The sequence below is a fragment of the Mustela lutreola genome, chromosome 15 (genome assembly GCF_030435805.1).
Source record: "Mustela lutreola isolate mMusLut2 chromosome 15, mMusLut2.pri, whole genome shotgun sequence".
Lineage (NCBI taxonomy): Eukaryota > Metazoa > Chordata > Mammalia > Carnivora > Mustelidae > Mustela > Mustela lutreola.
Window position 1 is genome coordinate 63,795,317 of NC_081304.1, and position 72,089 is coordinate 63,867,405.

Here is a 72,089-nt window from a genome sequence, read left to right on the forward strand (position 1 = left end):
GGACCCTGACCCAGACCATGACGATAACCTAACCCTGACCCTTACAGTGACCCCGACAATCAACTGAACACTAAACCTGACCCTGACTGTGAGACTGAACCTAACTCTGACCCTAAATGTAACCCTGACCCTGACACTAACATGGGCCCTCCCCCGAATCCTATCTCTGAACCTAACCCTAACACTAAGCCCTAACCCTACCACGGACCCTGACCCTAACAAGTTCTCACCCTAACCGTCAACCTAACGCTAAACGTAGAACTAACCCTAAACATTAACAATAACCCTGACCCTATACCTGACTATGATCATAACCCTAACCCTAAACTTTGTCTATACCAGACCCGGACCCTAAACCTGACCCTGGCCCTGACCCTAAACCTAACCATGACCCTAAGAATGACCACTACATAACCTTGTCCCTGACCCGAATGTGGACTTTAAACCAATACCTGATCCTGACCGTAAACCTGACACTGGCCCTAGACTTCACCCTGACCCAGACCCAGGCAAAGACCAGAAACATAACCCTGACCCTAACAGTGACCCTGACCCTGAACCTAACACTAACCCTGACACTGAATGGGAGCCTAAACCTATCTCTAACCCTAAACGTAACCCTGACCCTGACACTAACACGGGCCCTGACCCGAAACCTAACGCTGAACCTAACCCTAAAACTAACCCCTAACATTATCCCTGACACTGACCCTACCCCGGTCGAACCCTAACCCGCAACCTACCTCTAACCCTAAACCTAACCCCACTTTAACAATAATCCTGACCGTCTCCCTGACCCTGATCATAACCCTAACTCTGAACTTTGCCTATGTCAGAACTTAACCTTAAACCTGACCCTGGCCTTACCTTAATACTGACCCTAACCCTGACTGTAAACCTAACTCTGACCCAATCCGTGGTCCTGAACAGATTAGTAAACCTAAAGCTAACCCCGATCCTGAACCTACTCATGAAACAGAACCTAAACATAAAGCTGACCTTACCATGACCATGAACCTAACACTGACCGTGACCCTAACCCTGACACTAAACCTGTCCCAAACCTAACCCTGACCCTGACATGACCTTGCCCCCAAACCAAAACTTGAACCTGACCCTAAAACTGACCATGACCCTGAACCTGACCCTAAACCTAACCATCAGCCTAACACTGACCCTGAGCCTGACTCTGACCGTAATGCTAACCCTGAACCTACAGTGATCCTGACCCTAAACCTAACCATGAACCTATCCCTAACCCTGACCCCACCCTAAACCTTACGCTAACCCTGACCCCAAAGACGTCTAACCCTAACCCTGACCCCAAGTCATTCTTAACCCTAACCCTAACACTAACCTGGTCTAAACCCAGCTCTGTTCCCTCCAGCGGGGACAACAGCTGCACCCAGGCCTCCCAGGGCCTGGGGGGAGGCTGTATGGGGGTCACTGGATGGGCTCTGCATTGAGTGGAGTGTGAGCCTTGAGCAGCTTGGGGACCGGCGGCTCAGGGAGCTCCGGTGGAGCAGGAAGTTCGGTAAGGAGCCCCCAGGCAGTGGTGACCTCACTTCCTTGACGACAGAGCCCAACTGAATGGGAACCCACGTATCCATGCACCCCATTACAGAGAAAACCGCCGTGCCCAGCTCATTTCTAGGCACATCCTAAAGGAAGCGACATGTTCTCTGCTGTACTAAAGCCGAGAGGATGCAGAGAAAAGAGAGCTCGCCCGCCAGACACGTCCCCTCCCTGGCAGGTCTTATCAGGTTTCCCCAACGCCGCAGGCCCTTTGGCTAATAAAATTAAAAGGTGACGCCAGGGGGCTCAGAGTCAGAGAGTCCCACACATCTTTTCCAATTGTGTAGCCCTAGGTCTCCTCCCTGTCTGGGTGTGTGTGTGTGTGTGTGCGAGTGCCTCTGGGTGTCTGTGTGACTGTGTGTAAAGAGGACCTTGCCATGCCATCTTGGGTGGAGATGCCCCAAGCAGGATCAGGCTGATGAGGGTTTAGATATCTGGTGGGCAAGTCATGTTCACACCCCAGTTTAAGTCTGCTTAAGTGGGATCGGGTGTAGGGTCTACACCCTTCTGCCCAGGGTTTATCCTGAGACCCTGAACGGATGGGTCTATGACCCAGGAGCGGGGCTAACCCTAACAGAAACCATTAACCCTGACCCTGACCCTGACACTGACTGTGAGCCTGCCCCAAAACCTGACCCAAGCCCTGACCCTGACCCTGAACCTGACCCTGACTGTGATCCTGACCTGAACCCTAAACCTAAACCTAAGCCTGACACTGACCCTGATGTGGACCCTGAACCTAAACCTAACTCTGACATTACCGTAACCATGACTCAAACCTAACCCGGACCCTAACCCCACCCCTGACCGTGACAGTGTGCTTGACCCTAACCCTAAACCTAATGGTAACTCTAACCATGACCCTAATAAGGACCCTGAACCTACACCTCATGCTGACCCTGAACCTAACACTAACCCCGACCCTAAACCAAACCCTAACCCTGACCTTACGCTGTCTAACCCTAACCCTAACCCTCACCATAACCCTACTTCTAACTCTAACCCAAACCCCAATCCCAAACCCTACCGCCAAAACATAACTGTGACACTGAACCGAACATTGACCCTATACCAAAGCCTGACCCTGAACCTGACGCTGGCCCTGACCTTTACCTGACCCTGACTCTGAACCTAATCCTAACCTTGACACTAACTCTGACCAGTACATAGCCCTGTCCCTGACCCGAATGTGGACTTTAAACCAATACCTGAACCTGACCCTAAAAAGGACACTGGTGCTAAACTTCACCCTGACCCTGACCCAGACCATGACGATAACCTAACCCTGACCCTTACAGTGACCCCGACAATCAACTGAACACTAAACCTGACCCTGACTCTGAGACTGAACCTAACTCTGACCCTAAATGTAACCCTGACCCTGACACTAACATGGGCCCTCCCCCGAATCCTATCTCTGAACCTAACCCTAACACTAAGCCCTAACCCTACCACGGACCCTGACCCTAACAAGTTCTCACCCTAACCGTCAACCTAACGCTAAACGTAGAACTAACCCTAAACATTAACAATAACCCTGACCCTATACCTGACTATGATCATAACCCTAACCCTAAACTTTGTCTATACCAGACCCTGACCCTAAACCTGACCCTGGCCCTGACCCTAAACCTAACCATGACCCTAAGAATGACCACTACATAACCTTGTCCCTGACCCGAATGTGGACTTTAAACCAATACCTGATCCTGACCGTAAACCTGACACTGGCCCTAGACTTCACCCTGACCCAGACCCAGGCAAAGACCAGAAACCTAACCCTGACCCTAACAGTGACCCTGACCCTGAACCTAACACTAACCCTGACACTGAATGGGAGCCTAAACCTATCTCTAACCCTAAACGTAACCCTGACCCTGACACTAACACGGGCCCTGACCCGAAACCTAATGCTGAACCTAACCCTAAAACTAACCCCTAACATTATCCCTGACACTGACCCTACCCCGGTCGAACCCTAACCCGCAACCTACCTCTAACCCTAAACCTAACCCCACTTTAACAATAATCCTGACCGTCTCCCTGACCCTGATCATAACCCTAACTCTGAACTTTGCCTATGTCAGAACTTAACCTTAAACCTGACCCTGGCCTTGACCTTAATACTGACCCTAACCCTGACTGTAAACCTAACTCTGACCCAATCCGTGGTCCTGAACAGATTAGTAAACCTAAAGCTAACCCCGATCCTGAACCTACTCATGAAACAGAACCTAAACATAAAGCTGACCTTACCATGACCATGAACCTACCACTGACCGTGACCCTAACCCTGACACTAAACCTGTCCCAAACCTAACCCTGACCCTGACATGACCTTGCCCCCAAACCAAAACTTGAACCTGACCCTAAAACTGACCATGACCCTGAACCTGACCCTAAACCTAACAATCAGCCTAACACTGACCCTGAGCCTGACTCTGACCGTAATGCTAACCCTGAACCTACAGTGATCCTGACCCTAAACCTAACCATGAACCTATCCCTAACCCTGACCCCACCCTAAACCTTACGCTAACCCTGACCCCAAAGACGTCTAACCCTAACCCTGACCCTAAGTCATTCTTAACCCTAACCCTAACCCTAACCTGGTCTAAACCCAGCTCTGTTCCCTCCAGCGGGGACAACAGCTGCACCCAGGCCTCCCAGGGCCTGGGGGGAGGCTGTATGGGGGTCACTGGATGGGCTCTGCATTGAGTGGAGTGTGAGCCTTGAGCAGCTTGGGGACCGGCGGCTCAGGGAGCTCCGGTGGAGCAGGAAGTTCGGTAAGGAGCCCCCAGGCAGTGGTGACCTCACTTCCTTGATGACAGAGCCCAACTGAATGGGAACCCACGTATCCATGCACCCCATTACAGAGAAAACCGCCGTGCCCAGCTCATTTCTAGGCACATCCTAAAGGAAGCGACATGTTCTCTGCTGTACTAAAGCCGAGAGGATGCAGGGAAAAGAGAGCTCGCCCGCCAGACACGTCCCCTCCCTGGCAGGTCTTATCAGGTTTCCCCAACGCCGCAGGCCCTTTGGCTAATAAAATTAAAAGGTGACGCCAGGGGGCTCAGAGTCAGAGAGTCCCACACATCTTTTCCAATTGTGTAGCCCTAGGTCTCCTCCCTGTCTCTGTGTGTGTGTGTGTGTGTGTGCGAGTGCCTCTGGGTGTCTGTGTGACTGTGTGTAAAGAGGACCTTGCCATGCCATCTTGGGTGGAGATGCCCCAAGCAGGATCAGGCTGATGAGGGTTTAGATATCTGGTGGGCAAGTCATGTTCACACCCCAGTTTAAGGCTGCTTAAGTGGGATCGGGTGTAGGGTCTACACCCTTCTGCCCAGGGTTTATCCTGAGACCCTGAACGGATGGGTCTATGACCCAGGAGCGGGGCTAACCCTAACAGAAACCATTAACCCTGACCCTGACCCTGACACTGACTGTGAGCCTGCCCCAAAACCTGACCCAAGCCCTGACCCTGACCCTGAACCTGACCCTGACTGTGATCCTGACCTGAACCCTAAACCTAAACCTAAGCCTGACACTGACCCTGATGTGGACCCTGAACCTAAACCTAACTCTGACATTACCGTAACCATGACTCAAACCTAACCCGGACCCTAACCCCACCCCTGACCGTGACAGTGTGCTTGACCCTAACCCTAAACCTAATGGTAACTCTAACCATGACCCTAATAAGGACCCTGAACCTACACCTCATGCTGACCCTGAACCTAACACTAACCCCGACCCTAAACCAAACCCTAACCCTGACCTTACGCTGTCTAACCCTAACCCTAACCCTCACCATAACCCTACTTCTAACTCTAACTCAAACCCCAATCCCAAACCCTACCGCCAAAACATAACTGTGACACTGAACCGAACATTGACCCTATACCAAAGCCTGACCCTGAACCTGACGCTGGCCCTGACCTTTACCTGACCCTGACTCTGAACCTAATCCTATCCTTGACACTAACTCTGACCAGTACATAGCCCTGTCCCTGACCCGAATGTGGACTTTAAACCAATACCTGAACCTGACCCTAAAAAGGACACTGGTGCTAAACTTCACCCTGACCCTGACCCAGACCATGACGATAACCTAACCCTGACCCTTACAGTGACCCCGACAATCAACTGAACACTAAACCTGACCCTGACTCTGAGACTGAACCTAACTCTGACCCTAAATGTAACCCTGACCCTGACACTAACATGGGCCCTCCCCCGAATCCTATCTCTGAACCTAACCCTAACACTAAGCCCTAACCCTACCACGGACCCTGACCCTAACAAGTTCTCACCCTAACCGTCAACCTAACGCTAAACGTAGAACTAACCCTAAACATTAACAATAACCCTGACCCTATACCTGACTATGATCATAACCCTAACCCTGAACTTTGCCTATACCAGACCCGGACCCTAAACCTGACCCTGGCCCTGACCCTAAACCTAACCATGACCCTAACAATGACCACTACATAACCTTGTCCCTGACCCGAATGTGGACTTTAAACCAATACCTGATCCTGACCGTAAACCTGACACTGGCCCTAGACTTCACCCTGACCCAGACCCAGGCAAAGACCAGAAACCTAACCCTGACCCTAACAGTGACCCTGATCCTGAACCTAACACTAACCCTGACACTGAATGGGAGCCTGAACCTATCTCTAACCCTCAACGTAACCCTGACCCTGACACTAACACGGGCCCTGACCCGAAACCTAACGCTGAACCTAACCCTAAAACTAACCCCTAACATTATCCTTGACACTGACCCTACCCCGGTCGAACCCTAACCCGCAACCTACCTCTAACCCTAAACCTAACCCCACTTTAACAATAATCCTGACCCTCTCCCTGACCCTGATCATAACCCTAACTCTGAACTTTGCCTATGTCAGAACTTAACCTTAAACCTGACCCTGGCCTTGACCTTAATACTGACCCTAACCCTGACTGTAAACCTAACTCTGACCCAATCTGTGGTCCTGAACAGATTAGTAAACCTAAAGCTAACCCCGATCCTGAACCTACTCATGAAACAGAACCTAAACATAAAGCTGACCTTACCATGACCATGAACCTAACACTGACCGTGACCCTAACCCTGACACTATACCTGTCCCAAACCTAACCCTGACCCTGACATGACCTTGCCCCCAAACCAAAACTTGAACCTGACCCTAAAACTGACCATGACCCTGAACCTGAACCTAAACCTAACCATCAGCCTAACACTGACCCTGAGCCTGACTCTGACCGTAATGCTAACCCTGAACCTACAGTGATCCTGACCCTAAACCTAACCATGAACCTATCCCTAACCCTGACCCCACCCTAAACCTTACGCTAACCCTGACCCCAAAGACGTCTAACCCTAACCCTGACCCTAAGTCATTCTTAACCCTAACCCTAACACTAACCTGGTCTAAACCCAGCTCTGTTCCCTCCAGCGGGGACAACAGCTGCACCCAGGCCTCCCAGGGCCTGGGGGGAGGCTGTATGGGGGTCACTGGATGGGCTCTGCATTGAGTGGAGTGTGAGCCTTGAGCAGCTTGGGGACCGGCGGCTCAGGGAGCTCCGGTGGAGCAGGAAGTTCGGTAAGGAGCCCCCAGGCAGTGGTGACCTCACTTCCTTGACGACAGAGCCCAACTGAATGGGAACCCACGTATCCATGCACCCCATTACAGAGAAAACCGCCGTGCCCAGCTCATTTCTAGGCACATCCTAAAGGAAGCGACATGTTCTCTGCTGTACTAAAGCCGAGAGGATGCAGGGAAAAGAGAGCTCGCCCGCCAGACACGTCCCCTCCCTGGCAGGTCTTATCAGGTTTCCCCAACGCCGCAGGCCCTTTGGCTAATAAAATTAAAAGGTGACGCCAGGGGGCTCAGAGTCAGAGAGTCCCACACATCTTTTCGAATTGTGTAGCCCTAGGTCTCCTCCCTGTCTGTGTGTGTGTGTGTGTGTGTGTGTGCGAGTGCCTCTGGGTGTCTGTGTGACTGTGTGTAAAGAGGACCTTGCCATGCCATCTTGGGTGGAGATGCCCCAAGCAGGATCAGGCTGATGAGGGTTTAGATATCTGGTGGGCAAGTCATGTTCACACCCCAGTTTAAGGCTGCTTAAGTGGGATCGGGTGTAGGGTCTACACCCTTCTGCCCAGGGTTTATCCTGAGACCCTGAACGGATGGGTCTATGACCCAGGAGCGGGGCTAACCCTAACAGAAACCATTAACCCTGACCCTGACCCTGACACTGACTGTGAGCCTGCCCCAAAACCTGACCCAAGCCCTGACCCTGACCCTGAACCTGACCCTGACTGTGATCCTGACCTGAACCCTAATCCTAAACCTAAGCCTGACACTGACCCTGATGTGGACCCTGAACCTAAACCTAACTCTGACATTACCGTAACCATGACTCAAACCTAACCCGGACCCTAACCCCACCCCTGACCGTGACAGTGTGCTTGACCCTAACCCTAAATCTAATGGTAACTCTAACCATGACCCTAATAAGGACCCTGAACCTACACCTCATGCTGACCCTGAACCTAACACTAACCCCGACCCTAAACCAAACCCTAACCCTGACCTTACGCTGTCTAACCCTAACCCTAACCCTCACCATAACCCTACTTTTAACTCTAACCCAAACCCCAATCCCAAACCCTACCGCCAAAACATAACTGTGACACTGAACCGAACATTGACCCTATACCAAAGCCTGACCCTGAACCTGACCCTGGCCCTGACCTTTACCTGACCCTGACTCTGAACCTAATCCTAACCTTGACACTAACTCTGACCAGTACAGAGCCCTGTCCCTGACCCGAATGTGGACTTTAAACCAATACCTGAACCTGACCCTAAAAAGGACACTGGTGCTAAACTTCACCCTGACCCTGACCCAGACCATGACGATAACCTAACCCTGACCCTTACAGTGACCCCGACAATCAACTGAACACTAAACCTGACCCTGACTCTGAGACTGAACCTAACTCTGACCCTAAATGTAACCCTGACCCTGACACTAACATGGGCCCTCCCCCGAATCCTATCTCTGAACCTAACCCTAACACTAACCCCTAACCCTACCACGGACCCTGACCCTAACAAGTTTTCACCCTAATCGTCAACCTAACGCTAAACGTAGAACTAACCCTAAACATTAACAATAACCCTGACCCTATACCTGACTATGATCATAACCCTAACCCTAAACTTTGTCTATGCCAGACCCTGACCCTAAACCTGACCCTGGCCCTGACCCTAAACCTAACCATGACCCTAAGAATGACCACTACATAACCTTGTCCCTGACCCGAATGTGGACTTTAAACCAATACCTGATCCTGACCGTAAACCTGACACTGGCCCTAGACTTCACCCTGACCCAGACCCAGGCAAAGACCAGAAACCTAACCCTGACCCTAACAGTGACCCTGACCCTGAACCTAACACTAACCCTGACACTGAATGGGAGCCTAAACCTATCTCTAACCCTAAACGTAACCCTGACCCTGACACTAACACGGGCCCTGACCCGAAACCTAACGCTGAACCTAACCCTAAAACTAACCCCTAACATTATCCCTGACACTGACCCTACCCCGGTCGAACCCTAACCCGCAACCTACCTCTAACCCTAAACCTAACCCCACTTTAACAATAATCCTGACCGTCTCCCTGACCCTGATCATAACCCTAACTCTGAACTTTGCCTATGTCAGAACTTAACCTTAAACCTGACCCTGGCCTTGACCTTAATACTGACCCTAACCCTGACTGTAAACCTAACTCTGACCCAATCCGTGGTCCTGAACAGATTAGTAAACCTAAAGCTAACCCCGATCCTGAACCTACTCATGAAACAGAACGTAAACATAAAGCTGACCTTACCATGACCATGAACCTAACACTGACGGTGACCCTAACCCTGACACTAAACCTGTCCCAAACCTAACCCTGACCCTGACATGACCTTGCCCCCAAACCAAAACTTGAACCTGACCCTAAAACTGACCATGACCCTGAACCTGACCCTAAACCTAAGCATCAGCCTAACACTGACCCTGAGCCTGACTCTGACCGTAATGCTAACCCTGAACCTACAGTGATCCTGACCCTAAACCTAACCATGAACCTATCCCTAACCCTGACCCCACCCTAAACCTTACGCTAACCCTGACCCCAAAGACGTCTAACCCTAACCCTGACCCCAAGTCATTCTTAACCCTAACCCTAACCCTAACCTGGTCTAAACCCAGCTCTGTTCCCTCCAGCGGGGACAACAGCTGCACCCAGGCCTCCCAGGGCCTGGGGGGAGGCTGTATGGGGGTCACTGGATGGGCTCTGCATTGAGTGGAGTGTGAGCCTTGAGCAGCTTGGGGACCGGCGGCTCAGGGAGCTCCGGTGGAGCAGGAAGTTCGGTAAGGAGCCCCCAGGCAGTGGTGACCTCACTTCCTTGACGACAGAGCCCAACTGAATGGGAACCCACGTATCCATGCACCCCATTACAGAGAAAACCGCCGTGCCCAGCTCATTTCTAGGCACATCTTAAAGGAAGCGACATGTTCTCTGCTGTACTAAAGCCGAGAGGATGCAAGGAAAAGAGAGCTCGCCCGCCAGACACGTCCCCTCCCTGGCAGGTCTTATCAGGTTTCCCCAACGCCGCAGGCCCTTTGGCTAATAAAATTAAAAGGTGACGCCAGGGGGCTCAGAGTCAGAGAGTCCCACACATCTTTTCCAATTGTGTAGCCCTAGGTCTCCTCCCTGTCTCTGTGTGTGTGTGTGTGTGTGTGTGTGCGAGTGCCTCTGGGTGTCTGTGTGACTGTGTGTAAAGAGGACCTTGCCATGCCATCTTGGGTGGAGATGCCCCAAGCAGGATCAGGCTGATGAGGGTTTAGATATCTGGTGGGCAAGTCATGTTCACACCCCAGTTTAAGGCTGCTTAAGTCGGATCGGGTGTAGGGTCTACACCCTTCTGCCCAGGGTTTATCCTGAGACCCTGAACGGATGGGTCTATGACCCAGGAGTGGGGCTAACCCTAACAGAAACCATTAACCCTGACCCTGATCCTGACACTGACTGTGAGCCTGCACCAAAACCTGACCCAAGCCCTGACCCTGACCCTGAACCTGACCCTGACTGTGATCCTGACCTGAACCCTAAACCTAAACCTAAGCCTGACACTGACCCTGATGTGGACCCTGAACCTAAACCTAACTCTGACATTACCGTAACCATGACTCAAACCTAATCCGGACCCTAACCCCACCCCTGACCGTGACAGTGTGCTTGACCCTAACCCTAAACCTAATGGTAACTCTAACCATGACCCTAATAAGGACCCTGAACCTACACCTCATGCTGACCCTGAACCTAACACTAACCCCGACCCTAAACCAAACCCTAACCCTGACCTTACGCTGTCTAACCCTAACCCTAACCCTCACCATAACCCTACTTCTAACTCTAACCCAAACCCCAATCCCAAACCGTACCGCCAAAACATAACTGTGACACTGAACCGAACATTGACCCTATACCAAAGCCTGACCCTGAACCTGACCCTGGCCCTGACCTTTACCTGACCCTGACTCTGAACCTAATCCTAACCTTGACACTAACTCTGACCAGTACAGAGCCCTGTCCCTGACCCGAATGTGGACTTTAAACCAATACCTGAACCTGACCCTAAAAAGGACACTGGTGCTAAACTTCACCCGGACCCTGACCCAGACCATGACGATAACCTAACCCTGACCCTTACAGTGACCCCGACAATCAACTGAACACTAAACCTGACCCTGACTGTGAGACTGAACCTAACTCTGACCCTAAATGTAACCCTGACCCTGACACTAACATGGGCCCTCCCCCGAATCCTATCTCTGAACCTAACCCTAACACTAAGCCCTAACCCTACCACGGACCCTGACCCTAACAAGTTCTCACCCTAACCGTCAACCTAACGCTAAACGTAGAACTAACCCTAAACATTAACAATAACCCTGACCCTATACCTGACTATGATCATAACCCTAACCCTAAACTTTGTCTATACCAGACCCGGACCCTAAACCTGACCCTGGCCCTGACCCTAAACCTAACCATGACCCTAAGAATGACCACTACATAACCTTGTCCCTGACCCGAATGTGGACTTTAAACCAATACCTGATCCTGACCGTAAACCTGACACTGGCCCTAGACTTCACCCTGACCCAGACCCAGGCAAAGACCAGAAACATAACCCTGACCCTAACAGTGACCCTGACCCTGAACCTAACACTAACCCTGACACTGAATGGGAGCCTAAACCTATCTCTAACCCTAAACGTAACCCTGACCCTGACACTAACACGGGCCCTGACCCGAAACCTAACGCTGAACCTAACCCTAAAACTAACCCCTAACATTATCCCTGACACTGACCCTACCCCGGTCGAACCCTAACCCGCAACCTACCTCTAACCCTAAACCTAACCCTACTTTAACAATAATCCTGACCGTCTCCCTGACCCTGATCATAACCCTAACTCTGAACTTTGCCTATGTCAGAACTTAACCTTAAACCTGACCCTGGCCTTACCTTAATACTGACCCTAACCCTGACTGTAAACCTAACTCTGACCCAATCCGTGGTCCTGAACAGATTAGTAAACCTAAAGCTAACCCCGATCCTGAACCTACTCATGAAACAGAACCTAAACATAAAGCTGACCTTACCATGACCATGAACCTAACACTGACCGTGACCCTAACCCTGACACTAAACCTGTCCCAAACCTAACCCTGACCCTGACATGACCTTGCCCCCAAACCAAAACTTGAACCTGACCCTAAAACTGACCATGACCCTGAACCTGACCCTAAACCTAACCATCAGCCTAACACTGACCCTGAGCCTGACTCTGACCGTAATGCTAACCCTGAACCTACAGTGATCCTGACCCTAAACCTAACCATGAACCTATCCCTAACCCTGACCCCACCCTAAACCTTACGCTAACCCTGACCCCAAAGACGTCTAACCCTAACCCTGACCCCAAGTCATTCTTAACCCTAACCCTAACACTAACCTGGTCTAAACCCAGCTCTGTTCCCTCCAGCGGGGACAACAGCTGCACCCAGGCCTCCCAGGGCCTGGGGGGAGGCTGTATGGGGGTCACTGGATGGGCTCTGCATTGAGTGGAGTGTGAGCCTTGAGCAGCTTGGGGACCGGCGGCTCAGGGAGCTCCGGTGGAGCAGGAAGTTCGGTAAGGAGCCCCCAGGCAGTGGTGACCTCACTTCCTTGACGACAGAGCCCAACTGAATGGGAACCCACGTATCCATGCACCCCATTACAGAGAAAACCGCCGTGCCCAGCTCATTTCTAGGCACATCCTAAAGGAAGCGACATGTTCTCTGCTGTACTAAAGCCGAGAGGATGCAGAGAAAAGAGAGCTCGCCCGCCAGACACGTCCCCTCCCTGGCAGGTCTTATCAGGTTTCCCCAACGCCGCAGGCCCTTTGGCTAATAAAATTAAAAGGTGACGCCAGGGGGCTCAGAGTCAGAGAGTCCCACACATCTTTTCCAATTGTGTAGCCCTAGGTCTCCTCCCTGTCTGGGTGTGTGTGTGTGTGTGTGCGAGTGCCTCTGGGTGTCTGTGTGACTGTGTGTAAAGAGGACCTTGCCATGCCATCTTGGGTGGAGATGCCCCAAGCAGGATCAGGCTGATGAGGGTTTAGATATCTGGTGGGCAAGTCATGTTCACACCCCAGTTTAAGTCTGCTTAAGTGGGATCGGGTGTAGGGTCTACACCCTTCTGCCCAGGGTTTATCCTGAGACCCTGAACGGATGGGTCTATGACCCAGGAGCGGGGCTAACCCTAACAGAAACCATTAACCCTGACCCTGACCCTGACACTGACTGTGAGCCTGCCCCAAAACCTGACCCAAGCCCTGACCCTGACCCTGAACCTGACCCTGACTGTGATCCTGACCTGAACCCTAAACCTAAACCTAAGCCTGACACTGACCCTGATGTGGACCCTGAACCTAAACCTAACTCTGACATTACCGTAACCATGACTCAAACCTAACCCGGACCCTAACCCCACCCCTGACCGTGACAGTGTGCTTGACCCTAACCCTAAACCTAATGGTAACTCTAACCATGACCCTAATAAGGACCCTGAACCTACACCTCATGCTGACCCTGAACCTAACACTAACCCCGACCCTAAACCAAACCCTAACCCTGACCTTACGCTGTCTAACCCTAACCCTAACCCTCACCATAACCCTACTTCTAACTCTAACCCAAACCCCAATCCCAAACCCTACCGCCAAAACATAACTGTGACACTGAACCGAACATTGACCCTATACCAAAGCCTGACCCTGAACCTGACGCTGGCCCTGACCTTTACCTGACCCTGACTCTGAACCTAATCCTAACCTTGACACTAACTCTGACCAGTACATAGCCCTGTCCCTGACCCGAATGTGGACTTTAAACCAATACCTGAACCTGACCCTAAAAAGGACACTGGTGCTAAACTTCACCCTGACCCTGACCCAGACCATGACGATAACCTAACCCTGACCCTTACAGTGACCCCGACAATCAACTGAACACTAAACCTGACCCTGACTCTGAGACTGAACCTAACTCTGACCCTAAATGTAACCCTGACCCTGACACTAACATGGGCCCTCCCCCGAATCCTATCTCTGAACCTAACCCTAACACTAAGCCCTAACCCTACCACGGACCCTGACCCTAACAAGTTCTCACCCTAACCGTCAACCTAACGCTAAACGTAGAACTAACCCTAAACATTAACAATAACCCTGACCCTATACCTGACTATGATCATAACCCTAACCCTAAACTTTGTCTATACCAGACCCGGACCCTAAACCTGACCCTGGCCCTGACCCTAAACCTAACCATGACCCTAAGAATGACCACTACATAACCTTGTCCCTGACCCGAATGTGGACTTTAAACCAATACCTGATCCTGACCGTAAACCTGACACTGGCCCTAGACTTCACCCTGACCCAGACCCAGGCAAAGACCAGAAACCTAAACCTGACCCTAACAGTGACCCTAACCCTGAACCTAACACTAACCCTGACACTGAATGGGAGCCTAAACCTATCTCTAACCCTAAACGTAACCCTGACCCTGACACTAACACGGGCCCTGACCCGAAACCTAACGCTGAACCTAACCCTAAAACTAACCCCTAACATTATCCCTGACACTGACCCTATCCCGGTCGAACCCTAACCCGCAACCTACCTCTAACCCTAAACCTAACCCCACTTTAACAATAATCCTGACCGTCTCCCTGACCCTGATCATAACCCTAACTCTGAACTTTGCCTATGTCAGAACTTAACCTTAAACCTGACCCTGGCCTTGACCTTAATACTGACCCTAACCCTGACTGTAAACCTAACTCTGACCCAATCCGTGATCCTGAACAGATTAGTAAACCTAAAGCTAACCCCGATCCTGAACCTACTCATGAAACAGAACCTAAACATAAAGCTGACCTTACCATGACCATGAACCTAACACTGACCGTGACCCTAACCCTGACACTAAACCTGTCCCAAACCTAACCCTGACCCTGACATGACCTTGCCCACAAACCAAAACTTGAACCTGACCCTAAAACTGACCATGACCCTGAACCTGACCCTAAACCTAACCATCAGCCTAACACTGACCCTGAGCCTGACTCTGACCGTAATGCTAACCCTGAACCTACAGTGATCCTGACCCTAAACCTAACCATGAACCTATCCCTAACCCTGACCCCACCCTAAACCTTACGCTAACCCTGACCCCAAAGACGTCTAACCCTAACCCTGACCCCAAGTCATTCTTAACCCTAACCCTAACACTAACCTGGTCTAAACCCAGCTCTGTTCCCTCCAGCGGGGACAACAGCTGCACCCAGGCCTCCCAGGGCCTGGGGGGAGGCTGTATGGGGGTCACTGGATGGGCTCTGCATTGAGTGGAGTGTGAGCCTTGAGCAGCTTGGGGACCGGCGGCTCAGGGAGCTCCGGTGGAGCAGGAAGTTCGGTAAGGAGCCCCCAGGCAGTGGTGACCTCACTTCCTTGACGACAGAGCCCAACTGAATGGGAACCCACGTATCCATGCACCCCATTACAGAGAAAACAGCCGTGCCCAGCTCATTTCTAGGCACATCTTAAAGGAAGCGACATGTTCTCTGCTGTACTAAAGCCGAGAGGATGCAGGGAAAAGAGAGCTCGCCCGCCAGACACGTCCCCTCCCTGGCAGGTCTTATCAGGTTTCCCCAACGCCGCAGGCCCTTTGGCTAATAAAATTAAAAGGTGACGCCAGGGGGCTCAGAGTCAGAGAGTCCCACACATCTTTTCCAATTGTGTAGCCCTAGGTCTCCTCCCTGTCTCTGTGTGTGTGTGTGTGTGTGTGTGCGAGTGCCTCTGGGTGTCTGTGTCACTGTGTGTAAAGAGGACCTTGCCATGCCATCTTGGGTGGAGATGCCCCAAGCAGGATCAGGCTGATGAGGGTTTAGATATCTGGTGGGCAAGTCATGTTCACACCCCAGTTTAAGGCTGCTTAAGTGGGATCGGGTGTAGGGTCTACACCCTTCTGCCCAGGGATTATCCTGAGACCCTGAACGGATGGGTCTATGACCCAGGAGTGGGGCTAACCCTAACAGAAACCATTAACCCTGACCCTGACCCTGACACTGACTGTGAGCCTGCACCAAAACCTGACCCAAGCCCTGACCCTGACCCTGAACCTGACCCTGACTGTGATCCTGACCTGAACCCTAAACCTAAACCTAAGCCTGACACTGACCCTGATGTGGACCCTGAACCTAAACCTAACTCTGACATTACCGTAACCATGACTCAAACCTAATCCGGACCTAACCCCACCCCTGACCGTGACAGTGTGCTTGACCCTAACCCTAAACCTAATGGTAACTCTAACCATGACCCTAATAAGAACCCTGAACCTACACCTCATGCTGACCCTGAACCTAACACTAACCCCGACCCTAAACCAAACCCTAACCCTGACCTTACGCTGTCTTACCCTAACCCTAACCCTCACCATAACCCTACTTCTAACTCTAACCCAAACCCCAATCCCAAACCCTACCGCCAAAACATAACTGTGACACTGAACCGAACATTGACCCTATACCAAAGCCTGACCCTGAACCTGACCCTGGCCCTGACCTTTACCTGACCCTGACTCTGAACCTAATCCTAACCTTGACACTAACTCTGACCAGTACAGAGCCCTGTCCCTGACCCGAATGTGGACTTTAAACCAATACCTGAACCTGACCCTAAAAAGGACACTGGTGCTAAACTTCACCCTGACCCTGACCCAGACCATGACGATAACCTAACCCTGACCCTTACAGTGACCCCGACAATCAACTGAACACTAAACCTGACCCTGACTCTGAGACTGAACCTAACTCTGACCCTAAATGTAACCCTGACCCTGACACTAACATGGGCCCTCCCCCGAATCCTATCTCTGAACCTAACCCTAACGCGAAGCCCTAACCCTACCACGGACCCTGACCCTCACAAGTTCTCACCCTAACCGTCAACCTAACGCTAAACGTAGAACTAACCCTAAACATTAACAATAACCCTGACCCTATACCTGACTATGATCATAACCCTAACCCTGAACTTTGCCTATACCAGACCCGGACCCTAAACCTGACCCTGGCCCTGACCCTAAACCTAACCATGACCCTAACAATGACCACTACATAACCTTGTCCCTGACCCGAATGTGGACTTTAAACCAATACCTGATCCTGACCGTAAACCTGACACTGGCCCTAGACTTCACCCTGACCCAGACCCAGGCAAAGACCAGAAACATAACCCTGACCCTAACAGTGACCCTGACCCTGAACCTAACACTAACCCTGACACTGAATGGGAGCCTGAACCTATCTCTAACCCTAAACGTAACCCTGACCCTGACACTAACACGGGCCCTGACCCGAAACCTAACGCTGAACCTAACCCTAAAACTAACCCCTAACATTATCCCTGACACTGACCCTACCCCCGGTCGAACCCTAACCCGCAACCTACCTCTAACCCTAAACCTAACCCCACTTTAACAATAATCCTGACCCTCTCCCTGACCCTGATCATAACCCTAACTCTGAACTTTGCCTATGTCAGAACTTAACCTTAAACCCGACCCTGGCCCTGAACTTAATACTGACCCTAACCCTGACTGTAAACCTAACTCTGACCCAATCCGTGGTCCTGAACAGATTAGTAAACCTAAAGCTAACCCCGATCCTGAACCTACTCATGAAACAGAACCTAAACATAAAGCTGACCTTACCATGACCATGAACCTAACACTGACCGTGACCCTAACCCTGACACTAAACCTGTCCCAAACCTAACCCTGACCCTGACATGACCTTGCCCCCAAACCAAAACTTGAACCTGACCCTAAAACTGACCATGACCCTGAACCTGACCCTAAACCTAACCATCAGCCTAACACTGACCCTGAGCCTGACTCTGACCGTAATGCTAACCCTGAACCTACAGTGATCCTGACCCTAAACCTAACCATGAACCTATCCCTAACCCTGACCCCACCCTAAACCTTACGCTAACCCTGACCCCAAAGACGTCTAACCCTAACCCTGACCCCAAGTCATTCTTAACCCTAACCCTAACACTAACCTAGTCTAAACCCAGCTCTGTTCCCTCCAGCGGGGACAACAGCTGCACCCAGGCCTCCCAGGGCCTGGGGGGAGGCTGTATGGGGGTCACTGGATGGGCTCTGCATTGAGTGGAGTGTGAGCCTTGAGCAGCTTGGGGACCGGCGGCTCAGGGAGCTCCGGTGGAGCAGGAAGTTCGGTAAGGAGCCCCCAGGCAGTGGTGACCTCACTTCCTTGACAACAGTGCAAAACTGAATGGGAACTCACGTATCCATGCACCCCATTACAGAGAAAACCGCCGTGCCCAGCTCATTTCTAGGCACATCCTAAAGGAAGCGACATGTTCTCTGCTGTACTAAAGCCGAGAGGATGCAGGGAAAAGAGAGCTCGCCCACCAGACACGTCCCCTCCCTGGCAGGTCTTATCAGGTTTCCCCAACGCCGCAGGCCCTTTGGGTAATAAAATTAAAAGGTGACGCCAGGGGGCTCAGAGTCAGAGAGTCCCACACATCTTTTCCAATTGTGTAGCCCTAGGTCTCCTCCCTGTCTCTGTGTGTGTGTGTGTGTGTGTGCGAGTGCCTCTGGGTGTCTGTGTGACTGTGTGTAAAGAGGACCTTGCCAGGCCATCTTGGGTGGAGATGCCCCAAGCAGGATCAGGCTGATGAGGGTTTAGATATCTGGTGGGCAAGTCATGTTCACACCCCAGTTTAAGGCTGCTTAAGTGGGATCGGGTGTAGGGTCTACACCCTTCTGCCCAGGGTTTATCCTGAGACCCTGAACGGATGGGTCTATGACCCAGGAGCGGGGCTAACCCTAACAGAAACCATTAACCCTGACCCTGACCCTGACACTGACTGTGAGCCTGCCCCAAAACCTGACCCAAGCCCTGACCCTGACCCTGAACCTGACCCTGACTGTGATCCTGACCTGAACCCTAAACCTAAACCTAAGCCTGACACTGACCCTGATGTGGACCCTGAACCTAAACCTAACTCTGACATTACCGTAACCATGACTCAAACCTAACCCGGACCCTAACCCCACCCCTGACCGTGACATTGTGCTTGACCCTAACCCTAAACCTAATGGTAACTCTAACCATGACCCTAATAAGGACCCTGAACCTACACCTCATGCTGACCCTGAACCTAACACTAACCCCGACCCTAAACCAAACCCTAACCCTGACCTTACGCTGTCTAACCCTAACCCTAACCCTCACCATAACCCTACTTCTAACTCTAACTCAAACCCCAATCCCAAACCCTACCGCCAAAACATAACTGTGACACTGAACCGAACATTGACCCTATACCAAAGCCTGACCCTGAACCTGACGCTGGCCCTGACCTTTACCTGACCCTGACTCTGAACCTAATCCTATCCTTGACACTAACTCTGACCAGTACATAGCCCTGTCCCTGACCCGAATGTGGACTTTAAACCAATACCTGAACCTGACCCTAAAAAGGACACTGGTGCTAAACTTCACCCTGACCCTGACCCAGACCATGACGATAACCTAACCCTGACCCTTACAGTGACCCCGACAATCAACTGAACACTAAACCTGACCCTGACTCTGAGACTGAACCTAACTCTGACCCTAAATGTAACCCTGACCCTGACACTAACATGGGCCCTCCCCCGAATCCTATCTCTGAACCTAACCCTAACACTAAGCCCTAACCCTACCACGTACCCTGACCCTAACAAGTTCTCACCCTAACCGTCAACCTAACGCTAAACGTAGAACTAACCCTAAACATTAACAATAACCCTGACCCTATACCTGACTATGATCATAACCCTAACCCTGAACTTTGCCTATACCAGACCCGGACCCTAAACCTGACCCTGGCCCTGACCCTAAACCTAACCATGACCCTAACAATGACCACTACATAACCTTGTCCCTGACCCGAATGTGGACTTTAAACCAATACCTGATCCTGACCGTAAACCTGACACTGGCCCTAGACTTCACCCTGACCCAGACCCAGGCAAAGACCAGAAACCTAACCCTGACCCTAACAGTGACCCTGACCCTGAACCTAACACTAACCCTGACACTGAATGGGAGCCTGAACCTATCTCTAACCCTCAACGTAACCCTGACCCTGACACTAACACGGGCCCTGACCCGAAACCTAACGCTGAACCTAACCCTAAAACTAACCCCTAACATTATCCTTGACACTGACCCTACCCCGGTCGAACCCTAACCCGCAACCTACCTCTAACCCTAAACCTAACCCCACTTTAACAATAATCCTGACCCTCTCCCTGACCCTGATCATAACCCTAACTCTGAACTTTGCCTATGTCAGAACTTAACCTTAAACCTGACCCTGGCCTTGACCTTAATACTGACCCTAACCCTGACTGTAAACCTAACTCTGACCCAATCTGTGGTCCTGAACAGATTAGTAAACCTAAAGCTAACCCCGATCCTGAACCTACTCATGAAACAGAACCTAAACATAAAGCTGACCTTACCATGACCATGAACCTAACACTGACCGTGACCCTAACCCTGACACTATACCTGTCCCAAACCTAACCCTGACCCTGACATGACCTTGCCCCCAAACCAAAACTTGAACCTGACCCTAAAACTGACCATGACCCTGAACCTGAACCTAAACCTAACCATCAGCCTAACACTGACCCTGAGCCTGACTCTGACCGTAATGCTAACCCTGAACCTACAGTGATCCTGACCCTAAACCTAACCATGAACCTATCCCTAACCCTGACCCCACCCTAAACCTTACGGTAACCCTGACCCCAAAGACGTCTAACCCTAACCCTGACCCTAAGTCATTCTTAACCCTAACCCTAACACTAACCTGGTCTAAACCCAGCTCTGTTCCCTCCAGCGGGGACAACAGCTGCACCCAGGCCTCCCAGGGCCTGGGGGGAGGCTGTATGGGGGTCACTGGATGGGCTCTGCATTGAGTGGAGTGTGAGCCTTGAGCAGCTTGGGGACCGGCGGCTCAGGGAGCTCCGGTGGAGCAGGAAGTTCGGTAAGGAGCCCCCAGGCAGTGGTGACCTCACTTCCTTGACGACAGAGCCCAACTGAATGGGAACCCACGTATCCATGCACCCCATTACAGAGAAAACCGCCGTGCCCAGCTCATTTCTAGGCACATCCTAAAGGAATCGACATGTTCTCTGCTGTACTAAAGCCGAGAGGATGCAGGGAAAAGAGAGCTCGCCCGCCAGACACGTCCCCTCCCTGGCAGGTCTTATCAGGTTTCCCCAACGCCGCAGGCCCTTTGGCTAATAAAATTAAAAGGTGACGCCAGGGGGCTCAGAGTCAGAGAGTCCCACACATCTTTTCCAATTGTGTAGCCCTAGGTCTCCTCCCTGTCTGTGTGTGTGTGTGTGTGTGTGTGTGCGAGTGCCTCTGGGTGTCTGTGTGACTGTGTGTAAAGAGGACCTTGCCATGCCATCTTGGGTGGAGATGCCCCAAGCAGGATCAGGCTGATGAGGGTTTAGATATCTGGTGGGCAAGTCATGTTCACACCCCAGTTTAAGGCTGCTTAAGTGGGATCGGGTGTAGGGTCTACACCCTTCTGCCCAGGGTTTATCCTGAGACCCTGAACGGATGGGTCTATGACCCAGGAGCGGGGCTAACCCTAACAGAAACCATTAACCCTGACCCTGACCCTGACACTGACTGTGAGCCTGCCCCAAAACCTGACCCAAGCCCTGACCCTGACCCTGAACCTGACCCTGACTGTGATCCTGACCTGAACCCTAATCCTAAACCTAAGCCTGACACTGACCCTGATGTGGACCCTGAACCTAAACCTAACTCTGACATTACCGTAACCATGACTCAAACCTAACCCGGACCCTAACCCCACCCCTGACCGTGACAGTGTGCTTGACCCTAACCCTAAACCTAATGGTAACTCTAACCATGACCCTAATAAGGACCCTGAACCTACACCTCATGCTGACCCTGAACCTAACACTAACCCCGACCCTAAACCAAACCCTAACCCTGACCTTACGCTGTCTAACCCTAACCCTAACCCTCACCATAACCCTACTTCTAACTCTAACCCAAACCCCAATCCCAAACCGTACCGCCAAAACATAACTGTGACACTGAACCGAACATTGACCCTATACCAAAGCCTGACCCTGAACCTGACCCTGGCCCTGACCTTTACCTGACCCTGACTCTGAACCTAATCCTAACCTTGACACTAACTCTGACCAGTACAGAGCCCTGTCCCTGACCCGAATGTGGACTTTAAACCAATACCTGAACCTGACCCTAAAAAGGACACTGGTGCTAAACTTCACCCGGACCCTGACCCAGACCATGACGATAACCTAACCCTGACCCTTACAGTGACCCCGACAATCAACTGAACACTAAACCTGACCCTGACTGTGAGACTGAACCTAACTCTGACCCTAAATGTAACCCTGACCCTGACACTAACATGGGCCCTCCCCCGAATCCTATCTCTGAACCTAACCCTAACACTAAGCCCTAACCCTACCACGGACCCTGACCCTAACAAGTTCTCACCCTAACCGTCAACCTAACGCTAAACGTAGAACTAACCCTAAACATTAACAATAACCCTGACCCTATACCTGACTATGATCATAACCCTAACCCTAAACTTTGTCTATACCAGACCCGGACCCTAAACCTGACCCTGGCCCTGACCCTAAACCTAACCATGACCCTAACAATGACCACTACATAACCTTGTCCCTGACCCGAATATGGACTTTAAACCAATACCTGATCCTGACCGTAAACCTGACACTGGCCCTAGACTTCACCCTGACCCAGACCCAGGCAAAGACCAGAAACCTAACCCTGACCCTAACAGTGACCCTGACCCTGAACCTAACACTAACCCTGACACTGAATGGGAGCCTAAACCTATCTCTAACCCTAAACGTAACCCTGACCCTGACACTAACACGGGCCCTGACCCGAAACCTAACGCTGAACCTAACCCTAAAACTAACCCCTAACATTATCCCTGACACTGACCCTACCCCGGTCGAACCCTAACCCGCAACCTACCTCTAACCCTAAACCTAACCCCACTTTAACAATAATCCTGACCGTCTCCCTGACCCTGATCATAACCCTAACTCTGAACTTTGCCTATGTCAGAACTTAACCTTAAACCTGACCCTGGCATTGACCTTAATACTGACCCTAACCCTGACTGTAAACCTAACTCTGACCCAATCCGTGGTCCTGAACAGATTAGTAAACCTAAAGCTAACCCCGATCCTGAACCTACTCATGAAACAGAACCTAAACATAAAGCTGACCTTACCATGACCATGAACCTAACACTGACCGTGACCCTAACCCTGACACTAAACCTGTCCCAAACCTAACCCTGACCCTGACATGACCTTGCCCCCAAACCAAAACTTGAACCTGACCCTAAAACTGACCATGACCCTGAACCTGACCCTAAACCTAAGCATCAGCCTAACACTGACCCTGAGCCTGACTCTGACCGTAATGCTAACCCTGAACCTACAGTGATCCTGACCCTAAACCTAACCATGAACCTATCCCTAACCCTGACCCCACCCTAAACCTTACGCTAACCCTGACCCCAAAGACGTCTAACCCTAACCCTGACCCTAAGTCATTCTTAACCCTAACCCTAACACTAACCTGGTCTAAACCCAGCTCTGTTCCCTCCAGCGGGGACAACAGCTGCACCCAGGCCTCCCAGGGCCTGGGGGGAGGCTGTATGGGGGTCACTGGATGGGCTCTGCATTGAGTGGAGTGTGAGCCTTGAGCAGCTTGGGGACCGGCGGCTCAGGGAGCTCCGGTGGAGCAGGAAGTTCGGTAAGGAGCCCCCAGGCAGTGGTGACCTCACTTCCTTGACGACAGAGCCCAACTGAATGGGAACCCACGTATCCATGCACCCCATTACAGAGAAAACCGCCGTGCCCAGCTCATTTCTAGGCACATCCTAAAGGAAGCGACATGTTCTCTGCTGTACTAAAGCCGAGAGGATGCAGAGAAAAGAGAGCTCGCCCGCCAGACACGTCCCCTCCCTGGCAGGTCTTATCAGGTTTCCCCAACGCCGCAGGCCCTTTGGCTAATAAAATTAAAAGGTGACGCCAGGGGGCTCAGAGTCAGAGAGTCCCACACATCTTTTCCAATTGTGTAGCCCTAGGTCTCCTCCCTGTCTGGGTGTGTGTGTGTGTGTGTGCGAGTGCCTCTGGGTGTCTGTGTGACTGTGTGTAAAGAGGACCTTGCCATGCCATCTTGGGTGGAGATGCCCCAAGCAGGATCAGGCTATGAGGGTTTAGATATCTGGTGGGCAAGTCATGTTCACACCCCAGTTTAAGTCTGCTTAAGTGGGATCGGGTGTAGGGTCTACACCCTTCTGCCCAGGGTTTATCCTGAGACCCTGAACGGATGGGTCTATGACCCAGGAGCGGGGCTAACCCTAACAGAAACCATTAACCCTGACCCTGACCCTGACACTGACTGTGAGCCTGCCCCAAAACCTGACCCAAGCCCTGACCCTGACCCTGAACCTGACCCTGACTGTGATCCTGACCTGAACCCTAAACCTAAACCTAAGCCTGACACTGACCCTGATGTGGACCCTGAACCTAAACCTAACTCTGACATTACCGTAACCATGACTCAAACCTAACCCGGACCCTAACCCCACCCCTGACCGTGACATTGTGCTTGACCCTAACCCTAAACCTAATGGTAACTCTAACCATGACCCTAATAAGGACCCTGAACCTACACCTCATGCTGACCCTGAACCTAACACTAACCCCGACCCTAAACCAAACCCTAACCCTGACCTTACGCTGTCTAACCCTAACCCTAACCCTCACCATAACCCTACTTCTAACTCTAACCCAAACCCCAATCCCAAACCCTACCGCCAAAACATAACTGTGACACTGAACCGAACATTGACCCTATACCAAAGCCTGACCCTGAACCTGACGCTGGCCCTGACCTTTACCTGACCCTGACTCTGAACCTAATCCTAACCTTGACACTAACTCTGACCAGTACATAGCCCTGTCCCTGACCCGAATGTGGACTTTAAACCAATACCTGAACCTGACCCTAAAAAGGACACTGGTGCTAAACTTCACCCTGACCCTGACCCAGACCATGACGATAACCTAACCCTGACCCTTACAGTGACCCCGACAATCAACTGAACACTAAACCTGACCCTGACTCTGAGACTGAACCTAACTCTGACCCTAAATGTAACCCTGACCCTGACACTAACATGGGCCCTCCCCCGAATCCTATCTCTGAACCTAACCCTAACACTAAGCCCTAACCCTACCACGGACCCTGACCCTAACAAGTTCTCACCCTAACCGTCAACCTAACGCTAAACGTAGAACTAACCCTAAACATTAACAATAACCCTGACCCTATACCTGACTATGATCATAACCCTAACCCTAAACTTTGTCTATACCAGACCCTGACCCTAAACCTGACCCTGGCCCTGACCCTAAACCTAACCATGACCCTAAGAATGACCACTACATAACCTTGTCCCTGACCCGAATGTGGACTTTAAACCAATACCTGATCCTGACCGTAAACCTGACACTGGCCCTAGACTTCACCCTGACCCAGACCCAGGCAAAGACCAGAAACCTAAACCTGACCCTAACAGTGACCCTAACCCTGAACCTAACACTAACCCTGACACTGAATGGGAGCCTAAACCTATCTCTAACCCTAAACGTAACCCTGACCCTGACACTAACACGGGCCCTGACCCGAAACCTAACGCTGAACCTAACCCTAAAACTAACCCCTAACATTATCCCTGACACTGACCCTACCCCGGTCGAACCCTAACCCGCAACCTACCTCTAACCCTAAACCTAACCCCACTTTAACAATAATCCTGACCGTCTCCCTGACCCTGATCATAACCCTAACTCTGAACTTTGCCTATGTCAGAACTTAACCTTAAACCTGACCCTGGCCTTGACCTTAATACTGACCCTAACCCTGACTGTAAACCTAACTCTGACCCAATCCGTGATCCTGAACAGATTAGTAAACCTAAAGCTAACCCCGATCCTGAACCTACTCATGAAACAGAACCTAAACATAAAGCTGACCTTACCATGACCATGAACCTAACACTGACCGTGACCCTAACCCTGACACTAAACCTGTCCCAAACCTAACCCTGACCCTGACATGACCTTGCCCACAAACCAAAACTTGAACCTGACCCTAAAACTGACCATGACCCTGAACCTGACCCTAAACCTAAGCATCAGCCTAACACTGACCCTGAGCCTGACTCTGACCGTAATGCTAACCCTGAACCTACAGTGATCCTGACCCTAAACCTAACCATGAACCTATCCCTAACCCTGACCCCACCCTAAACCTTACGCTAACCCTGACCCCAAAGACGTCTAACCCTAACCCTGACCCCAAGTCATTCTTAACCCTAACCCTAACACTAACCTGGTCTAAACCCAGCTCTGTTCCCTCCAGCGGGGACAACAGCTGCACCCAGGCCTCCCAGGGCCTGGGGGGAGGCTGTATGGGGGTCACTGGATGGGCTCTGCATTGAGTGGAGTGTGAGCCTTGAGCAGCTTGGGGACCGGCGGCTCAGGGAGCTCCGGTGGAGCAGGAAGTTCGGTAAGGAGCCCCCAGGCAGTGGTGACCTCACTTCCTTGACGACAGAGCCCAACTGAATGGGAACCCACGTATCCATGCACCCCATTACAGAGAAAACAGCCGTGCCCAGCTCATTTCTAGGCACATCTTAAAGGAAGCGACATGTTCTCTGCTGTACTAAAGCCGAGAGGATGCAGGGAAAAGAGAGCTCGCCCGCCAGACACGTCCCCTCCCTGGCAGGTCTTATCAGGTTTCCCCAACGCCGCAGGCCCTTTGGCTAATAAAATTAAAAGGTGACGCCAGGGGGCTCAGAGTCAGAGAGTCCCACACATCTTTTCCAATTGTGTAGCCCTAGGTCTCCTCCCTGTCTCTGTGTGTGTGTGTGTGTGTGTGTGCGAGTGCCTCTGGGTGTCTGTGTCACTGTGTGTAAAGAGGACCTTGCCATGCCATCTTGGGTGGAGATGCCCCAAGCAGGATCAGGCTGATGAGGGTTTAGATATCTGGTGGGCAAGTCATGTTCACACCCCAGTTTAAGGCTGCTTAAGTGGGATCGGGTGTAGGGTCTACACCCTTCTGCCCAGGGATTATCCTGAGACCCTGAACGGATGGGTCTATGACCCAGGAGTGGGGCTAACCCTAACAGAAACCAGTAACCCTGACCCTGACCCTGACACTGACTGTGAGCCTGCACCAAAACCTGACCCAAGCCCTGACCCTGACCCTGAACCTGACCCTGACTGTGATCCTGACCTGAACCCTAAACCTAAACCTAAGCCTGACACTGACCCTGATGTGGACCCTGAACCTAAACCTAACTCTGACATTACCGTAACCATGACTCAAACCTAATCCGGACCCTAACCCCACCCCTGACCGTGACAGTGTGCTTGACCCTAACCCTAAACCTAATGGTAACTCTAACCATGACCCTAATAAGAACCCTGAACCTACACCTCATGCTGACCCTGAACCTAACACTAACCCCGACCCTAAACCAAACCCTAACCCTGACCTTACGCTGTCTTACCCTAACCCTAACCCTCACCATAACCCTACTTCTAACTCTAACCCAAACCCCAATCCCAAACCCTACCGCCAAAACATAACTGTGACACTGAACCGAACATTGACCCTATACCAAAGCCTGACCCTGAACCTGACCCTGGCCCTGACCTTTACCTGACCCTGACTCTGAACCTAATCCTAACCTTGACACTAACTCTGACCAGTACAGAGCCCTGTCCCTGACCCGAATGTGGACTTTAAACCAATACCTGAACCTGACCCTAAAAAGGACACTGGTGCTAAACTTCACCCTGACCCTGACCCAGACCATGACGATAACCTAACCCTGACCCTTACAGTGACCCCGACAATCAACTGAACACTAAACCTGACCCTGACTCTGAGACTGAACCTAACTCTGACCCTAAATGTAACCCTGACCCTGACACTAACATGGGCCCTCCCCCGAATCCTATCTCTGAACCTAACCCTAACGCGAAGCCCTAACCCTACCACGGACCCTGACCCTCACAAGTTCTCACCCTAACCGTCAACCTAACGCTAAACGTAGAACTAACCCTAAACATTAACAATAACCCTGACCCTATACCTGACTATGATCATAACCCTAACCCTGAACTTTGCCTATACCAGACCCGGACCCTAAACCTGACCCTGGCCCTGACCCTAAACCTAACCATGACCCTAACAATGACCACTACATAACCTTGTCCCTGACCCGAATGTGGACTTTAAACCAATACCTGATCCTGACCGTAAACCTGACACTGGCCCTAGACTTCACCCTGACCCAGACCCAGGCAAAGACCAGAAACCTAACCCTGACCCTAACAGTGACCCTGACCCTGAACCTAACACTAACCCTGACACTGAATGGGAGCCTGAACCTATCTCTAACCCTAAACGTAACCCTGACCCTGACACTAACACGGGCCCTGACCCGAAACCTAATGCTGAACCTAACCCTAAAACTAACCCCTAACATTATCCCTGACACTGACCCTACCCCGGTCGAACCCTAACCCGCAACCTACCTCTAACCCTAAAGCTAACCCCACTTTAACAATAATCCTGACCCTCTCCCTGACCCTGATCATAACCCTAACTCTGAACTTTGCCTATGTCAGAACTTAACCTTAAACCTGACCCTGGCCCTGACCTTAATACTGACCCTAACCCTGACTGTAAACCTAACTCTGACCCAATCCGTGGTCCTGAACAGATTAGTAAACCTAAAGCTAACCCCGATCCTGAACCTACTCATGAAACAGAACCTAAACATAAAGCTGACCTTACCATGACCATGAACCTAACACTGACCGTGACCCTAACCCTCACACTAAACCTGGCCCAAACCTAACCCTGACCCTGACATGAACCTTGCCCCCAAATGAAAACTTGATCCTGACCCTAAAACTGACCATGACCCTGAACCTGACCCTAAACCTAACCGTCACCCTAACACTGACCCTGACCCTGACTCTGACCGTAACACTAACCCTTATCCTACTGTGAGCCTGTACCTAAACCTAACTTTGAACCTAACCCTAACCCTGACCCCTACCCTAAGCCATCCGCTAACCCTGACTGCAACGACGTCTAAACCTAAACGTGACCCTAAATATTTCGAAACCCTAACCCTAACACTAACCTAGACTACTCCCAGCTCCTTTCCCTCAGCGGGGACAAAAGCTGCACCCAGGGCTCCCAGGGGCTGGGGGGAGGCTGTATGGGGGTCATTGGATGGGCACTGCATTGAGTGGATTGTGAGCCCTGAGCAGCTTGGGGACCGGCGGCTCAGGGAGCTCTGGTGCAGCAGGAAGATTGGTAAGGAGCCCGCAGGCAGTGGTGACCTCACTTCCCTGACGACAGAGTCCAACGGTATTGGAACCCACGTATCCAGGCACCCCATTATAGAGAAAACCCCCCTGCCCAGCTCATTTCTAGGCACATCCTAAAGGAAGCGACATGTTCTTCTGCTGTACTGAAGCCTAGAGGATACAGGGAGAAGAGACCTGGCCCTCCAGACATGTCCCCTACGTGGCAGGTCAAAACAGGTTTCCCCAACGCCTCAGGCCCTTTGGCTAATAGAACCAAAAGGTCACACCAGGGGGCTCAGAGTCAGAGAGGCCCACACCTTATGAACTACCAGTGTATCCCTAGGTCTCCTCCCGTCTCTGTGTGTGTGTGTATGTGTGTGTGTGTGTGTGTGTGTGTGTGTATCTCTGGGTGTCTGTGTGTAAAGAGGACCTGGCCATGCCATCATGGGTGGAGATGCCCCAAGCAGGATCTGGCTGATGAGGGTTTAGATATCTGGTGGGCAAGTCATGTTCACACCCCAGTTTAAGGGTGGTTAAGTGGGATCGGGTATAGGGTCTAAACCCTTCTGCCCAGGGTTTATCCTGAGACCCTGAAGGGATGGGTCCATGACCCAGGAGCGGGGCTAACAATAACAGTAACCACTAACCCTTACCCTGACACTGACTGTGAACCTGCCCCAAACCCTCACGCAAGCCGTGACCATGACCCTGACCCTGAACCTGACTGTGATACTGACCTGAACCCTAAACCTAAACCTGACACTGACCCTGATGTGGACCCTGAACCTAAACCTAACTCTGACATTACCGTAACCATGACTCAAACCTAACCAGGACCCTAATCTTGACCCTAATCCTAACCCTGACGCTTATCTAACCCTGACCCTAACCCTAACCCTACCCCTGACCGTGACTGTGAGCCTGACGCTAACCATAAACCTAAAGATAACTCTAACCATGACCCTCTACGGACCCTGAACCTAATCCTAACGATGACCCTGACCCTAACACTAACCCCTACCCTAAACCAAACCCTAACCCTGACCTTACGCTGTATATCCCGAACCCTAACCATAACCCTACTTCTAACTCTCACCCAAACCCCAATCCAAAACCCTACTGCCAAAACCTAAATGTTACACTGAACCGAACATTAACCCTAAACCAAAGACTGACCCTAAATCTGACCCTTACCCGGACCTTCACCTCAACCTGACCCTTACCCTAATCCTAACCATGACACTAACACTGACCACTACATAACGGTGTCCATTCCCGAATGTGGACTTTAAACCAATACCTGAACGTGACCCTAAACCAGACACTGGCGCTAAACTTCACCCTGACCCTGACCCAAACCATGACCATAAACCTAACCCTGACCCTAAGAGTGACCCCGACCCTGACCTGAACACTAAATCTGACCCTGACTGTGAGCCTGGCCCTAACTCTAACCCTAAATGTAACCCAGACCCTGACACTAACACGGGCCCTCCCCTGAATCCTATCTCTGAACCTAACCCTAACACTAACCACTAGCCCTACCACGGACCCTGACCCTAACAAGTTCTAACCCTAACAGTCAACCTAACGCTAACCCTAACACTAACTCTAAACTTTAACAATAACCCTGACCCTATACCTGACTATGATAATGACCCTACCCCTGAACGTTGCCGATACCAGACACTGACCCTAAACCTGATCTGGCCCTGACCCTAAACCTAACCATGATTCTAACACTTACCACTACATAACCCTGTCCCTGACCCAAATGTGGACTTTAAACCAATACCTGATCTTGACTGTAAACCTGACACTGGCCCTAGATTTCACCCTGACCATGACCCAGGTAAAGACCATAAACCTAACGCTGACCCTAACAGAGACGCTGACCCTGACCCTAACAATAACCTGACACTGAATGGGAGCCTGACCCTAACTCTAACCATAATTGTAACCCTGACCCTGACACTAGCACGGGCCCTGCCCAAAACCTAATGCTGAACCTAACCCTAAAACTAACCCCTAACATTATCCCTGACACTGACCCTAACGCGGTCTAACCCTAACCCTCAAACTACCTCAAACCCTAAGCCTAACCCCACTTTAACAATAAACCTGACCCTCTCCCTGACCCTGATCATAACCCTAACTCTGAACTTTGCCTATGTCAGACCTTAACCTTAAACCTGACCCTGGCCTTGACCTTAACACTGACCCTAACCCTGACTGTAAACCTAACTCTGACCCAATCCGTGATTCTGAACAGAATCATAACCCTAAAGCTAACCCTGATCCTGAACCTACTCATAAAACAGAACCTAAACATAAAGCTGACATAACCCTAACCCTGACACTAAACCTGTCCCAAACCTAACCCTGACCCTGACATGAACCTTGCCCCAAAACCAAAACTTGAACCTGACCCAAAACCTGAGCATGACCCTGAAACTGACCCTAAACCTAACCGTCACCCTAACACTGACCCTGACCCTGACTCTGAGCGTAACGCTAACCCTGAACCTACGGTGAGCCTGACCCTAAACCTAACCATAAACCTAACTCTAACCCTGACCCCACCCTAAGCCTTACACTAACGCTGATCCCAACGACGTCTAATTCTAACCCTGACCCTAAGTCTTTCTTAACCCTAACCCTAACAGTAACCTGGTCTAAACCCAGCTGTGTTCCCTCCAGCAGGGACAACAGCTGCACCCAGCCCTCCATGGGCGGTGGGAGGCTGTATGGGAGTAACTAGATGGGCACTGCATTGAGTGGAGTGTGAGCCTTGAGCAGCTTGGGGACCGGCGGCTCAGGGAGCTCTGGTGCAGCAGGAAGTTCGGTAAGGAGCCCCCAGGCAGTGGTGACCTCACTTCCCTGAAAACAGAGCCCAACAAAATTGGAACCCACGTATCCAGGCACCCCATTACAGAGAAAACCGCCATGCCCAGCTCATTTCTAGGCACATCCTAAAGGAAGCGACATGTTCTTCTGCTGTACTGAAGCAGAGAGGATGCAGGGGGAAGAGAGCTCCCCGCCAGACACGTCCCCTCCCTGGCAGGTCATATCAGATTTCCCCAACGCCTCAGGCCCTTTGGCTAATAAAATCAAAAGGGGACACCAGGGGGCTCAGAGTCAGAGAGTCCCACACTGTCTGATCGACCGGTGCAGCCCTAGGTCTCCTCCCCGTCTCTCTCTGTGTGTGTGTGTGTGTGTGTGTGTGTGTGTGTGCCTCTGGGTGTCTGTGTGTAAAGAGCACCTGGCCATGCCATCGTGGGTGGAGATGCCCCAAGCAGGATCAGGCTGATGAGGGGTTAGATGTCTGGTGGGCAAGTCATGTTCACACCCCAGTTTAAGGCTCGTTAAGTGGTATCGGGTGTAGGGTCTAAACCCTTCTGCCCAGGGTTTATCCTGAGACCCTGAAGGGATGGGTCCATGACCCAGGAACGGGGCTAACACTAACAGTAACCACTAACCCTGACCCTGACACTGACTGTGAGCCTGCCCCAAACCCTCAACCAAGCCCTGACCATGACCCTGACCCTGAACCTGACTGTGATCCTGACCTGAACCCTAAACATAAATCTAGGCCTGACACTGACCTTGATGTGGACCCTGAACCTAAACCTAACTCTGACATTACCGTAACCATTACTCATACCTAACCATGACCCTGACCCTGACCCTAATCCTAACCCTGACGTTGACCTAACCGTGACGCTAACCCTACGCCTGACTATGTCTGTGAGCCTGACGCTAACCCTAAACCTAAACGTCACTCTAACCATGAACCTCTACAGACCCTGAAACTAAATCTAACGCTGAACCTGACCCTAACACTAACCCCTACCCTAAACCAAACCCTAACCCTGACCTTACGCTGTCTAACCCTAACCATAACCATAACCCTACTTCTAACTCTAACCCTAACCCCAATCCCAAACCCTACCACCAAAACCTAACTGTTACACTGAACCGAACATTGACCCTAAACCAAGCCTGGCACTAAACCTGACCCTGGCCCTGTCCTTCACCTGAGCCTGACCCTGACCCTAATCAAAACCATGACACTAACACTGACCACTACATAACTGTGTCTATGACACGATGTGGACTATAATCCAATACCTGAACCTGAACCTAAACCAGACACTGGCGCTAAAATTCACCCTGACGCTGACCCAGACCATGACTATAAACTAATCCTGACCCTAACAGTGACCCCGACCCTACCTGAACACTAAACCTGACCCTGACTGTGAGCCTGACCCTAACTCTAACCCTAAATGTAACCCAGACCCTGACACTAACACGGACCATACTACGAATCCTATCACTGAACCGAACCCTAACACTAACTCCTAACCCTACCACGGACCCTAACCCTAACAAGTTCTAACCCTAACAGTCAACCTAATGCTAACCCTAACACTAACTCTAAAGTTTAACAATAATACTGACCTATACCTGACTATGATCATAACCCTACACCTGAACTTGGCCTATAACAGACCCTGACCCTAAACCTGACTCTGGCCCTGACCCTAAACCTAACCATGATTCTAACACTTACCACAACATAACCCTGTCCCTGACACGAATGTGGACTTTAAACCAATATCTGATCTTGACCGTAAAGCTGTCACTGGCCCTAGTCTTCACCCTGACCCTGACCCAGCCAAAGACCATAAACCTTACCATGACCCTAAAAGTGACGCTGACCCGGACTGTAACACTAACCCTGACACGAATGGGAGCCTGAACCTATCTCTAACCCTAAACGTAACCCTAACCCTGACACTAACACGGGCCCTGACCCGAAACCTAACGCTGAACCTAACCCTAAAACTAACCCCTAACATTATCCCTGACACTGACCCTAACCCGGTCTAACCCTAACCCTCAACCTACCTCTAACCCTAACCATAACCCCACTTTAACAATAAACCTGACCCTGTCCCTGACCCTGATCAAATCCCTAACTCTGAACTTTGCCTATGTCAGACCTTAACATTAAACCTGACCCTGGCCTTGACCTTAACACTGACCCTAACCCTGTCTGTCAACCTAACTCTGACCCAATCCGTGATTCTGAACAGAATCGTAACCCTAAATCTAACCCTGATCTTGAACCTACTCATAAAACAGAACCTAAACATAAAGCTGACCTAACCCTAAGTCTGACACTAAACCTGTCCCAAACCTAACCCTGACCCTTACATGAACCTTGCCCCAAAACCAAAACTTGAACCTGACCCTAAATCTGACCATGACCCTTAACCTGACCCTAAACCTAACCGTCATCCTAACACTGACCCTGACCCTGACTCTGAGTGTAACGCTAACCGTGACCCTACTGTGAGCCTGACCCTAAACCGAACCATGAACCTAACCCTAACCCTGACCCCTACCCTAAGCCTTACGCTAACCCTGACCTCAACGACATCTAACCCTATCCCTCTGCCTGTCGTCCGTCCACTTGTGATCTCTCTCTGTCAAATAAATAATAAATAAAACCTTAAAAAAAAAGAATGACTCTACTTTAAAATAATAGCTTAAAAGGGGCACCTGGGTGGCTCAGTGGGTTAAAAAGACTTGTAGACCAGTGGATTAGAGTAGAGTGCCCAGATATGGACCATCAACTCTATGGTCAAAAAATCTTTGACAAAGCAGAGAAAATTACACAGTGGAAAAAAGACCCCCTCTTCAATCAATGGTGCTGGAAAAATTGGACAGCTATGTATGGAAGAATGACACTCAACCATTCTCTTATACCATACATAAAGATAAATTCGAAATGGACAAACGACCTCAACGTGAGGCAGGAATCTATCAAAATCCTAGAGGAGAACATAGGCAGTAACCTCTTGGACACTGGCCACAGCAAATTCTTTCAAGACATGTCCCCAAAGACAAAGGAAACAAAAGCAAAAATGAACTTTTGGGACTTCATCAAGATCAAAAGTTTCTGCACAGCAAAGGAAACCATCAACAAAATGAAGAGACAACCCACGGAATGGGAGAAGATTTTCACAAATGACATTACAGTAAAGGGCTGATATCCAAGATCTATAAAAAACTCCTCAAACTCAACACACAAATAACAGATAATCATGTCAAAAAATGGGAAGAAGACATGAACAGACACTTCTCCAAAGAAGACATACAAATGGCAAACAGATGCATGAGAAAATGTTCATCATCATTAGCCATCAGGGAGATTCAAATCAAAAGCACATTGGGATACCACCTTACACAGTTAGAATGGCCAAAATTAAGAAGGCAATAAACAACAAGTGTTGGAGAGGATGTGGAGAATGGGGAACCCTCTTGCACTATCGGTGAGAATGCCAGTTGGTGCAGCTACTTTGGGATACAGTGTGGAGACTCCTTAAGAAATTAAAATTAGAGCTACCCTATGACCCTGCAATTGCACTACTGAGTATTTACCCCTAAGATACAGATGCAGTGAAAAGAAGGGACATCTGTACCCTAATGTTTATAGCAGCAATGGCCACAGTAATTAAACATTGGAAAGAAACAAGATGACCTTCAATGGATGAATGGATAAAGAAGATATGATCCATTTTTACAATGGAGTATTATGCTTCCTTCTGAAAGGAAGGATACCCAACTTTTGTATCAACATGGACGGGACTGGAGGAGATAATCCTGAGTGGAATAATTCAAGCAGAGATTGTCAATTTTCATATGGTTTCACTTAATTGTGGAGCATAAAGAATAACACAGAAGACACTGGGTGATCAAGAGGAGAAGTGAGTGGGGGGAAATTGGAGGGGGAGACAAACCATTAGAGACTCTGAGAAACAAACAGAGTTTTGAGGGGAGGGGGCAGAGGGTTGGGTAAGCCTGTTAATGGGAGTTATGGAGGGCACATATTGCATGGAGCACTGGGTGTGGTGCATAAACAGTGAATTTTGGAACCCTGAAAAAAATAAAATAAAATGACAACAACTCCTTTTCCCAACATGTGGTAGGAGTCCCCCAAATGATTGGAAGCAGCCTCCATTAGAGATCAATCCACTGCATGTTGAAGGTCCTCCCACTTCAAAAAGACCAAGAAATATCCAATCCCAAAACAAAGTAAGGGCCAGCTCCACCTCATGGAATACCACCTGCTCTCCCTTAGATAGTGTGCTGTTGCTTTAATAAACCTGCCTTCTGCTTTCACTTGGGCATTGATCTCTAATTCTCATGGGCCAACAATAAAAATAATGATGGTTTACCATTACAATGCATAGAAAAGGAGGTACAGGGAAATTGAATGAAAGGGAATAACAAAGTAGGTTCATAAGTCAATCTTCCTTGTAAAAAAATTAACCTAAAAGTGCGTTTCTGCCACCTCTCTCCTGTTTGATATGATAAAGAATGACCACGATACATGAATTATAGTTCAGGATTTTGAAAAGCATAATAGCTTTATAACAACACTTGTGCTTTTATTTATTTATTTATTTATTTATTTATTTATTGCTAACAAGATAGCTCGATTTGATATGCGGTTCCTGACAACCAACCTCAGAAGTAATTCCATCTTCATGAGAAGTCAGAAAGAACCACAAACCAAACCTCAAAATAGATTCAAAGAGAAAATACTCTTAAAAAAATTTCCCTTCCTGGGGCACCCGAGTGGCTCAGTGAGTTTGGCTCACTGGGCCTTTGCGTTCGGCTCAGGTCATGATCCTAGGGTCCTGGGATTGAGCCCCATATCTGACTCTCTGCTCAGCAGGGAGCCTGCTTCCACTTCTCTCTCTGTCTGCTCTCTGCCTACTTGTGATTTCTGTCTGTCAAATAAATAAATAAAACCTTTAAAAAAAAAATTCCCTTGGGCACCTGGGTGGCAGAGTGAGTTAAAGCCTCTGCCTTCGGCTCAGGTCATGATTCCAGGGTCCTGGGATCGAGCCCCACATCAGGCTCACTCCTCAGCAGGGAGCCTGTCTCTTCCTCTCTCTCTGCCTGCCTCTCTTCCTACTTGTGATCTCTATCAAATAAATAAATAAAATCTTTAAAACTAAAATTTCCCTTCCTATCAGAAGCAGACCAAACCACTAACAAATTCCCCAGAAAGCTTCATCTAAAAGGTTGTACTTTCTTCAGACACCCAGCAGGACCTTCTTCTCTGGGCCTGGTATTTCTTCAATGGCCTATTCCAGAGAATAAGACACTAAACTACTGAGCTCCAAGGGCCTCAGAACCATGAAAGAGATGATGAGGGGCACAAAGCACGCCTCTGGTCACCAAGAGGGTATGTAAACATTTGCTGCTTTTCTGCATTTTTCAAAGCTGAGTTTTTAGCTGGTGGCAGCTCCTTTAGGATAAATTGCTGATACCGTATAGTAAAAGCTATTATATGATCTTTTACGAACCATTTCCTATCTTTGCAATCTCATGTGCCAAGACAGACACGGTTTATTTAAAACCCTGAAGAGAGTGCTATTGTATTTAAATTGCTTGTAACCTTCGTGTAATAGATTTATGATTGATGATAGATTTAGTTAAAATATAACTGTTTTAAATATTTATTCTCAGTAAATGATTTCAAACTATGCTCATTTAAGTAAGTTGGTGCATAATCCCTTTTCTATTAAACCATAGTGCAAGGACCAATGCTGCGCTGCCGCGAGAACCCCAAGCTCTTTTTCTAGAATGGCCATATGCGTATGTATCAGGTGTCCTCTTTTCACTCCCTTTGTGGAGCACCTACCATGGAGGTCATGTAATAACGAATAACCAAAAAACAAACAAAAAACCCAAACATCCAGGTCGAAGTGATTTGCGCGTGCCATTATGCAATGGCGGACCCTGCCTGGAGACTAGGAGACTGCTCAAAGAGATCGCGGGCAGGCATCTCAGCTCAGGCCTGTGCTGGGGAAGCTGGATCCCGGCTTTGCCACAATCAGGAAGGCAGCGAAGTGACCCGAGAGTGCAGCCGGGTTTAGGGCTGATGATCTTTTCGCAGCCAGGCAGCACTCAGACACCCGCTCCGGGAGCCAGGCGAGGAGGCTGCCCAGCGCTGGCGCTGGCCACGCTCGCAGGCCCCCTGGGCTTCACCGGCGCCCGTGCCCCGGGCCCGCGCCTCAGGGCGGAGGGGGAGGGGGGCGGGGGCGGCCCGGAAAAGGGGCTTTGCTAATTGCGGAAGCGGGAAGTGAGCTCCCGGAGGATGTGGCAAAGAGTCTGAGAGGAGGTGGAGGGGCTGGCAGAGGAGGGGCGCGCCGTGCCACGGTGCTGTGCTGCGGCCCAGTCAGGACTCAGGACCCCCTTCCTCGCCGCCCCTGCACTCCCGCGCTCCAGCCCAGCACCTGTGGCCTCGCTGTCCCGCTCCTGCGGCCCGCTGCACCCCCCCCCCCCCCCCCCGCCCCATGGCTTCTCCAGAGGACCCTCTGCAAGCAAATAAAGTGACACCGCGCCGCGCCCTCACCTGGAGCAGAAAGCGTGGGCCGCGAGCTCCCGAGGGTGTCGGGACCCAGCCTCCTGCGACCCCCGGGGCAGCGGGACCACCCGGAGGACACGCCGCACCTGGGACCCCATGGGGTCGGGCCAGGGACGAGCCTGGCGAGGTGCCCCCTCACAGCGAGCGCAATAGCACCCATCGTTTGGCACCCCCACGCGCGGGTGCCGAGGACCCCCTTCCCTCATCCCCAGCCTTGGACCCACCACTTTTGTTCTGGACTTGGGATCCCAGGTGGAAACTAGTCCCTCAGACCTCCCTGGCAGGAAGGAGTGCAGGGAGGGATTCTCGGCTTTTCTGCCCCGCCCTGGCTCTTCCTCTCTCCACATTCACATGCCTTCTGGCCTCCCTTTCCTCACCTCATTGTCACTTTTATTAAAATGTTTTGTTCTGCATGTTGACCCGCAGAGCGATTTCATGAATGAATATACAGGAAACTAAGTCGGAGCCCACTGGTGAGAGCCCACCTGTGGAGGCCTTTCATTAGAATGGTCTCTGGTTCTAGCCTCAGTTCAGAATACTGTGTGTACCTGAGGACCGAGTCCAGATGGTTCTTTCATCTCTGACTTGAATTTGAAATCCTAACGTCACTATGACCTGGGAAGCCGAGGTCCACAGCATCTATATCTGAAATTCCACTAGAGCTCCCATTTACCTAGTGCCCAGCCTGAGTCTGTTTTCCACTACTGTCAGGGTTCTAGAAGTTCATGCACTGCCCAACACTGACAGTAGGGGCATCTCTCTGTCCAGATTTTCCCTTTACATAAGGAGGTCAGTTACAGGAGATTAGGGCCCACTCTAACGACCTCACTGTAATGTGATTGCATCTGTAAGGACTCTAGTTCCAAATAAGGTCACGTTCTGTGGTACCAGAGGTAAGGACAGCAGCAAGGTTTCTGGGGGAAATGCAGGTCAGCTCTTAACAGTCCACTCTCTAACTCCCCAAATTCGTGTCCTTCCCGTGTGCAAAATACCTTCACCCAATGCCCTCCAAAGCACTAATCATCCCAGAATCAACTCAAAATCTGAAATCTCATCTGTCTGCCTCCACTGAAAGACCCTGATCTCACCCAGACCATGGGACCTGAGGACTGCATCCAGAAGCCACAGTCTCCTGGTAAAGCTGCCCATCAGGTCCTGACATCACCCTCATTCGTCCCAGCAGCCAAGGGCCTAGAGTTCCCAGAGACAGTTTCTCAGAGGAAGTTTGAAGACCACCTCAGAGGACGTTCTTTGGGAGTGGATGAAGAGGGAAGGGGGTAAAAGCCTCCTGCCATTCCCAGGGCACCCAGAACCCAGAGAGTGAGGCCTTGGGTGTTTTCTAGTGACAGATTCAAGGCAATTTTTTGACTTTGGGACTTCCTAGCTAACTTAGTTTTCATTTGTGATTATTATTTTTGTGTGGGGGCCATAGCTTTTCTTTTGACTTATGGCTGTTTCCACTCCCGGTTCTGAAGAAACCCCTAAATCCTAACCCTGTTGAGGACTCTGAAAGCTCACAGAGCAGCAGTACTGGGGGACAGTGTGGACACATGGTTTGGTTTCTCCTCTGGCCTGATTCTGTGGCAGCCCCGCTCTGTCCTCCTCAGACTTCAGAGCAATAGCTGAATAAGTGGAGAAAGGACCAGGGGGTCAGGAAGGTGGGCACCGAAGAGTGACTTCTCTAGAGGGTGGCTGAGCTAACAAGTGAGCGTGTTAGTCCAGCTCTGCCTGCAGTCTGGATGGAGCTGAACAGGGGCCTGGGAAGGGGAGGAGGAGCAGAGAGCGGGGACAAAGGGACCAAAGAGGAGATTCAGACGAAGGGAAGTAATTGGCAGGAGAGAAGAAACTCTAGAAGACAGGCATGTAAGAAAGGAAAAGGGATGAAGTGGGCATCGGGAAAGGGCACCACCAGGGAAGGAGAGAGGGGAAGGGAAGAGGGAGGGAGGGAGGAAAGGGGAAAGGAAGAAGGGAGGAGTCAGCACGCCAGGGCTCCCCCTGCATCTGAACAAGAGGTGGCTGGTCTGGCTTGTTAAACAAGGTGCTCACTCTTTGGTCCCAGTTTCTGCTCCCAGTGCTATTGGGCTTTGCAAGGAAGGCTGGCTCTCCCCTGGGATCCACTGGAGTCCACTGGAGCCCACTGGAGCCCACAGGAGGGTGGGAGAGGTAAGATGCCACGGGGTCCTGTCCTGAGCTGCTCTTAGCTGCTAGCCTCACCACATGGTGCAAGACGGACCCCAGAACAAAGGAAGGACACAGGCCCGCATGTCTGCCGGTGGCCCTGGGCACTTAGCTCATCACAGTGAACCACACCGCCTCCTCAACCCAGGCTTTCAAAGCCTGCTTCTTCGTTCCTGGCTTTCATGTCTGTACAAACATGAGCCAGATCTATCTCATCTCCGACAGACAATTCTGACTCACCCCGTGTCAGATTTTTATTAGTGGCTGTGATAGAGTAAGATAGCAATGCTCTAACAAAAGGACTATTTCCTCCCACGTGACCTCAACAGTCTTATACATTTTCTTAGCAAAAAAATCTTGTCTCCTTCCATTAAGCTCATAACGTGGTCTAATAGTATACATGTGCCTTTGTTAGATGTGAAGTGATACAGAGGTCCTTTTTTTTTTTTAATTTTACAAGGTAAAGTCAGTAAACACATCTAACTTGACAAATACGTCTCTAAAATGTCAATCCAGGCAAAGCTTTTTCTGCCTACAGTTTGGAACCTACGTGGTGACATTTTTAAAATGCTTTTAGTCCCTCAGTGAGGCTCTTAGAAGCTAGCCAGGGCTTACTACGTGCCAGGCACTGTGTCAGGTGTTGGAGCTAATGGACAGAGAGCTTGGAGGCAGGCTGGGGAGGGACATCCGTGACACTACCACAGCTAGAAACGGAGGCCAGTGCTAGAAAAGAGAGAGCAGGCTGCATGGAGAGTGTGTACCATGGGGCTTGTGAGCTCACGAATAAGTGGGAGTAACTGGAGTGGGGAGACGGGGGAGAGGAAGAGGGTCTTCCCATCAATGGGAATCACCTGTGCTTGGAGGCAGGCACCATGAGGGGTCTCCACAGGAAGAGGGAGGCAGCGTGGTTGAAGGGCAGAAAGACAGGGCAGAACAGGCATCAGTCAGTTGGAAGGGTAGGAAGAGGTGGATGGGAGGATTATGGATGCCTTTGGAGGACTGAGAATTTGTTAGAAGATCAGTGCAGATTTCTATGGAGACAAAGGCCAGGAACTGATAGGTCTTTGAAAGGTCACTCTGGCTGCCTTTTGGCAAAGGGTTTGGTAAAAGGCACGTGCAGGTGTGAACACACCAGGTGGGAGGTGAGTGCAGGAAATCAGGTGAGGGAGCATGGGAACTTGGTCCGGGGGTATATAAGGGAAAATAGCTTTAATGAGTTCCACAAATTGGCACCAGCTGTAGCTTCATTACAGCGCTGGAAGGGGTAGGTGGGTGTGTCCTGGAGGTTACAGAAATTACATGAGAAAGGGAAGTCTTTTTAGATCTTTTTTCCAACTACAGGAACTCTCACCTTATTGATAGAATTCCAGAGTGGGAACGGATGGACATGAGGACATCTTTGAAATGTATGAATATGTTCTTTGACATCGTTTAAAGTGACAGGAGACCTTGACCTTAGGAGGCCTCGGCCTTCTTTGTAGCCAAAAAGATTTCACCTACAGATTTGGGTTCTCCCTTTTAAAGTCAAGAAGACAGTCCTTCCAAAGGACACCTCCTATCATTTTACGCTCTCATCATACCTCACATGCTGGGATCTCCAAGACCCTCTGTTCCAGGTTGTGAGTATCCACTTTGGCCGGGCTGGTCTTGCCAAGAACACCACCACAGGAAATCTAGAGCCTGTAGTGCTATTAATCACATCATCTAAGACTGTCTTTGCTGCCCTCATGGCCTCTTCCCACCATGACTCACTGAAGCTTTTTACACGTTGTATCCATTAAGCTATACTTCCCAAAGCTCAACTTCTCTAGTGCCATTAATTTTTAGGGGACCAGGCAAACCTTAAACTTGTCCCCCTTAATTGGATCCCTGTGCCCCCACAATCTCTTTGAATGACTTTCACCATGATCCTTGAATGAGCTCTGAGACCACTGCTGGTCCCTAACACTTCTTGGCACCTTGTCTGTTAGTTCTTGGAAGAGGAGGTGGCTATGGAGGTGAGTGGGGATGGGAGTGGGTGGATTTCTCCCTTCACTTCCTTTTTTGTTTTTTCAAATAATGGGTTTTGAGGGGGAGGGAATGGTTAACCAGACAGTTTAATTTCCATCTCCCACTGATAAAATGTTTACCACTCCCCATTGGAAGAATTTAGATCTTTCTTTAGAATCTCCAGGAAAATCTCCCAAACCCAGCCCACCACCATGTGGAGCCATTCAGCCATCTTCTGATTCACCTCCAGATTGTCTCCTCCTAACGGCTCAAGCCACAGGTTAAGGGTGAAATATTCAATGCCCAAGCAATTAATTGGGGAACACGTTTATCTAAGCAATTGCATGCAGCTCTGTATCTGCATACAGGGGGTCTCTCCCAAGCCTTTTCAACCTCAGCAAAACAAGAAAAAGCCCCAGTGACCTGGGGGTATATATCATTCATTCATTCCTGTGTTCAACACTCATGGCGGATCCCCACCAATACAGTGGGAGAGCAAGGACGGGAGAAATCCTGGAAGCTGAAGTCTGAGGAGGATTTCAAATTCAAGTCAGAGAGGAAAGAAACATCTGGACTCGGTCCTCAGGTACACGCAGTATTCTGAACTGAGGCTAGCACCAGGGACCATTCTAATGAAATGCCTCCACAGGTGGGCTCTCACAGATGGGCTCCCACTCAGTTTCCTGTATATTCATTCATGAAATCGCTCTGCGGGTCAACACGCAGAACAAAACCATTTAATAAAAGTGACAATGAGGAGAGGAAAGGACACAAGAAGGCATGTGAATGTGGAGAGAGGAAGAGCCAGGGTGGAAAAACCGAGAATCCCTCCCTGTGCTCCTTGCTGCCAGGGAGGTCTGAGGGACTAGTTTCCACCTGGGATCCCAAGTCCAGAACAAAAGCGGCGGGGCCATGGCGGGAGACAAGGGAAGGGGGACCTTGGCATGCACGCATGGGGTTGCCGAAGGATGGGAGCTAGCGCGCGCACTGGCGGGGGGCACCTCGGGCGGCGCAATCCCCAGCCGGATCCCGTGCGGAACCCGGTGCGGCGCGGCGTCCGGGGTGGTCCCGCTGCCCCGGGGGTCGCGGGAGGCTGGGTCCCCTCACCCCCGCGAGCTCGCGGCCTGCGCTTTCTGCTCCAGGTGAGGGCGCGGCGCGGTTTCAATTTGCCTGCGTGCAGAGGGTCCTCTGGAGACGCCATGGGGCTGGGAGGGGCAGCGGGCCGCGGGAGCGGAACAGCGCAGGCTGAGGGGCTGGGCTGGAGTGCAGGAGCGCATGGGCAGCGAGTCCTGTGGGTCCTCCAGTCCCGACTGGGCCGCAGCACAGCACCGCGGCGCTGCACACCCCTCCTCCCCCAGCCCCTCCACCTCCTCCCAGACTCTCCGCCACATCCTCCGCGAGCTCACTTCCCAATTCGGCAATTAGCAAAGCCCCTTCTCCGGGCTGCCCCCGCCCCCACTCCCTCCTTCCTGAGGCGGAGGCCGGGGCCTGGGCACGGGGTGAAGCCCCGGGGGCCTGCGAGCGTGGCCAGCGCCGGCGCTCAGTGGCCTCCTAGCCTGGCTCCCCAAGCGGGTGTCGGGGTGCAGCCTGGCTGCGAAAAGATAATCAGCCCTAAACCTGGCTGCACTCTCGGGTCACTTCCCTGGCTTCTGATTGCTCCAGAAGCCCGGAACCAACTTCCCCAGCACAGGCCTGGGCTGAGATGCCTGCCTGCTATTTGAGCAGTCTCCTGGTCTCCAGGCAGGGTCTGCCTTTGCTTGATGGCACGCGCGAATCACTTCGACCTGGATGTTTGGGTTTTTTGTTTGTTTTTTGGTCATTGGTTATTACATAACCTCCATGGTAGGTGCTCCACAAAGCAAGTGAAAAGAGGACGCCTGATACATACGCATATGAACATTCCATAAAAAGAGCTTGGGGTTCTCACAGAAGCGTGGCATTGGTCCTTGCACTATGGTTTAATAGAAAAGGGATTATGCACCAACTTACTTAAACGAACATAGGTTGAAATCGTTTACTGAGAATAAATATTTAAAACAGTTATATTTTAACTAAATCTATCATCAATCATAAATCTATTGCACGAAGGTTACAGGCAATTTAAATGCAATAGCACTCTCTTCAGGGTTTTAAATAATCTGTGTCTGTCTTGGCACATGAGAATGCAAAGATAGGAAATGGTTTGTGAAAGATCATATAATGGCTTTTACTATACGGTATCAGCAATTTATCATAAAGGAACGGCTTCCAGCTAAAAACTCAGCTTTGAAAAATGCAGAAAAGCAGCAAACGTTTACATACCCTCTTGGTGACCAGAGGTGTGCTTTGGGCCCCTCATCATCCCTTTCGTGATTCTGAGGCCCATGGCGCTCAGTAGTTTAGTGTCTTATTCTCTGGAATAGGCCATTGAAGAAATACCAGGCCCAGAGAAGAAGGTCCTGCTGGGTGTCTGAAGAAAGTACAACCTTTTAGATGAAGCTTTCTGGGGAATTTGTTAGTGGTTTGGTCTGCTTCTGATAGGAAGGGAAATTTTTTTAAAAAAATTTATTTATTTATTTGACAGACATAGATCACCAATAGGCAGAGACCAGGCAGAGAGAAGTGGACGCAGGCTCCCTGGTGAGCAGAGAGCCAGACATTGGGCTCAATCCCAGGACACTAGGTTCATGACCTGAGCCGAACACAGAGGCTTTAACTCACTGAGCCACTCGGGTGCCCCAGGAAGGGAAATTTTTTTAAGAGTATTTTCTCTTTGAATCTATTTTGAGGTTTGGTTTGTGGTTCTTTCTGACTTCTCTTGAAGATGGAATTACATCTGAGGTTGGTTGTCAGGAACCGCATATCAAATCGAGCTATCTTGTTAGCAAAAAATAAATAAATAAATAAATAAATAAATGCTCAAGTGTTGGTATAAAGCTATTATGCTTTTCAAAACCCCGAACTATAATTCATGTATCGTGGTCATTCTTTATCATATCAAACAGGAGAGAGGTAGGAGAAACGCACTTTCAGGTTAATTTTTTTTACAAGGAAGATGGACTTATGAACCTACTTTGTTATTCCCTTTCATTCAATTTCCCTGTACCTCCTTTTCTATGAATTGTAACGGTAACCCATCATTATTTTTATTTTTAGCATGTGCTTTGTGAACCATAAAGTGTACGCTATAAATGGGAGTGCTTTTCTTTTTTGGCAGTTTACAAAAAATTAATTTTTTAAATTTATTTTTTATTGATTTTCAGCATAACCGTATTCATTCTTTTTGCACCACACCCAGTGCTCCATGCAAGCAATGCCCTTTATAATACCCACCAACTGGTACCCCAACCTCCCAACCCCCGCCCCTTCAAAACCCTCAGATTGTTTTTCAGAGTCCATAGTCTCCCATGGTTCAGCTCCCCTTCCAATTTCTCGCACCTCCCTTCTCCTCTCTAACTCCCCATGTCCATGAAAAACTAATTTAAAAAAATTCATCCACCAGAGTACCCAAAGGGCTCCCACATAAACTATCTGTTGTTACATTATGTCATTCTGCTTTCGCTTCTATTGCTGTCCAAACAATGTTTTAAAACATTCTTTAAAATGGGCCTTTTAAACAAGATTTTTACAAAGGATTTAATTTATTCATTTGTCAGAGAGATAGCACAAGCAGAGGGAGAGGCAGGCAGAGTGGGAAGCAGGCTCCTGGTAAGCAAGAAGCCTGATGGGGGACTCGAACCCAGGATGCTGGGATTATGACCTGAGCTGGAGGTAGACAATTAACCAACTGAGCCATCCATGTGTTCCTGAAATGGGCATTTTTGACATTTCCTGATAGCACCTACACACTCATGAATCTCAGATTCATGATATATGGGGCTAGTGGACTTGACAATCATGGAGTCAAGCATGCTGGATTTGACTCATGGGCCTGTCACTGTGAATTTGGGTGGCTTGCTAAACTTGCTACATAGAAACCCAAGCATGTAAGAATTTGCAGGATTGTGACAGTTCAGTGGTATAAGGTATACATAAAAATACCTAAACCAGTGTCTCTCACAAAGTAGGTCCAAATAGACCAGCTCCCTTCCTGCCTTCATTCTGTCCTTGGAATTCCGTCCCTTGGGAGAAGTTCCTACTGCCTTTGTTACAAGAAATGGACGATATTTACTACACATAGCATGGATCAATACATTGAGTGATAGTATTAACATACTTCTTGAACTGCCCATTGCACCCCAAGCACCAAATAAAATGTCATGCTCTGGGGAAACCAAAGTGAGAGGTCCCCAACTTTTAGGAGTTATGGACAGGAGAGAGATGCAAATACTGTGTCAGTGTAGAACCAGGGTAACTAATGTTTAAACCAGGAAGAGAATGTGTGTGGAAGAAAGGCACTGATGATGTATAAAGCCATTTGGCTGGATGGTGACTACCCTCAGACTGAAAATTTGCCATGAAAGCTTCCAGGCAAATTTGAGATCTTTATTAGTGACAATATGGCTATAGCCTTAAGGGGAAGAAAAAAACCAAAAACCTAAAACCGAAACACACATACACACAAACTGTTGGTCTTGTGTCTTTTCACAAGTAATGACAGTTATCAGAAATTTTATCTTTAAATGGGGAAAACAGCAACTGAAAATGTATTTCATTTGATTCATCACAGAAGATGGTGTTTTTGTTCATTTCACACCATTTTTGTTAAGTTTTATTTAAATTAATGCAATCTGAGATAAAATGTTAATATTCCTGAGGGTATGGACTTTGTATACAAATGAACCCAGCTAAGTGGGCTCCTGGACAGGGTCTGATCTATTTATAAAAGTAGCTGGAGCTAAGTGTTTGTTCCAGAAGAAGATAACGCCTTCCCTCCGTTGCATTTGCCTTCTACAGCCTAAGTGGGAGTTAATACATTCACTTGTCTCCTTAAATTTTGTCCAGAGTGTGTTAAAGCAGTCATAGGGGACCTGGGTGGTTTTGCCATCTGCCTTCTCATAACAATGCCCCAGTTTTCTTCTGGAGAATCAACGTTCCCGCTTTCAGTCCATGCACTTAGGCAGCGGCAACTTCACACTGGCTCCTGACTCTAGCAGTGGCATGTCACCCACTAATGGCCTTTGAGAACATCACTGAGTGAGCCGCGAGTTTAGTAGATGCACGAGACCTTTGCTGGGTCGGTGAGGATGTGGGTCTCTGAATAATTAGCCCGAGATCCACTTGTGTGTGGAGGAACAAACGAGCAGTGATGTGTTGGCCAGAGTGCCCATCCTAGAGAGCCCTGAATGCCAGACAAAAGCATTTGAGACTATTTTTTCAGGCAACAGGAAGCCAGGAAGCTAGTTTTGAAAAGCAGCACATGAAAATGTGTGTTTTTGGAAGATTAGTCGGGCAGCTGTGTGTATGATAGGATGGAGGGAGGAGAGAACGCAATCCCAAGTGCATTTAATCTTTATGATGCAGCGTAATTTATTATGAAGTTGAATTTGCATCCTTATCCAAACGTAAGGGAAACTCCTGTCCAAAACTGTAAATGTTTTTTGGTTGCCTTTTTTTTTTAAAAGATTGTATTTATTTATATGACACAGAGAGAGACCACAACTGGCAGAGAGGCAGGAAAAAGAGAGAGAGAGATGCAGGCTCCCGGCTGAGCAGAGAGACTGATGCAAGGCTCGATCCCAGGACCCTGAAATTATGACCTGAGCCAAAGGCAGAGGCTTAACCCACTGAGCCACCCCGGTGCCCCTGGTTGCCTTTTTAAGCATTCCTTGTCTCACATGAAGTGATTACAAATTTGCAGATGTGCATTAAAATGATGTATTCCAAAATGTTAACAGAGGAATTAAAATACTTATTAAGTAAAATATTATCATTTTTGTTGATTTGAAGCCTATTTGAAAAGGGACATAGCATTCTGGTGCATATATGTAAACATGAATAATTATTTTTTAAAAAAATCTTTATTTATTTATTTGACAGAGATCACAAGTAGGCAGAGACAGGCAGAAAGTGGGAGGGGGGAAAAAGGTTCCCCGCTGAGCAGAGAACCTGATGTGGGGCTTGATCCCAGGACCCTGAGATCATGACCTGAGCTAAAGGCAGAGGCGTAACCTGCTGAGCCACCCAGGTGCCCATAAACATGAATAATTCTTTTTTTTTAAGATTTTATTTATTCCTTTGAGAGAGACAGATCAGAAGTAGGCAGAGAGGAAGGCAGAGAGAGGAGGAAGCAGGCTCCCTGCCAAGCAGAGAGCCCGATGCAGGACTCGATCACAGGACCCTGAGATCATGTCCTGAGCTAAAGGCAGAGGCTTAACCCACTGAGCCACCCAGGTGCCCCTAAACATGAATAATTCTTAAAGGTTCCTCTACTCACTTATATAGAAGGCCTTTTCCAAACAGAAGATTAAATCTCTCTTGGCTACTCCTATCAGCTTATTCTGAATTATTTTCCATCCAGAAGCATGACCTAGAAAACCACAGTTTTTACACAGTGTTTGGTTTTCCACCAAGAGAATCACATAATTTGTGGTGATTCAGTGTGGTGTGTTGCTAAAAGCATTTCCAATGCTGTGGATACAAGAGGGTGGTGCAAAGAGGTAAGGAAACAGGAGAAAAGGTATGGCTCTCTAATAATCACTTTATTCTAGAATTTTCCTCCAGCCTTGGGAGCTCACCACTCACAAGTGTGTGCTGGTGCCTTGATCTCATGGGCCACAGTGCTCAGCATCTTCCAGCTGCTTTTTTAGTGAATACATATGTAACAATTGATTTCTTGCCCCGGACTTTGAGAGAAAAATCTGTTCAGAGGGATGGACACTCTGAACCAACACCAGAAAACACTCTCTGTAGTCTTCTTGTTAAATGAAAAAATATGGTTAAACCACTTTTGACAGTCTACTACACAGAAAAATGTAAATCTTAATTGAAATATGTCCTCTCAGCTGTGCTTAAGCAACTGAGTCCTGAGCTTTTCAGGTTTTCAGTCTGAAAGAGTACACCTCTGGTGCTCTGAAAGGGAAGAGAAAGGACACCCTGTTCTCCATATAAATTAAAGAAGAGAAATCTGTGCATTTAAGCGGGCCATATAAAATTTATCAAGCAATTATCTCCTAACTCCTTCCTATCCAAATTACCTGATATGCTCTCCCTACTCCTTTATTCCACGTTACTGCCTTTTCCAGGATTCTGTCTCACATCACAACATGTCTTCTGTTATTTCCTTCTTGCAAGCTAGTTTTGTTTTCTCCATCTGAAAAAATCAACAATCATTTTGTATTTCAATTCCCATTTTCCTCAAATGCATTGATTCTTCTTATCTATTACTCTTTTCTCATACTCAGTGTCTTTGTCTTTATGGGGTTGGTACTTTGCTTTTCCCCATCATTTACTGCCATTATATAATCAAATCTAATAACTTCTTAGAGAAAGTTAAAAATTCCTGCATAGCCACACGTGAACACAAAGTCACTGACTTTTAGCAAACCTATAAGATAGTCAGACATCCATTCAATTTCTTTTTTTTTTAAGGTTTTATTTATTTATTTGACAGAGAGAGATGACAAGCAGGCAGAGAGGCAGGCAGAGGGAGAGGAGGAAGCAGGCTCCCTGCTGAGCAGAGAGCCCGATTTGGGGCTCAATTCCAGGACCCAGGGATCGTGACCCGAGCCGAAGACAGTGGCTTAACCCACTGAGCCACCCAGGCGTCCCTCCATTCAATTTCTTAACTGAGTCTCAAATGCATCCTGAGTTCTAACCTAAACCTAAGTTCTACTTCTTACACGTTGTTATATGACCAAATTCTTTCAGTTCAGTATTTTGTAACATTTAAATATTAATCAATTGATGCTTTGTCTGTGTATTTCTATGAAAATAATTTGAATATTGTAGATTTATTGTTATATTTATAGATTTATAATCAAAGTTTCATCAGTTGAAGTTTTTGGAAATTTCAGATATAATGATTAACCTAAAATGATACTGCCTCAAATCCCTCTGATATCAAGGCCCAACACCTGATTATAGCCAAACCTGTGGTGGATAGTTCCATGGGAAATTGCAGTTACTTAACACTGATAGCATCTCATGTTCTCTCTCTCATTTTAGAATGTCTCCAACACAGGAGTTAATGTCCTCTGTGGACAGCTCTCAGTGAAGTGGAAATACGAACCATAGATAAAATTGTCAGTTTTCAGGTCTTCATGAGGACAACTTAAAGAAGTTCCTCAGGACCTTTCGGTAAAAGCAAGCCTTCATTTTCTATCCACAACAATTATATCAACAATGTACCTCTTTAACAAAGTTGCTTCTTCATTGTCTCACTTTCCCATTCTTTTCTACCTTGGATAATCTCCCAGATAAACTAACACTACTCAAATCCTTTGTCCTACTCTTTGCTCTCAGGATAAATGGAGCCAAAAGACTTAGATTAATATCAAGTTCTGAATGGGATCTTAGAGCTATTTCTGTCCAGATTTTCATAAACATAGGGACCTTTGAATTATCAGGCTATAAATAAGTTCTAAATGGAGGGGGCAAAAGCAAAAAGTAGAAATTTTTATGTTTGATTTTTAATCATGATTAATTGACTTTATTGATTATTAAAAATACTAACATTATAAAAGTATGGATCTTTGTAAAACAATGTCATAATGTAAGAAATAAGTTGCATAGTCCTTTGGAGAATATTAAACCAAGTGTTCAGGTGCCATCTAATTTCTTGTTTAATCCAGAACTTTGGTGTGCATTATCTTGAGGAATAGGATTCTGAAGTCCAGACAGACTAACAGAAAACTGATCCAAATGTGTGTGTTTATATTTCTGCATTTGTTGTAAAAATCAAAGTGTGATTGCTGGTTTAAAATGGTAAAACTAATAATGTTCATGGACTCTATTATAAATTTTCTAATTGTATGGGAAGAATCCAATAAACATGTAATTAATTGATTTGCAAATCCTCAAAGAGGTACAGGATCAGGTAGTGGTATGTTCTGATTCAACAACATCATAATGCAGCATTTTATATGTGTGGCTAATGGATATTTTCATGAATGTTTGCTAGCTAGTCAGCCAATACAGAGAAATATTAGGTAGGGTAATTACTCACAGTTGTGTTTAATAAAATGAGAGAAAATTATCAAATGACACTACTAATAATAATCCTATAGCAGGCTAAATAATTCAATGATAATTACAAGTATTAATCTAGCTTTCTTCCCTGATTCTGACTCTTCTCTCCTTTATCATAATGGGAGTAGCAGATTGTCTGCAATGAATTGTGAAAACCCAGCAGTGACTTTGGCAGTGAAGGCCTCCCATCAATTTTGATAGTTTAAAATGATTCCGGTTGGTCTTGAGCAAATGTGTCAATTTATTTTTTTCTGTGTGTGTCATAAAAGAAAGAAGCAATAGTAAATTCTTGCTGTTATTCCATGGAGCCAATAAAATCATACTGCCAACAAGAGGCTGTTGACACTGTAAGTGTAGTTAACTGTCTTGAAATACTAGGCCTGGAAATAAAATTCCAATATTTCACATAACCTCTTTTTATTTAAAGAAAAAAAACAAAACAAAACCAAACAACTATACTGCTTACATTTAGGGCCCTGCTGTTGTGTAACTATTTTTGAACATGTCTACTGTAAGTGTATATATATATATTTTTTTTCTGTGCAATAAATTCATTTAGAGATAAATTTGGATTGCAAATTATTTTGGGGGAGGCATGGTATTTGTGGCTAGTCTTACAAGTAAAAAGGACTAAAAGAAAGAAGAAAAACATTTTTTAACAGCATATTTACATCTGTCCAAAGTACTTATTTACTATAATACTGACTAATGTATAATACTGTACGCAAAGAAAGAAGTTAAATGAGTTATAATTCAGTCACTGAATCTTTCTGGTATGAAATGTGATATCTGGCAATCTGGTCCAGTTCATTACATCAGGTCATTTGTATGTTCTTATTAACATTTTGATAGCATAGCACATTTTATAACCCAGACATTTTACAATGGAACTATGATGCATGTATTTCCAAAAGTATAGACATACATGAAGCTATGAGTTCAAAAAAGATGAATGTCCGTAGTACCATATAAACTCAACAAATAAAAGTGTCCAACGCTCTGAGTGAGATTTATAAATATTGTGTAAGATTAGGCCAACATGTGGTTTTGATATAAATAATCTGTTCTTAAATTAGAATTACAGACGTTGAGTACAGTGTTGAAAATGGCAGATAGATTTTAGCTATCGTTGCTCACTAGGGAAAATGGAGAATTGTTTAGTTTGGTCAGATTTTCACTTAACTTCTGAAAAATCTTACGTTTGAGAGAACCCTTCTGAAATAAGAATCCTTAAAGACATAACCCCTTTGGCACAAGTTTTCAAGAAACTTGTTTGATGTTGTAGACAATTATATGGCACACGTACTGTTCTAGATGTTTCATGCAAATAATATGTAAGCCATACCAAGGCTACATATACATATAGAGATGTTCCTCAGCTTACAAGGGGGATATGTACAGGGAATCACATAAAAAATTAAAAATGCATTTAATACCCCTAAACTATCAAATATCATAGCTTACCTTAAGCTTATTTAAACATACTCAGAACACTTACATTTGCCTGCATTTGGGCAAAATCATCTTAAGCAAAGCCTATTTTATAACAAAGTATCAAATATCACATGCAATTTATTAAATATTACACTAAAAAAAGAAGAATGGTTATATATAGAATGGTTGTAAGAATATCAGGTATTCACCCCTGAAATCTTCTAGCTGACTGTGGCTCACTGCCCCTGCCCAGCATCACAAGACAGCACCATACCACATGTCACTGGACCTTTTTATAAAGACCCAAATACAAAATTCAAAGTACAGTTTCTACTGAATCACTTTCACTTTCACATCATTGCCAAATATATCATAAGTTGAATCATTGTAAATCAGGAGCCATCTTATTTGAAAGTTAAATCACAGTCACCCATATACACACAAAAAAAGGCCTTCATGTAGGGCCATCTATGTATTTCTAAACAACATAGCATGACATATCAATGGCAAAAAATGGATGCGAAGGGGACAATTGCTTTGCGTCAGTACTCTGAGCAGTAACATACATGGCCTTACTCACCTAGCAGAACTCCAGAGCTAGCTGATGGCAAGGAATTTTACAAATGTTTGCTGAACAGCTTAAGCACTATTATTTTTAACTAAGTGTGCATATCTATTTTCTCAAGATATGTTAATTTATTTTATTGACTTATTACAAAACCAAATAATTTCCTCTTATTTAAGTGGCAGGTAAATAGAATTCTTTTTATTTTAAATTAAATGGCTTTTTAGGGAAAATATACTAAAAATTCTGAAACTTGTATTGCTTATGAATCTTTTATTGGAATCCTTATCAAGTTGTATTTTTCAAGTTTTTCCTAAATAATCTTCAATGAATTGAAAATATTTTTTGGATTTTATTCAAGGCTTTTAACACACAATTTCACTTTGTTAAATATAGTGCTAAAAGTTCAACCAAAACGTTGTGTCTTTTTTTTTCCACTACCACATCCTCCATCTACTGAGTGGATTCTCTCCCCAACTAGCACATATATATCATTGTCTATCTTTAGGATAAGTAAGGGTCATCTTTTGTCTTTATTCTATTCCTCGTATGCCTGTGAAGTTGTTGAATTTTAATATAGTCACACCATAAGCATCACATATTTGATTCCCCTTTCAATAGTAAACAGTGCACAACCAGAGAATACCTTCAAAGCTATCAATAGACTTACTCTGATATATTATTTTTGTATTTTTGTAAATTAAAATAATTAAATTATAGAACAAGAGTTTCAGGTGGTAGGTGTTGTAAGTTTTACCCAAACTGACTTTTGTCAAACTCGTTTTTGTCATCATATATGTCAAGTAGTGTTCTCAGTTTTATTTTTAGAACATCCTTGTATAATGAATATTTACACTGATATCTAGTATAAAAATTTTGCAATTTAATTTAGAAACATTAAGATATTGAAAATCAATCTATTTCTTTAATTCATTAAAGACATTTTTGGCTTGTTTCCAGTACTTTCTTACTGGTTAAAAAATGAATTTGAAGTAGTCTGAATTTCATTATTATATGGCACTTTCCCTTTGATGAATACAAAGACGATATTGTATATTAGCTATCTGAGAAGAATTTATTTTTTTAATTTTATTTATTTGTGAGTGAGAGAGAGCACAAGCAGGGGGAGCAGCAGGGTGAGGGAGAAGCAAACTCCCGGCTAAGCAGGGAATCTGTTGCAGAACTGAGTCCCAGGACCTGAGCTAAAGGCTCAGGCATTTAACTGACTGAGCCACCCAGGTGTCCCAATCTGAGAAGAGTTCTGTATGTTATTCCTATTCATATGAAGTTTAAAGTCTAGGTAATTAACTTAATATTTTAGTGGCTATTACATAGATAGCACTATGTTCCAGGCAGAGAGTAAGAAAGAAATATTAAATCAACCATATTCTATGCATTCTAAATGAAAATAATTAATCAATCATAATAAATCCTTCTATTTATTGAATATCAACTTATAAGCTTTCCTCCATATGAACAATGCCAAATACCAGAATAAAGGGTCATCTAATACAAATAAAAGATAGAATTAAAGAATTCTGGTAAGCCATTTAATTTTGAAAAATGGTGCTATATTGTTGTTGAGTTGTGGTTTTCAGTTACATAATATCTGATAAGTGTAGAAGTAACATGATTGTTACGTGAGATGAGAAATGGTATATAATTAATATGTTTTTAAAGGTACAGATAAATACAAATTTGTAAACATAGCATTATGGAGGAATAAAAATAAATGATAGCTACACACTCTAAAGTGAATAAATCTTGGAAAGTTAATAGAGAAGTAAAACAAGGACAGTGCGAAAGTATGGTACATTTTTATGAAGTTCAAACAAATTCTTTGAAACCGTAGATGGACTTAAAGATACTATTATGTATCAAATATTGTAAAAATTAAGCAAGGAAATAGCAAACATAAAATAACCAAAGCATACAAACTTGGGTAGATACAATATGTGTGATCATGTTCTACTTCATAAAGAGATGAGTTAATAGATAAATAAAAGTAACTAGACTTTTAGAAGTTAATAAAACTTTGCCTGTTATTTCTTAGCAATATAAAATATATGGTTTTCTAACAAAAATGCTTATCTTAAAAATATTTAAAAATAAATTTCAGGCTACTCATAAGGTTTTATTTACTTTTCCACTGAAGGAAAAGCTGGTTGTTGTAGTTGTTTGTTTGTTTTAGTCTCCTCCTAGTTTTTATTATTATAATGTGGAATGAGGAATGTTAGATTGAAAAGTGAATTATTTTATAGACAAAAATCATTACTTGATTCACCTCCTGGTACAGCAGATGGAACTCCTGAAAATATGCCCTTTTGCCTTATGGAAGAGTAACAGTTATGCTTACTTCTGAAACATACTTGGCGGTTGCCCTAAATAGTGACACCATAGTAAACATTTTGAATATTTGCAATTAATTTTTATAGTCATAGTGCTCCAAAGGCACTGCTGGTATCTTAGCAGGTATTTCAATAAAGCTAAAAGTTGCCTGACTGTTTAAAAATATTAACAAGGCACAAAACATGGCAGAAGTACTGTCCTCAGATATTATTTTTTTCCATATGCTCCTGATTCCAGACATGAAAGTTATTTTTTTTAATTTTCTTTATAATAGATTTTATTTATTTATTTGACAGAGATCACAAGTAGGCAGAGTCAGGCAGAGAGAGAGGAGGAAGCAGACTCCCTGTTGAGCTGAGAGCCCGATGTGGGACTTGATACAAGGATCCTGGGATCATGACCTGAGACGAAGGCAGAGGCTTTAACCCACTGAGCCACCCTGCGCCCCCATGACAAGTTATTTTTGATAATATATATACAATGTATTTTCCAGTTATAAGAAAAATGGTTCTGCTATTTTTAACCTTTTTTAAAAATTACATAATTTTTTAATTAAAATTTTATTTTTTAATGTTTTACTTTTCTTTTCTTTTTTAAAAGATTTTATTTATTTATTTGACAGAGAGAGATCACAAGTAGGCAGAGAGGCATGCAGAGAGAGAGAGAGAGATAGAGAGAGAAGCAGGCTTCCTGCTCCGCAGGAAGCCCGATTCAGGGCTCAATCCCAGGATCCTGAGATCATGACCTGAGCCAAAGGCAGCAGCCCAAACCACTGAGCCACCCAGGCACCCCAATGTTTTACTTTTCAATATACTACTTAGAATATAAAACCTATTCCAGTTGGTAAGATGTTTACCGTTTAAAAAATGGTAATTTTCTCATTGTGTCTTCCCCTCTCATTGCTTTATTTTGAATAAAAAATTTCACAATAAACATAACTGATGCTTTCCTTTTGATAGTCCCTCTGTTGGTCATATTGTATATGAGCCATGACAATAAGTTTTACAAAATTTATTCATGTTTGTTGATATGTTTTATCATAACTAATTTTTCCTCCATTATCTAGATTCCCCAGCTTTCAAACAGGTGGACACTTCAATAAACCATACCCAAGGGATGTATCAAGTACTTCTTAGACATCGCTCAGATCCTTGAGGTCTCATTTTGCTTAATATTAACAAACTTATTTTAAAGTTTATATGGAGAGGGAAAGACTCACAATAGTCAACATAGCGTTGAAGGAGAACAAAGACTGAGGACTGACTTCAAAGTTTACCATAACGATGGGGCGCCTGGGTGGCTCAGTGGCTTAAGCCTCTACCTTCGGCTCAGGTCATGATCCCAGGGGCCTGGGATTGAGTCCCGCATAGGGCTCTCTGCTCAGCAGGGAGCAGGGAGCCTGCTTCTCCTCATCTCTCTCTCGGTCTGTCTCTCTGCCTATTTGTGATCTCTCTCTCTGTCAAATAAATAAATGAAATCTTTTTAAAAAAGTATACCATAATGATAATTGTAAGCAAGATATTGTAATATCACAGAAAGACTAGATTAAAGGAACGGAATATATATTATCAATTATATTTTATATTTAATATAAAAACAAAAGCAATACAAGAGAGCAAAATACAATCTTTTAAACAAAAGGTTCTGGAGTAATGGTGAAGCTAAATGTAAAAATATAAAATAAAATAAAATAAAATAAAATAATAAAATAAAATAAATCCAGGCAGATATCATACACTCTTCACAAAAATTAACTCAGATTGGATTATAAACCTAAACATGAAACATGTAGAAGGTAATATAGAAGAAAATTTAAATGACCTTGGTTTTGGAAATAATTTTAGCTACAAAAGCACAAGCACTGAATTTAAAAATGTCTACTCTGTGAAACATAATGCCAAGAGAATGAAAAGGCAAAGCACAGACTAAGAAAAAATTTGCAAAATACACATCTGGCAAAGGACTGTTAATCAAAAATACACAAAGACCCCTTAAATCTCAACAATGGGGGAAAAACCTGATTAAAAATGACCTTAGCAGATACCTCACAAAGACCAAAGACCTTAGCAGATACCTCACAAAAGAGAATATTACCGATGGCAATTAAGCATATAAAAAGATGCTTCAAATCATATGTCATCAGGAAAATGCAAATTAAAACAAAAAAGAGACACCAGTGCATACCCAGAATCCAGAACACAGACAACAGAACACGAAATGTTGGTGAGGATGTGGAGCAACAGGAATGTTCTTCCATGTCTATTGAGAATAAAGAATGGAAAACAACTTGGCAGTTTCTTACAAAACTAAACATATTCTTGCCAAATGATTCAGCAGTAGCAGTTCTTGGTATCTATCCAAAGAAGATGAAATCTATACCCACAAAGATGTCTATAGTAGTTTTATTCATAACTGACAAAAGCTTGGAAGCAACCAAGATATCCTTCCATAGGTGAAAGGTCAAATAAAGTGTAGTACATGCAAACAATGGAATATTATTTAATGCTAGAGAAATGAATTACCACGCCATGAAAAGATATGGATATAAATATTTAATAAATATTTGATTTTAGGCTTCTACCAGTCTATCAATAGTATTAGTATATTTTAACAGAGAATGCTCAGCATTCATGAATTTACCTAATAAAATATTTTGGGTTCAATATTTTAAATACTTCAACCTCTATGATTATATTCCTAATAATTTTGAATTGGGGTAAATAAACCTTAATTTTTTGTAACTTGTTTCTTATTGCAAAAGAGCTCAATGAAATTTTAGAAAATAAAAATTTACAAAAAAAAAGCTTAGTTTACTATTGCCAAATAATTTAAAACTTTATCTTATATTCAAATACATATATTTTTCTAAATTGATTTATATGCTACTAAAACAAAAAACTTTTAGTTATATTAGATTTCATATCATGCAATCAATGCCAGAAAGCCATCTGGTGATGACTTGTCTTAAATAGAGTTAAGGTGGGTGTTATTACAATGCAAGATGGAAACAAAGATAGTATAACAATTGAGTGTTACATAACTTTTCTGTTTTGATCAAGTTACTAATCTACACAAGGCTTTTATCGGGGACAGACTTGGGAATTTAACAAAACTTTTAAACTAGCATGTGCGACTCATTCCTAGAAAACAACACAATCAATAACACTTTATTTAGATTAAATCATGACTACTTCTCCATTTGAATAAAAAAGGTAGCAACCCCAATAAGTTTATTGAACAGGAAAAGTTGAAATGCTATAATGCTCCTAAGGAATTAAATGATCCAGTCATGAATTACAAAAAAAGGATATAAATTACCAAAGTGTTTGTATAATTGGAATGTACAACTGCCCATTATCGTACAATAGTGTAGGCTTGTACAAGAACTCTATAAAAGAACTCCACTTCTAAACTGTGGGAAATTTGTTCCCTTTCCCCCTATATACAACTATTAAGCCATTCATTTAGCTTTTAAAATATCCACTTAATACAGGCTTTTTACACATTTGAACAGGCAGCAGGGCTCTATTCTTATTGCTTACATCTGAAGGATAGACTTCTAGCATAAGAGGTAAAGCCCATAAAGGAGCCCAATAATAACAACAAAATACAGTTTAGTGATCCCTTACAATCTGCCAGCTACCTTTCTGAGAATACTTCAATTAATAAAACATATAAAATAGCTGACCAAAAAGAGCTTACATTCTTTTGAAATATAATAGTGAAATAAAGCAAAAATAGAGGGGCACCTGGGTGGCTCAGTCCATTGAGTGACTACCTCTGGCTTGGGTCATGATCTCAGGGTCCTGGGATGTAACTCCCCAGCAGGCTTTCTAGGCAGTGGGGTGTTTTCTTCTTCCTCTGCACCCCTCCCAATTCTCTCTCTCTGTGTCTCAAATAAGGAAATAAACCAGTAATAGAATAATGATTGATGGTTGATGGTGATAAGTGTTACAAAGAAATACAAGAAACGTAAAAGCCATTAGAGAATGCTGCGATGAAAGTTAATTTTATTTTGTGTTGGGTGGTTATATCTCATTTATGAGATGTTATTTGCACAAAGACCCAGGAAGTGAAGAAGTGTGTTATACACATATTAAAGGAAAAGATTGCTCTAGGCAGAGCAAGTAAGTATATAGACTTTGTGTGAACAGCTGGTCTGTTACTTTTGAGGAAAAGCAAGGAGGCCAATGAGGAGTTCATAGTGGTGGAGAGAGGAAGACTGTATTGATGCATGACCTTCTAGTACATTGAAACACCTTCAGTTTTTATTTAATATGAAAGGGGAAGATACCAAAAGACTTTCAAGAGCAGAATAAAATCATCTGACTTGATTTTTAGGTTAAGTTGCTGTACCAAAATAAATTTGCAGGGAGAAAGGAGTGCAGTATGTGTGGAAGTGGGGTTATCAATCACGTCAATAATTCAGGAACATATGATGGTGTTTTTAGCATGCTGGGTGGTAATAGAAGTGGTGAGGTATGGTTTTTATTTTGTATATTTTTGGATGGTGAATATTCTGGTGAACAGGATGGAGTATGTGCAGGACAGACAATATCAACATTTATTTTACCTGCACAAATAGAAGGGTGGATTATTCATTCCCTGATATGGAGAGAACTCTGAGTTCAAATGTTCTTTCTGATTAAATGGCATAGTGATGATGAGGATTTAGTCAGACAATGAAAGAGAGCAGTAAGCATAGTGTTAAGCGCTAAGACATTATAATACATTTGAACATCAAAAAACGTTGTGTTGGATCATCTGTTTATGTGAGTAAATAAATAAATAAAGCTTCCTGGGGTTCTGATTTAGGTAAAGAAGACTACTATATGATCCAAAGGGGCACGTGCACCAAATGTTTATAGCAGCAATATCCACAATAGCCAAACTATGCAAAGAACCTAGATGTCCATCAACAAATGAATGGTATATATATATATGGTATATATATATGGATATATATGCATTGTATTCCATCGTATATATATATATAGATAGATAGATAGATAGATAGATATCCATATATATATATATATATATATATATATATATATATATGATGGAATACAATGCAGCCATCAAAAGAAATGAAATTTTGCCATTTGCGATGACATGGATGGAACTAGAGGGTATTATGCTTAGCAAAATAAGTCAACCAGAGAAAGACACTATCATATGATCTCCCTGATATGAGGATATGGAGGTGCAATATGGGGGACAGGAAAAGAGTAAACGAAACAAGTTGGGATTGGGAGGGAGACAAACCATAAGAGACTCTTAATTTCACAAAACAAACTGAGAGTTGCCAGGGCGGTGGGGAGGGTAGGGAGAGGGTGGTGGGGTTATGAACATTGGGGAGGGTATGTGCTGTGGTGAGTGCTGTGAAGTGTGTAAACCTGGCGATTCACAGACCTGTACCCCTGGGGCTAATAATACATTATATGTTAATTTAAAAAAAAAGAAGAAGAAAACTACTATAAATCAAATGCTATGGTTTTCAGCAAAGTGTGTGTAATCAGGCATATTTTATTAAAGTACCCAAGTAAAATGATGGTCGAAAATTGGAATAACAGGAAACATAAATATCAGAGATTTTAAAAAGAGATATGGGACAGTGTAGAGAATATAGTCAATGATATTATAATAGTGTTATATGGTGGCAGATGGTGGCCATATTTGTAGTGATCATAGAATAATGTATGGAGATATTGAAAACCTGAAACCAATGTAACACTGAATATGAACTATATTCAAATAAAAGAATAGTAAAAATAAAACATTTTAATTTAAAAAGATAAAAAGAGGGACAAGAATTTGAAAAGTGAATTTCAAAAAGAGTAAAGATGAGGCTAAGACATACTCTGAACCTTGAGGAAAACACCATTTTGAAAATTCTTCCCATTTTGAGAAAACTCAAATGAATCAATACCATAAAAGAACCCATTTTAACTGAGAGATGTAATGAATGCTCAAGAAATAATTTTATGACAGGATAATTCTTCCCTATGAAACAGCATACAGAAACCAGGGGAAACACCTGGAAGCAAAATAAACTATACTGAAAATAAGAATTAGGAAAAAGATAAATGATGAAAGATAAGAAAATTAGATCTGCGACAGAGACCTAGTGAAGAGAATTTTTAGCTTCTGGTTTAATGTTTTTGAGGATAATCTAGAGTTCATAACTGCCTTGAGGCAGGCTGGTTGTAGGCAGTTTAGGCAGACCCCTAAGACAGGCCTACTTTGGGCAGGTGGTGTTGGAGGAGGCCATTGGGCTGGACAAAGACAAATCCAACCATTTGACTAAAGTGTCTGTGAAGATGTTGAAGTCAGATGCAACAGAGAAAGACCTGTCAAACCTAATCTCAGAAATGGAGATGATGAAGATGATTGGACAGCACAAGGACACCATCAACCTGCTGGGTCCTGCACACAGGACGGTCTTTTGTACACTCTCATGGAATATGCCTCCAAAGACAACATACAGGAGTACCTGCAGGCCCAGAGGCCTCCTGACCTGGAGTACTGTTACAATGTCAGCCACAATGCAGCAGAGCAACTCTCCTCCAAGGACCTGGTATCCTGTGCCTATCAGGTAGCCTGAGGCATGGAGTGCCTTGCCTCCAAGAAGTGCATACACCAAGACCTGCCCACCAGGGAAGTGCTGGTGACAAAGGACAGCATGATGAAGATCTCAGACTTCAGCCTTGCCAGAGACATCACCACATCAGTTACTATAAAAAGACAACCAACAGTGGACTGCCTGTGAAGTGGATGGTCCCTAAGGCCATGTTTGACCAGATCTACATCCACCAGAGTGACTTCTGGTCTTTTGGGGTGATCCTGTGCAAAATCTTCACTCTGGAAGCCTCCCATATCCTGGAGTGCCTGTGGAGGTGGTTTTCAAGCTGCTGAAGGAGTCATTTGATGGATAAGCCAATAAGTGCACCAGAGAGTTATACACAATAATGAAGGGTGGCGGCATTCACCCCTTGAAGTTCACCTCAATTCCTCTTCCTCCTCCTTACAACCTGCTCATGAAAGAAAGGCACAGAGAGGCAGGTACTTGCTCGTGGCTACTTCCTTCCCTCCCATATGTTGGACCAAGACCCCTCCCTGGCATCTGGTACTGCCTGCATGTCGAGGGAGTGGGAGATGAGGCCTGCCAGTGAAAGGTGTGGGAGCTTTCCTGTTTTGGTTTTGTCTGCTTAGCATAACATGTAAGACTGAGTTCTGGTGGCAGGGACCTAGTCCTTGGGGCTATAGCACTAGCGAGGGGAAATCAACTGCTCTGGGCCTTGGCTAAGAGCAACCCCTGCTCCAGAGATATGGTGTGAAGGGCTTATTAATTTTGATACTAATTTGCTTTGCTGACCAAATACCTGGTATCAAAAGATGGGAAAGCAAAGACTGGAAGCAGTGTTGTGACCATGGGGTCCAGCCCCAAACTATGAAGAAAATACAAAGTGTATAAATCTGAGTAAGTATATATTTACACACCTTTTTAAATAGGTTGTTATCAAAGATTTAATCAATGGGTAATATGCTCCTCATGGATGGGAAGCATCAGTTGCCATATATTAAAAACAAAGAAAAGAGGTGTCTGGGTGGCTTCCTCCACCACTTTGGAAAATAGTATGGAAATTTTTTTAAATGCAAAATATGTTGCAGTTACACAAATAGCCATTTTAATTCTAGGCATTTAACCAAGAGAAACAGACCCTATGATCATGCAAGGACTTGTTTATGAATTACATAGCAGCTTTATTTTTAAGAATTGAAAACAGTGGAAATGTTCATCAATGTCCATCAATAGAGCAAAGACAAATTATGATCTATTCATTAAAGAGATTACTATTCAACATCAAACTGAACTATTTACAATTGGAGATTCTCAAAGTAATGGTGCTGAGAAAAGAAAAGCCAGGCAATGAATAGTATATACTGTGTGATTCCATGACTATAAAAAAATCTAGAAAATACAAATTTATATATAGTCACAGTCATCAAATATATTGGTGTGATTTTAGTGCCTTCTTCTGTGCTCTCATAGCTTCCTACACTTGGATCTCTGAGCATTTGTTACACCATGTGAAAATATGAACTCTTTTTCTTTATTCTGTCTTACTAGAATAAGAATCCTTGAAATTTTATGGACATTTGAACTCTCAGTTATTAGCAGAAATTCTATCACACAGTAAATTTCCAAATATAAAAGCCAGAGTTTTACAATGACTTCTAAGCTTTTACATGATCTAGCCACTCATTTAACCTCTGTGACCTCTTTCCCTGCTACTCTTCAGTCCCTCACAGTGGCCTCCTTGCTATTCCTCAGATATGCCAGGCAGGATCCAACCTTATGGCCTTCAAGATAGCCAATTCCTTTGTCTGGAGTGACCTTATTGCTGAAAGTTCTGGGCAAATTCATCACCTTTCCACACCTTTGTTCAATTGTCAGCTTCATTGTAACTACCCTGATCTTCCTATTGAAATTTTTAACTCCCCATCCCCTGGCTAGCAACCTTGATTTTTCTCATCCTGATCTAATTTTTCTTTTTCCCCATTGTACTCATCATTTTTGAATGCACTATGCAATTTCTGTTAAGGTTTATAGCTTTTAATTGTCTCACCCTTTAAATAAAAGTTCTACAAAGCCAAGTATTTCATTTACCAGTGTAGTCTGAAGTAATATCTGCCATATAATAGGTTCAGTAGACAATTGGTAAATTTCAGAATAAATTAAAGTTGAGAGTATACTGAATTTCATAAGTCATTTCAATATTTTTTTCCAAAAAATAAACTATGTAAAACATACCTTAAATTTACTTTCAAAATATTTTATAGCATATAATGGACAATATACATAAGCCTTAAAGAAACAATCATATAAATAACCATTTCATACCTACTTAAAAAATGCGTAATACCACACTCCTAGATCCTCTCTGAATGCTCTAAAATAACCCTTCAAAGGAAATACATTTTTAAAAATAACAGATTTTTTGGCAAATAATTTAATAAAATAAAAGTTTCATTCATCTATGTAGATCATAATAAATGTTTTTAATAAGCATGAAATTATAACTCTGAAGTGTGCTAAAATGAAACCACCTGCTAAGGGTGAGAGAACAAAAATAAACATCATTTTTCCAAATAAGAGGAATTTATTACTTTTGAATCAAAGCATGTGGATTTGTTCAAACTGGCAATAAAGGAATATGGAAACACAAACCATAGAATGTCATATTTTATATTTCTAAAAGACTTCAAAGTGAAGAGTATACATTTTTTAAATGCTATATAATGCTACATAATGACAAGATGACAGGTTGTGACAAATAGCATTTTAAAAGCTCTACTCATAATGGAACGGTAGGTGTCAATTCTCTATAATTTTATATATGTCATTAATTTACTTTATCTGGAAACAACATATTACCAAACAGATGTTCATCAAAGACTAAATCATTTTTAATGGAACATAATATTTTGAACCTACATCTATCAATCATTTTTTTGATCTAACATTTATATTCTCGCTAAACAATTTAGCAGTTGTCGACAAAATTAAAAAAAAATAGGATAAAAAGTCGTGTTTGGAAAAGTAGATTTTCTTTGAAATTTGCATTTAAATGAAAATATTTGCTGATATTTTTAAAACTTTAAATGTAATTTTATATATATCTGACCTATCAGATGATATAAAATTTTTGGAGAAAATATGACTTATTTTTTTGATCTTGGTTGAAGGTATTAATAAAGAGCAACTGTTTGTATTATTTGTATTGTGATATCTTAGTTAATAAACACGAATAACTGGTATAACATATGTTTTTTTAAAAATTTTATTTATTTACTTGACAGAGATCACAGGAAGGCAGAGAGGCAGGCAGAGAGAGAGGAATGAAAGCAGGCTCCCTGCTGAGAAGAGAGCCCACTGTGGGACTCAATCCCAGGAACCTGGAATCATGACCTGAGCCGAAGGCAGAGATTTTAACCCATTGAGCCACCCAGGCGCCCTAAAATATGTTCTTTTTTTATATAGAATTATAGTTCTTGCCAAAATATGGAACTAGCTGGAACTGAATGCCTCCTTCAAAGTCAGCTCTGGAGAAATTATGCAAGTGTAATAGGGAACTATTTTAGATATTAACCAAAAACAAAGAAATGATGATAAATTCCTTAAAAGACTCAAAGTTGCTCTTGACTGGTATGTTACAAGCTCTATTCCTGGTTTGAGGACAGGTTTTAACAGGCCTGTCACTGTAGAAATCAGCTGGATGTTTAGAGGCGATCAGAACTGTACAAAAACCTTGAAGGGGTAAAGACTTGAAAATTCTTTAGAGAGATCAGCTCCCTAAGGCATTATTCATCCACACATTTTCCTCCAAACAATTAAGACTGATGGATGAGGGGCACCTGAGGGGCTCTCTCATCACGTGGGTGGTGGGTTAAGCCTCTGCCTTCATCTCAAGTCATGGTCTCTGAGTCCTGGGATCCAGCCCCACATCGGGCTCTGCTCAAAAGGAAGCCTGCTTCCCTCCCTGCTTGCTTGCCTCTCTGCTTACTTGTGATCTCTCTCTCTCTCTCTCTCTCTCTCTGTGTCCAATAAATAAATAAAATCTTTTAAAAAAGGCTGATGGATGCTAAATTATGAAAACTGCTCCCTCCAAATGATGCTTCTTCATAAGGATTTAAGAATTTAAAATTGAAACTTGATCGTAGGATTTATCTTATAGAATAACATCAAGTGCAGGCAGTTATTATTAGATCTGAAGTATTTGTGATTCTGAATTCTTGGCCTCATTAGTAAATTTATTTTTAAATTCTCCCATGGAGTGGTGATTGGCCTTCAGTCTTTCATTGATGTACATCATCGGGTCAAATGAGATGTGTGTGCCCAGAACTATATATAGTCTTCTTTGTATTTCACTGGAGATGGCATTTCTGAGTTTTGTTCAATTGAATTTGGACAGATGTTTTAATGGTCACTTCTAGAGTTGGCCCTGGAGAATATCTTCCTTTTTTTTTTTTTCTCTTCCCGATTCTCTGAAAAATCCTGACTAATTCACATTATCACAGTGATATCACAATTCAAGTTTTTCCAAACACTATAGCTGCAAAATAGAAGGAAGCTACTCAGAATGTAATGCTATTGTGAATGATTGAGAAAGAAAACATTATTATAATTAAGCTACCAGGTTTCAATGTATTTTATTGTTGCTTAGAAAATCCTAGCATACCCAGACTTTACAGAGATTTGATGATCCTAAGAGGAGCTGAACTCATGGACCAAAAAAACTATGCACATAAAAAGTACAATTACTTACCTAAAAAAGATGATGTGGTTAACTTTATATGGCAATCCAAGTGCTATTGGAACAGGAATTTTAAAAATAGCTTTGGGGCGCCTAGGTGGCTCAGTGGATTAAGCCACTGCCTTCAGCTCAGGTCATGATCTCAGGGTCCTGGGATCGAGTCCTGCATGGGGCTCTCTGCTCGGCAGGGAGCCTGCTTCCTCCTCTCTCTCTCTCTGCCTGCCTCTCCAACTACTTGTGATTTCTCTCTGTCAAATAAATACATAAAATCTTTAAAAAAAACACTCATATATATTATGGTGAGCTTTAAGAATATCAAAAACAGAGAAGAGCATAAATGATGCCCAAGAGAAGAACAGATCACCTAAAATGTACAAGAATAATACTGACAGCAGAATTCTCAATAGTAATAGCATATAAAGGAGACAGTTGGGTGTTTGTATAGATGGAAAAGATATTTGAAATTAGATATTATACATCAAGCCAAATTATTGATTAAATTTGAGAGCACAGTAAAAATACAATGAAGCATGTTAGGTCTTAGAACATTTATCACACAGAGACACACATTTTAGAAAACTTCCTTGGAGGACAGCTCAATTTAGATAGAGAAAACAGAATTATGTACTCAAAGGCACATTTTGAAGGAAGGATTGAATATAGTCTGCACTGCAAATATTCTTTAATCGTATGTTCTGAATTTCCTAAATTTAAGAAGTATTTGTTCAAATATTTATCTTTAAATAAACTCTAGGAGACTTTTTCTTGGATTCTGGAAAATCAGTCCATTTGGATACAAATCTTTTTGTCACTGATGGAAATTTTGATAGCCCTTAACTGTGGAATGTCTAATGTATTGTTACAGCAATTGTGATTTGCCAATACATGGGTGATGTGTGTGTGTTGTGCGTGTTTATTTTTATTTTTGATGGTTTTACTCTTCTATGAGATTTTTAAGTAGACATAATTTTAATAAATTATGATTTGTTGAAATCTATCTGAGGTTATATATAATAAAATGAAATTTGTGTGAACTGAAGAAGTGCGTCTCCATTTTTTTTTTTTAACAGTAGACTGGTCTTTAAAAATTGTCCAAAGAAGTACATTATATTCATTATTAAATTTGATAATATACAATAAAGGATTTATGGTCATATGGAACCATATCAAATTCTACTATTAATTCATATTAATAATTACCATAAGAGGAAAAAGGGATATTTTTCAAAATGAAAATTAGTGTATTTTTCAAAATATGATATAGTGTTATTCACTGAACAGAGGGAACAAATGTCAAAGTTTAACACAGTTTACAGAATGTTTTAACATAAATTGAAATTTAAATCTGACCAAATTTCACAGTTTTAAGTAAAATGATAGCACTTTAAATCCTTGAAAAGTGGTAAGTGACCCAAAACATTGCTTAGAAAAACAAATTTAACACTACACTAGTCTGAGATGGTTAAGTTATGGTACAACTTGCCATTGTGTATCATCAAATGGTATATTATTTTCTTTTGGTCTTGTCATTATATTTTATTTTAGCCATTCTGATAAGTGTGTAGTGATATCTCAGTGTCATTTTAATTGCATTTCCTTGATGTCTAATTATGTCAAATTATATTATTTTGATGTTTAATGTTCTGAGCTTTCTCAGTTCAAGACCATGAAGCCACTTAGGAAAAATACAGTTGCAGATGCACTCATAGACCAACTCTTATTTAGAAATAAGAACAAACATTACTACCCATTCCAACAAAAAATAGATTTGTTATGCAGTAGGGATTTTATAAATTACCTGACACAACTTATATAGTAAGATGAAATGGGACAGGCGGCTTCTTGCAGCTATATACAACATCATTTTAATTTCAATTTGCAGTATAATTTTTCCAAGGTATACACAGAATATATATTTAATGTAAATTGTGAACATTTTAAACTCTGTATATGGAAATTAATCAATTTTAAGTTTATAACAATCAAAATTAACGGAAGTTTATTTTAAATTAGTTAGCTTTCTCTGCATTGCAAGACAGAATAATCAAGAATTGGTAAGAAAAAAAATAATCTCTCTAAAATTACTGGGGGTGCATTATAAAGTGTTCGGTAACCGATCAAACTCACAATTTGAATTGAATGGCAAGTGACTTTTTTAAAATCTGAAACTCATTGTCAATTTTTTTTCTTCATTGTGTCTTAACTGTGGAACAATAATGAGGTATTTCAAAGAGGTGAACCACAGATAAATTTCTCTAAGGTTGGGGTGAGGGTTACTCAAAAAGGAACTTGAAAAGGCTTTTAAAGATATCGACAATCATTATAACATAACGTGACTGATTGTTACCGTGCTCTTAACTGGGCAAACACTTGTTGGCTTCCAAGATAGAATAACATAGTTGAGATGGTTCTAGCGGCCTTCTAGCACATGGTTTCATGAGGCAGGGATTCTAGCCACTGGCTGTGCAAGGCATGAGGCCTGTTAGTGATTCTCTTTTTTCCTCTGCAGAATGGGTTTTCTACATTCCAGGTCCTTTCTACCCCAATAAATAATGCGGCGAATCTCTCAGTGAGTTGAACTTTTGGTTTAAACAGCCAACTGTCTCTTAAAAAGGAATTTTGTTTAAATTCCTTTAAAAAAAAGTTCTTTCAAAAAAATATTTATTTTTTATTTTTTATTTTTTAATCCCATAGGTTTACTCTGATCCTGGAACTTTGTCATTTTGACCTTCTCTGCTGATTAAAATATTCTTCATCATCAGCACCTACTGCTCTCCTTTCCTGGTGGGTCTCCGGAAGGGGTCTTCTCTAGCTCTTCTAGCAGGAGATGGGCACTTCCCCTCTACCCCTGTTGCCAGACCAACCTTACCTATCCTGCAGGGTCAGGTAGGCCTGGCCTTTTATCTGTTGTTCTCTTCTGAGTGGTTAGTTTTTCATAGATACCGTGCTTTGCTATTGTCAGGATTTACCCTGGACTATCAAAACCCTTTTCTTGTGCCAGTGAAGCCTAAGAAACAGTCCTGATGAGAGAACCAGGAACTCGAACAGATCATATTTATCCTGAATGTTCCGTCCAAAATGAAAAATACATTTCTGAGGAGCCTGAAGTTCTCTGAGAAGGGAAGTTTCACAAAATCTGTCATGTAGGGGCATCAATTCCGATTCTGTGTCAATTTTCCTACTTTCCCAGCTAATAATTCTCTACCTCAGAAAGCCCACTCTCAACAGTTTCCTCTCTCAAAGGCAGTTGCTCTTAAAATCTGCACATGGCACTTGGGGCCTGCTGGTCATTGGATACTGCCCTCTGTACCTTGGGTCTAACAGCTGCGGGGCATCAAGATGAGAACGTCTCTTGTTCTAAGACTTAATATAGTTTGGGGCACATGGTAAGCAATAATCATTTTTTTTGTTGATCCAAGTGTTCGACCTTTCTTAATTATTCTAGTACCACAGTTTACTTGTTCTAAGATTTGTCCCCCCCCATTTTAATATCTCTTAAGGTGGCACTGACCTTGCACTTGAGGACATATCCTAGTTTAACTGACAGCATTTCCCTTTCTTAGTCGAACATAAACTATAGTGCATCTTACCCTTGATGAAAGCTAGGATGCAATGAAATACACTTTTGTGGTTACGATTCTGATATTTGAAATCCTCCGGTAGCTCCCTGTGCCCCCACAGTGTAGTACCTCACCTCCTCGGCATAGTATAAAAACCATCTCAGCCCCAGTGTTAACCCCGGGGCTCAGCCTCCATCCCCAGGTGATGCTGCCAGATCAGCTGTCGGTTGACATGAACTTGCTGTATTTTCCCGAATGCACTGTGCTGCCTCCTGGCACTTTGAAACTTGACACACTCATCCTCATTCT